We start from the raw sequence: 62,045 nt of genomic DNA, 5'->3' as shown, positions 1-62,045 counted from the left end.
TCAGGGGGTTAAGGATCTGAGGTGTTGCCGTGAGCTGTGACGTAGGCTGGCAGCTGCAGTTCTGATTCGACCTCTAGCCTGGGAACTTCCATGAGCCACAGGTGTGGCCCTAGAAAAAGAAAACTAATTTTAAGAAGAATAAAAAAAGTAGGTACTGTTTTTAGACTAGAGTAGAAGTTATAGCATCTGGATTCTGGTTTGAACTTTGCTATAGTCCTGAAGCAAGTTACTCTCCCTCTCTGAAGCCCTGGGCCCTCGCTGTAAGAAGAGGGGGATACCCACTTCCCCAACTTGTTGGGTACTTTAAATATAAAATAATCCATGTAAAAGTACTCGACACACAGTAGGTCTTCAGAAACATTTGATATGTTCTCTAGACAAACTCGAGCCTCCCCCCTTATACTTTGAAATCAGCCACAACCAAGGGGGTGATGGCATCTAGTGCCCGGATCTAACAGCCTCAACCAGGCTCTAGAAATCGCTGGTGGCAATTAGACCTGGCCCAGCAGTCTCCCATCTGGAGAAAGCAGGGTCAAGAAGCCAAAACTCGGAGTTTCCGTCGTGGCTCAGTGGTTAACGAATCCAACTAGGAACCATGAGGTTGCAGGTTCGATCGTTGGCCTTGCTCAGTGGGTTAAGGATCTGGCATTGCCATGAGCTGTGGTGTAGGTTGCAGACTCGGCTTGGATTCCGCGTGGCTGTGGCTGTGGCATAGGCCGGCGGCTACAACTCCGATTCGACCCCTAGCCTGGGAACCTCCATATGCCGCAGGAGCGGCCCAATAAATGGCAAAAAGACAAAACCCAAACTCAGCTCTCTATGCCCAAAACCCTGCTCCATGGTGCCTACTTCCTCTCCTGGCAGAAAGAGTCCACCTTTCTATAAAGACAAATCACCCCATCCCTCCTAAGAGAGGAAGCAAGGATTGAGACATAGCAAAACCGTGCTCTCCTGAATCAGGACGCTCCATGATGTTTATAATTAGAAAAGTCGCTCAAAGCAGGCTAGAACCTTGTGGAGGCTGATGGGGAAGCAGCACAGACTTGGTTGGAATTTTAAAGAGGCTCCACAGGAAGGAAAGGGAGGGACGAGGTGCTCTGAGCCCCAGGGAGGACAAGGCAGTTGCAACGTGGGGCTCTGACCCAGGCTGGCGTAAAACCCGTTATCACTTCAGTAGAAATCTGATGCTCGAATGTAATTTGGAAAAGTCATCTCGCCTGGTGCCTGTGGACTTGGGGGCCATTTGGCAGGAGTCCCCAGGTCCGTGAGAACGTCCTCATGAAATTCTCCAGGTGGCCGTCCCCTTAAGCAACATGTGGGAACCCAGGGTCTCCCAGGATGTTCTCCACCTTTCACTGGATCTTCTGCAGGTCCTCGGGCCCAAAGGAGGCCGGTAGCAGCTCCTGGATGGTCCTGACAACGTATGTGCCATCCGGCTTGGTCATGTAGACGGCCCAGTTGGTGCCAAACTGGAAAAAGAGGCAAAGCCAGTGTGAAGGAGGCCGTGCGGCCCAAGGGTTAGAGCTGAGATGGGGTCAAGTCTGGTCCTACCTCCTGTTGTCTAAACTGCCTCTCTGTGCCTCAGTTTCCTCATCAGTGAAATGGGAATGACAATAATCATACCTGGTTCATAGCGCTTGAGGGAGGAGCCAATGAAAGATGGCAACATGTTAAGCAGTTAGCACAGTGCTTGGCACACGGGTTTTTTTTTGGGGTTTTGTTTTCCTTTTTTTTGTGGGGGGGCCCTGCAGCTGTAGCATATGGATGTTCCCAGGGTAGGGGTCACATCGGAGCTGCAACTGCCGGCCTACACCACAGCCATAGCAATGTCAGATCCAAACCGTGTCTGCGACCTACACCACAGCTCACAGCAATGCCAGATCCTTCACCCACTGAGCGAGGCCAGGGATCAAACCTGCATCCTTATGGATACTAGTTGGGTTCATTACTGATGATCCACAACAGGAATTCTGGCACATGGTTAATGGGCAATAAGTACTCTGCTCTGGAGTTCCTGCTGTGGTGTGGGATCGGCAGTGTCTCTGGAGCGCTGGAGCACAGGTTCAATCTCCGGCCAGGCTTGATGGGTTAAGGATCCAGAGTTGCTGCAGCTGCCACAGGGGTCACAGCTGCAACTCGGATCTGATCCCTGGCCTGAGGACTCCATACGCCTCAGAGCAGCCAAAAAACAAAAACAAAACTGTCCTAGGGCTTTGTAAGAAAAGCATCTAACCCCTGGGCCAGACCTCCTCCTGCTATGACGGAAAACAACTAGTATCTGCTCTCCCTAGAGACTCTCGTTCACTCCCGACAACCAGGTTGCCGGCCTGCCTGCCCTATCACCCTGCACTTTGAACATGCACGATTTCACGAGCCACACTTTGAGGTGGATGGCTATTAGTCCCATTTTACTGATGAGGAAACTGAGGCTTCGCGGGGTAATGTCAGCCAAGCAGAGTTTCAGCTCAAATCCGTCTCTGTCCTTCTCTTACCTACTAGGAGTGAACACTTGCTTGCTGTGTGAGGTTGGGCAAAAGATGAAACTCTTTGGGTCTCTTTTGATCTGTGAAATGGTTTTAGAGACAAAAGAATGCCTTTGGCAGGAAGATAGGTGTCCTGGGCAGAGAGCCGAATCAGCTGTGGGGTAACAGCAAGAATCTTGGAGTCACCAGACCGAGGCTCTACGTGGCCAGGTGCTGTGAGTATCAGAGGTGATGGGTATAAAACACCTGGACGCAGTGCCTGGCATGTGGAAAATTAATTAAGAAGAATAGGGAGGGAGTTCCTATCATGGCTCAGTGGCTAATGAATTGGACTAGGAACCACGAGATTGTGGGTTTGATCCCTGGCTTTGCTCAGTGGGTTAAGGATCCTGCGCTGCTGTGAGCTGTGGTGTAGGTTGCACGCAGATGCGGCTCGGATCTGGTGTGGCTGTGGCTTAGGCCAGCTCCGATTGGACCTATAGCCTGGAAACCTCCATATGCCAGAGGTGCAGCCCTAGAAAAAGACAAAAAAAAAAAAAAAAAAAGAAGAAGAAGAATAGGGAGTTCCTGTCGTGGCTCAGTGGTTAACGAATCCGACTAGGAACCATGAGGTTGTGGGTTCGATCCCTGGCCTCACTCCATGGGTTAAGGATCTGGCATTACCATGAGCTGTGGTGTAGGTTGCAGATGTGGCTCGGATCCCGAGTTGCTGTGGCTCTGGCATAGGCCAACGACTGCAGCTCTGTTTCAATCCCTAGCCTGGGAACCTCCAAATGCTACGGGAGTGGCCCCAGAAATGGCAAAAAGACAAAAAAAAAAAAAAAAAAAAAAAAAGGAAGAATAGAAGCTGTTCCTATTGATGGCTAGCGGTTACTAGTGACAGCTCAGGTTTACAGCCTGCTGTTCATGCTCTTGTCTGAATCACCAAGTTATTATTACCTGGCACAATCAGTCTTCTGGCTTTTATAATTTTTTTTTTCTTTTTCAGCCACCCCAGGGGCATATGGAAGTTTTCCCGGCCAGGGCTCAAACCCCAGCTGGGGCTGCAACCTAACACCAATGCTAGATCCTTGACCCACTGTGCCAGGCCAGGGATCAAACCTGTGCCTTCACAGAGACAGGCTGGATCATAAATCCGCTGTATCACGGTGGGAACTCCTGGCTTTTTATTTTCATTTTTCGGCTGTGCCCATGGCACACAGAAGTTCCGGGGCCAGGGATCAAACCCTTGCCACAGCAGTGACCAGAGCCACAGCAGAGGCAGCACCATACCATAACTGCCAGGCCAACAGGGAACTCCAGTTTTCTGGCTTTTTAAAATGTTTTAAGGGAGGAAATCTTTCTGTTGGCAGGCTCTGCCTGAGGGTACGGCTGAAAGCGGAGTGGAGGCGAGTGTAAGTGCCAGGCCCCAGGCCCCCAGGCTTCAGCTTTTATGATTTGCATTTTGGTTTCAGTCTTGCCTCTCTCTCCCTCAGCTTTTCCATTCGCCTTCTCTCATTTGCCAACATCTAATCTGTTTGGAGAAAACAGCAATTAGACCAAGGCAGGGCCTTGGGAGTCAGGGAGCTGGCATCCTTTTGTGATTTCTGTATGTGGCCTTGGACCTGCCGTGGTGCTGGGCAGCCATTTCTGTCCCCTAACGGGAGATGAAGTCCATATTGTGAATTCAGTGCCTTTATGGGCAGCATTCTTATCTGCATTTGGGAAATGATTTCTGCTAACTGTGTCTGGTTTGCAGTCCTGGCAAGATGCCGAGGGAAGACACAGATGTTCGCACATTTGAGAAATGCTCTGAAACCCTGAGAAACAAGAGCAAAACCAGAACAACTCTCACGTCTCCCAAATTCAAACAACTCCCAAAGCAGAAGCCCCCATGGGACATGCAAGTCCTATTCTGCAAAGTACCATTATGTCGCCTCAGAGGCCAAAAATAATCTGTCCCATCTATAGGATCGCCAAGACAAGGGAGGCAGCTGTGAGGAGCATGGGCTTCGCGCTCAGCCTGAACTGGCCGTGGATGCCAGCTCACCTGCCACTGACTGGCTGGCTGCATGGCCTTCGGCAGGTCATTTCACTTCTCTGGGATGTGGGATAGATGGGGTGTGGGGATTAAATGAGATACTGCATTTAGAGGGGCCCATGGTGCCACGTTAGAGCTCAGGGGGCTGGGGATTCTTTAAACTGGTGGGTTTAGACTTTTGGGGACTCTGGAAGACACAGCCCCTTTGTGAGTCCACAAAGGCTACTGATATGCCCCCTCCCAAATGTATGAATACACACCAGAAACTTCACTGAGCCCCGATTCAGAAGCCACGATCAAATCTACCCCTCTGTTTTTAGAATCGAAGAAACCGAGGCCTTGCATCAAGGTCTTTGTGAAAAGTAGGTCAAATCCCTTAAATACCTTCTGAAAATCATCAGTGAATCCCCTTTATTCTTTTCTTTCCCCAACTTTTGTTTTAATGTTATCAAATATACATAAGATCGACCATTTTCATCAAATTTTTTTTTTTCCTTTGGGCTGTGCCTGCAGCATGCAAAAGTTCCCAGGCCAGGGATGGAACCCATACCACAGCAGTGACAATGCTGGATCCTTAACCCACTGAGCCGCCAGAGAACTCCCATTTTAACTTTTTTTTTTTTTTTTTAAATGGCTGCACCTGCAGCATATAGAAGTTCCTGGGCCAGGGATTGAATCCAAGCCACAGCTGCAACCTACATCGCAGCTGCAGCAGCGCTGGATCCTTAATCCATTGCTCTAGGCCGGGGCTCAAACGCTCACTTCTGCAGTGACCTAAGCCAGGGCAGTCAGATTCTTAACCTACTGTGCCACAGTAGGAACGCCCCATTTTAACCGTTTTTAAGTGTACAATTCAGTTCACTTTATTCTTAGAATAAAATTTACCCTCCCTTCACGGCCTCCTAGGCCCCATGTGATCTGACCCTGCCCACCCCTCTGACTTGACCTCCAACCACTTTTCCTGCCTCACTCGCCATGTTCTAGCCTCTCTGGCCTTCTCGTGACCCATTCAGCCTACCAAGTGTGGGGACATTAAAGTTGCTGCTTCCTCCATCTGGAAATCTTTTGTTGACCTCGGTCTGCTTCATCTCTTCTCATTATTTATACCTCTGTCCAAATGCCCTCTTCAAAGAGAGGTCCTTCCTGGCCACCTAAAGCACTTGGCAAACTCTTTTCCATAAAGGGTCAGATAGTAAATATTTTACGCCTTGTGGGCCATAAGGTGCATGTGGGTATATATATATATATATATATATATATATATATATATATATATATATATATATATATATTTTGTCTTTTGAGGGCTGTTCCATGGCATATGGAAATTCCCAGGCTAGGGGTTGAATTGGAGCTGCAGCCACTGGTCTACACTGCAGCCACAGCTATGCCAGATCTGAGCTGCCTCTGTGACCTACACCACAACTCACAGCAGTGCTGGATCCTTAACCCACTGAGCGAGGCCGAGGATCAAACCCTCATCCTCATGGATACTACCGTCAGGTTCATTAACTGTTGAGCCACAAGGAGAACTCCATGTTGTAACTCCTCATCTCTCTATGTTGTAGGGCCAAAGCAGCCAGAGACAAGTGAATGAGTGGGTGTGGCATGTGCCAATAAAACTTTATTTACAATAACAAGCAGGAGTCTGGATTTGCCCCTGAGCTATTGTTTGCTGACCTCTGACCCTGATCTAGAGTATCACCAGCTGCCTCTTCTGTCACTCTAGTCTCCTTTTTTCTGCATTCTTTTCTCCATAGCCCTCATCACTCTCAGAAACTGTTTATTTTGTTCCTTATTTATTGTCCGTCTCCTGCACTAGACTATAAAGTCTGCTAGTGCAGGGCCTGGCCTGTGTTTTCACTGCCGTCTCCCCCGAGCAAAGTCAACGCCTAGCACAGAGCAGACACTCAATAAGTATTTGTCGAATGAAAGAATAATTTCCAGTGATTCATGCAAGCTTGGGAAGGCCTTAAAAGTCAGCCCAACCCAGCAAACAGGACAGTTGCTGTGTGTCCTCGCTGGCAGGTTGGCTTGGCTCCCATGGCCTGGAAAAGCAGGGAGTATCCATTCCAGAAAGAAAGGAAAGCTGCTTACCTCTCTCATGACTTGCCTGCAGGCCCCGCATGGCGAAATAAAATCATCTTGCAGATCACTGGGGAAGCAGAGAATCAGACACAGATCAGTCTCTTCAGAGGCAAGAGGCTCAAACTCAGGCCCTGAGGCTTGCCTGGCTCCAGATTCAGGCAACTCGCACCGGGCAGTTCCTGGTTCACAGATGCACTGTGTTCTAGAGGCTGAGAAGGGCACAGAGCTTTCCACACTGGCAAGAGGCAAGGCCATGGGCAGAACCATGGCTTCCACCAGTGAGTTCAATAAAGCTTTAGTGAGCACTTACTGTCACTCCCACCCCAGGGACACAAAAGTTAGGGAGAATTTGTCTCTGACCTTCAAGAGATTGCTCAGCCCAGTAGAACACTAGATAAATTATCATTTTTATTTATTTATTTATTTATTTATTGCCATGCCCTGTGCAATGCAGAAGTTCCTGGGCCAGGTATCAAACCCGAGCTACAGTCTGGACCTGTGCCACAGCTGCAGCAATGCTGGATCCTCAACCCCCTGTGCATCACGGGAACTTCCAAACATTGTTTGTTGTTGTTGCTGTTTTTGGTTGCACCCATTGGATGTGGAATTTTCAGGGCCAGGGCTTGAACCCATGCCACAGCAATGACAGTACTGGATTAATAATGCATTAGGCCACTAGGGAGCTTCCAAGTATTTTATTTTATTTTATTTTATTTCACTTTAGTCTTTTCTAGGGCCGCACTAGAGGTCTATGGAGCTTCCCAGGCTAGGGGTTTAATTGGAGCTGTAGCCACTGGCCTACATCACAGCCACAGCAATGAGGGATCCGAGCCACATCTGTGACCTACACCACAGCTCATGGCAATGCTGGATCCCTAACCCCCCGAGTGAGGCCAGGGATCGAACCTGCAACCTCATGGTTCCTAGTCGGATTCGTTAACTACTGAGCCACAATGGGAACTCACAAATTGTCATTTAAAAAAAAATGCAGTAAGAATGCATGGTAGAAAGGGGACAATTCTTGACTAGGAAGGAAGAGAGAGTATTTTCTGGGGGAGATAGCATTGGGCCCGGCCTGTGGAGGTTGTGTAGAGTTCACCAGTCACCACTAGTGAGCACCTGCTATGCTCCAAAGCTTGGTACTACGCACTCACTAGACATTATTTCATTTAATTCTAGGATAACCTACATGTAAGAATGATCATGTTACCTTCGAGGTTACAGGTTCAAGGGAGGTGAAGTAACAGAGTGCTATTCTGAAGCTCTGAGTGTTGCAGGCAAGGCATAGAGTCTGTGCAAAGGCCCTGAGGCATGAAAGAATAAGACACCTGTGAGTCAATGAGAAAACTGGGCTCCTTGCATCTGTGAAAGTCGGAGAAAAGAAGCTCATGGCCAAGGGGTTGTCTCTGAGGATTAAGGCACCTGGAATCAGGCCTCCAGCTCTGAGCAGGACAAAGGATGGTGCTTAAAGAAAGAGTAAACCTCCAAGTGTGATGAAGCACCAGCGGTTAAGCCAGTGGCCACCCTCATCCTTGCTCTTCTAAGACCCACAGCTCTGTGATATCTCTGGAAGATTATAGGATTTAAAATTTGGTTCTTTTTATTTTATTATTTTTTTCTTTTTATGGCTGCCCCTGCAGCATATGGAAGTTCCTGGGCCAGGGATCAAACCTATGCCAGAGCAGCCACCCAAACTACTGCAGTGACAACGCCAGATCCTTAACCAGCTACACCACAAGAGAACTCCTCTCATCCACTCTTTGGAGACTGGACTCTTCCCAACAGCCCAATGGGTAGGCATTTCTCTCCTTCACTTTACAGATGAAAAACTGGGCCCAGACTGCTGAAGCAACATACCCAAGATCAAAAGTGGAGCAGGCTTTGAAACCAGGTCTCACTAACCTGGGAGCCTGGGCTCTTAAGCTTGACTCAACATTCTGGCCAAGAGTAAGAATGAAAAGCTGGGGGAGAAGAACCATCCCAGAATGCGCTGGGTACACGGGCACCATCCTGCCAAACTTTCCCTCTTCTCCCTCTCCCCTGTTCTCTGCGCCTCCTGCCTTGTGCTGGGCATTGATGGTTTCTTATGGTTTGTGCTGACCTTGGGCACACACGGAGGGCAACTTATCGGACTTGACAGGCTGGAAACCTGTGACTTTGAAGACAACAGCTGGGACCCCAGGGGGGCAGGCTTATCGCCCCATTAGCAAAATCCCACCTGAGCTGTGCTCCCTCCATCTTACAGCCTTGGAGGGGCTCTTCGACTGTTCACGCCCATCAATGTTAACAAGGGAGCTGGCACTTCCCATTCACCCTCTGAATCCACAGGCTCAATTTTACAAATCATTAGTGCGGTAATGACCGCATTTCTGGCTCGGGGATGCCGGCGCAGGCTGAGTCCCCGGAGAGAAGCAGTTGGGTGCTGGAAAAAAATGCAGTTTTTGTGTAAACAAGGACATTTACTAATCATCACTAGCAATACCCAGTCATGTTTGAAAGTAGATAATGACCGAGAGAAAAAGCCTTTCATCTGGAGTTCTCAACAGAGCAAGCTACCTCACCATTCTCCTTTTGTTGACTTTGGCCTCCTTTTCCCCAGAATATCATTATTTTCTTGGATCAACCTTGAAATTAAGTTATCTCCCCCTTTTTTATAAAGTGTAATTCACATCCTGATCTCTGCTCATCCGCACAAAATGTTCCCAGGGTGGCCTCATTTATTCCTCCCAAAGCCAGACGGAAGCCAGGACAGACGTTGGTCACAGCAAGAGCTCCTGGAAGCCGGGGCCCTCTCTCCTGAAGCGCATCCATGGCTCCAGTTACTCAGGGGAAAAAAACCTTCAGTAATGAGGTCCACTGCGGGGCCAGATGGAGGCCAAATTTAGGATCTTAAAAAAGAAATGGCATCGACCTTACTCTCAACCGCTGCATTTCTTCCAGAAGGGTCTTGTATCTCCACCACAGGAGAGATCCACACTCCAAGTTCATGACCCTTGTGCCCAGATGTCTTTAAAGACTAATACTTTGGCAGCTAGGCAGTCTCTTTCCGGGTGGATCCAATACTTCTCAAATTATTTTCCTTGAACCATTATCCTTTTTTTCTTTTCTTTTCTTTTCTTTTCTTTTCTTTTCTTTCTAGGGCTGCACCTGTGCCAGATGGAAGTTCCCAGGCTAGAGGTCTAATCACAGCCGCAGCTTCTGGCCTACACCACACAGCCACAGCAACTCGGGATCTGAACCTCACCTGCAGCCTACACCACAGCTCATGGCAACGCTGGATCCTTAACCCACTGAGCGAGGCCAGGGATCAAACCCACATCCTCATGGATACTAATCAGATTCTTAACTTGCTGAGCCACAATGGGAATTACCCCCCACCGTTATCTTGCTAACAGAGCTCTCTCTCACAGACAATGCAAGAATACATAGTTCAGCGAGTACCTGTTGTGGCGGAGCAGCAGAAAGGAATCTGACTCATGCGGGTGTGGGTTTGATCCCTGGCCTTGCTCAGTGGATTAAGGATCTGGCATTGCCGTGAGTTTCGGTGTAGGTCACAGGCGAGGCTCAGATTCTGTGTTGCTGTGGCTGTAGTGTAGGCCGGTGGCTGTAGCTCCTATTCAACTCCTAGCCTGGGAACCTCCATATGCTGCAGGTGCAGCCCTAGAAAGCAACAACAATAACAAAGAATATACAATTCAACATTAAGTGAGAAGCATAATGGGGTCCAAATTAACAAAAGAGTCTATTCATGCACCTTGCATCCTGAAGCCAAAGAGGTGGAGTCCAGGGCCAGCAAGAACCCATCGAATTCCCTCTGAGGGCACACCTGTGGGAACTTGGATATTTATGTGTGAGGCATGTAGAGAGAGAGTTGATAAGTGCCCTTGTGCAGTCAGAACCTGGGGTGGAATCTGATCAGTTTAGACCATAACCCGGACTTCCCTGGCTGTAACCCCTCCAGCTTGTCCTTGTGTCCTGGGTCTTATACGAGAGGTGTAAGACTGATGCCAGGTGAAGGAGCCGGCTTGCTCAGTGAAGGATTCTGGTTTGGCTCAAGGAGAGCAGAGAAGATGGTTCCCTTTCCTGGCAGGGGCCGGCACAGTGGAGTGAGCCCTCGAAATGCTAGAGAGCTATCTTCTGCTTCTCCACTAATTCCCAAGGAAGTTGCTCGACCTTTCTGGGCCTCAGTTTTTTCAACTGTAAAAACGAGTACAGTGTCCAGGAGTCTCTACCAAGTGATTTTTAGGTCCCTCCAGCTTTAGGTTACTATGTTGCCTTTCTTGTCTTTTTTTTTTTTTTTTCTTCTTTTTTTCTTTCTGGGGTCTCACCTATGGCATTAGGAGGTTCCCAGGCTAGGGGTCTAATTGGAGCTACAGCTGCCAGCCTACACCACGGCCACAACAACACGGGATCCGAGCCACCTCTGTGACCGACACCACAGTTCCCTGCAATGCCGGATCCTTAACCCACTGAGTGAGGCCAGGGATCGAACGTGCAACCTCATGGTTCCTAGTCGGATTCGTTTCCACTGCGCCACGACGGGAACTCCCTAAGCTGCCTTTCTGTTGTATCTGGAGGGATTCTGTGGTACTTTGTGCCGTGTTGTTATTAGAACAAAAGCACACCGGCCCTTGTCTTAAGAGTTGTTTTTGTTGTTTACCTGCTTTTCAGACTCACCAAGGGCAGAGTCCATGTCTTATTTATCTCCTACCCTCCGCACTCAGCCCAGCCCTGCAGTGCTTGGCTCGGCAGAATTGAGAAATAAATGCATGTTAGGTGAATGAGTGGATGAGTAACAGGTGTGTGAGGGGTGCTGGCTGAGTGGCTGAATGAAGGTTGCCATGACTTGCCTTTCACACTCACCTGGCGATGGCAATTGCCCTGAACTCTTTGTATCCTTCTGAGATGGCCTTCTGGATGGCGGTCCGTTCAGCACAGACGCCCAGCGGGTAGCAGGCATTTTCTATGTTGCACCCTGAGAAGAGAGGAGAGCCCAGTGCTATTTCCAGCAGAACCACTTCCTGTTGTGTGTGTTGAGTAAGAGACTTGCCCCATTCCAGGACAGGGAGGGACCCAGTACTCAATAAGGAGGGAGAAGAGGGCAATTTGACTGGGAGCACTAGGAGCCTCTGTGACCCACTGGTGCCGTGGCCCTTCCTAAGAACCTCCCACTCTCATTACTTACCTGATACCTGCATCTCGAGGCACAGCCTGGATGCAGGGGCAGCGTAATAGGGCAGATTAACTTAGCCTCATCTCCCCAGCAGAGATCAAGGCCAAGGGGAGATGCCGAGGGTTGAGAAGGTGAGCAGGACCAACCTCTTCCCAGCCCTGGGTCTCAGAGACAGAAGCCACAGGGTGGGGCATGGTGGTGATGCTGATTCAAAGATTGGCCTTGGGTAACATTTTTGGTGTGGATACCATTTGTTGGAGTTCAACTAGGGTTCTCTGTGAGTTACACTGCAAAACAAATTGTCGAGACAAAACACACTAACAAACAAAAAACTCCCGAGCTTTGTAAAAGGTGCCAGTGATTGCACAAGCCTTAAGATAATCAATCCCTCGGAGTTCCCGTTGTGGCGCAGTGGTTAACAATCCCGACTAGGAACCATGAGGTTGTGGGTTCGATCCCTGGTCTCCCTCAGTGGGTTAAGGATCTGGCATTGCTGTGAGTTGTGGTGTAGGTCGCAGATGCAGCTCCGATCCTCCGTTGCTGTGGCTCTGGCGTAGGCTGGTGGCTACAGCTCCGATTAGACCCCAAGCCTGGGAACCTCCATAAGCCGAGGGAAGTGGCCCTAGAAGAGACCAAAAAAAAAAAAAAAAGATAATCAATCCCAGCGTTCCCATTGTGTCTCAGTGGGTTAAGGACCCAACATTGTCTCTGTGAGGATGGGGGTTTGATCGCTGGCCTTGCTCAGTGGGTCAAGGATCCAGGGTTTCTGCAGGCTGTGGTGTAGGTCACAGAGGCAGCTTGGATCTGGTGTTGCTGTGGCTGTGGTGCAGACCTCAGCTGTAGCTCTGATTCCACCCCCAGCCCAGGAACTTCCATATGCCTCAGGTGTGGCTATAAAAAGAAAAAAGAAAAAAAAAAAAAGAGACAATCCCCAGGCCTCTGGTGGGAGGTAGCTGCTGAGGCTCAAAGCCTCCAGTAAGGGGTTCCCCCCAGTGGGCCTCTCTGGAGTGTCCCCGGGGACAATGGGCAAGGGCTGTTCCCAGGATATAAAACGATGGTGTAACCAGGTTGGCTGCCCAACAGACTCCCCATTTTCAGGGAGATGAGGCCAAGAACAAATGGCCACACGAGCTGGGCTTTCCCCTGACAGTCAGGGTGTGACATATGGCATGTGGCTCTTCATACCTTGTCCTTTTCCCTGAGGCAGGATATTCATTGTTCCTCAGGATTCACTCCTCCTTCTTTTAAGCAGGACAAGTGATTCTCATTCCAATATGGCTGATCATGCAGCGACTACACTTCCCAGACTCCCTTTTGCAGCGGAGTATGGCCATGTGACTTGGTTTCTGCTAATGTGATGTGGCCCACAGTGAGGTGGGGAAATTCTGGATCACATCTGTTGCAGAAACTGCTGGCCTTTTCCTTCCTTTCTTTTCCCTCTCTGGGCTGGGGTGGCACGGACAGCTTTGACCACTCTATGTCACAGGGATGGAGAACTAATAGAACAGAAGGGATTTGGGATCTTGGCCAACTCGTGGAGCAGAATTGAGTCGCCTGTTTGCCCTGGACCAGCTGCCTACTGTCTTTATTTTTGGCTGTGTCCGTGGGAAGTTCCTGGGCCAGGGACTGAACCCGTGCCACAGCAGCTGCTCAAGCCACTGAAATGATGCCAGGTCCTTAACCCACTGCACCACAAGGGAACTCCCCAGCTGCCTACTTTGAATCATTATGTGAGAGGAAAAGAGAACTCTGTCATGCTTGAGTCCTTGTATTTTAGGATCTTTTTGTAACAGAAATGTTTGCTAAATACAGAAATTTATGCTAAAACTAAGATATGACTAACCACAACTAAAAAATCTAGAGTTCCCTGGTGGCCTGGTGGTTGAGGAGATGGTTGTCACTGCTGTGGTGCGGGTTTGATACCTAGCCTGAAAACACTGCATGCCACAGGTACAGCCCCTACCCCTGCAAATCTAGGCATTCCCATTGTGGCGCAGTGGAAATGAATCTGACTAGTATCCAAGAGGATGCAGGTTCAGTCTGTGCCCTTGCTCAGGGGGTCGGGGATCCGGCATTGCCATGAGTTCTGGTGTAGGCTGCAGATGTGGCTCGGAGCCCACGTAGCTGTGGCTGTAGTGTAGGCTGGCGGTTACAGCTCCAATTTGACCCCTAGCCTGGGAACCTCCATATGCCATGGGTGTGACTGGCCCTAAAACAAAAACAAACAAAAAATCTAAAATATGTGGTATTGACTTGGCGGCTAGGCAATGAGAAAGAAAATAACAGTTATAGCAAGATGGAAAGCTTGCTGCTCTGTGACAGGTTATTCGGCAAAGCCCCACCCTGCAATAACCTGGAAGGCAGACCATGTTACCTCCCATTAGGATTTTTCTCCCCGGCATTGGGAGACAGCCCTGTGGCAAGGATTGGAGTAAGGCTGTCATCTCCACCCAGTCTTTGTTTCAGATGCCTCAAGGTAGCTGTCATTAAAATGAGGGAGTAGGGCTGGTCTGGGCTGGGCAGGGAAGCCAGTGTGTGAAAAAGGGAAGTTGGTAGCCTTAAGAACTATGCACAGAAAGGATTCGTTGGGTGGGGTTCTCCTGTGTGAAAGCAACTGGGAGCAAATAGACCAGAGGGTTTCTAAGGTTTTGATAGTATTGAATAGCCAAAGAAGCCAAAAGTCTTGTTCATGAAAGCCTGATTATTCAATCACTAAAGAAATCCCTAGGCCCAGAGTTCCTATCCTGGCACAGGAAACAAATCCCACTAGGAGCCATGAGGTTGCAGGTTTGATCTCCTGGCCTCACTCAGTGGGATTAAGGATCCTGAGTTGCTGTGGCTGTGGCGTAGCCTGGCAGCTACAGCTCCAATTGGACCACTAATCTGGGAACTTCCATATGCTGAGGGTGTGGCCCTAAAAAGACCCCCCCCCAAAAAAAGTGAAAGAAATCCCTAGGCCCCCCTGAATTCCATCAGCAGTTGACAGAGCTGTGTGGCCTCAAGGAAGGCCTTTTCTCCAGCACCCACTTCAGATGTATGGTGGAGGATGAGAGTGGTCAGAGAAGAACTCCCAGAGGGTAAAGCAGGGGCCCCAGGGACAGTGGACAAGGAGATTACACCTGAGCAGAAAGGGGAGGCAAGGTGTATTCCAGGGCAGGGAGGATAACTCGTTCACTGGATGTCCTGTTCTTCCCTTCTCACAATGAGAGATTTGATGACAGGTAGCCTTTCTTACTCCATGTTGTATATTTTAGGAGTGGTTGTGAAGTGGGGGGCAGATGATTATTTTTTGGTTTTCAGGCCACTACATTAGCAAGGTGCCATCTCATCCTGAGAAAGGGGACTGTGCCCCACCGCGGGATCCTGCTCTTCGCTGGGTGCAGTAAGCAGGTGGACTTTTGAGTTGCCACCCTCAGGAAGGTGGTGAGTCCTACATGTGGGAAGAAAGATGTACCCAGATACTTACAGGCCACAGGGGGTCTTGTGGCAAAGACTAATTGTTCCCAGTGTTTACACCCCTAAAGAATCTACTGGATGGATTTCCCTTATGGCACAGAGGGTTAAGGAACTGGCCTTATCACTGCAGTGGCTGGGATTGCTGCTATGGTGTCAGTTGTGGCCAAAAAAATTAAAAAGGAATCTATTGGAGTTTATCTGGGTACATGCCTATCCAGCTGGAGACTATATTTCCCAGCCTCACTAGAACCTTTGGGCGGTCCTCTAAGTTTAGCCAGTGGGATGTGAGTGGAAGTATGGAGTGAAACTTCTGATTGACATTTATATAGGCAGCCGGCTTACCCCCTCCTCATCGAGGCTGAAGCATGGATGTGATGATATGTGACAGTTTTGAACACGCAGATGAGGACACCACTCTAGAGATGGTGGGACATCAAGGCAGGAGTCTGACCTCCTGAACAACCTTGTGAGCGGAGCAGAACAGGCCGCATGTGCTGGACTCCAGCCCACCCCTGGTCTGCTAGATGAGAGAGAAGTAGGCAGCCATCTTGTTCAAATCACTGTCTTTGTATCTGTTTCATCAGCTGAGTCTGTTCCTTATCTACTCACTCCCTTTCTTTAAGTCTGAGTCTCTATTGTGTTTGTGCAGAATTTTATTCCTCCTGCAGTCATCGAATTTGGCCACTGTCTCCCCATACATTTTCCTCACATATTTTTCTGTCCCTTCATTGTTTACATTGGCCACGCAGGAGGTGTTAAACATTTAACCCATCAACCAGTATCATGGTTCTCAGGACCACAGGCTTTCATGTCCAGGACTGATGGAGAGGGATGGGTGTCACCAGATGGCCTGCCCTGTGGGCTGGTGCCCTGGCAGCACATTACCTGTTGAGAGGAGAGAGGGTGTTCACTGAGAATCCAGCATGGAATGGCCAGGTGGTGGTAGGTGGGGACAGGTATGGAACCCTGCTTTGTGGAAGGAGGATGGGTGTGTATACAGGTCATCAAATAGTCTTGAGCATCAGTGGTTTTCACAACTTAGCACCTCTTCCTCTTTTGCTTTCTGGAGAATGAGCCTCACTTCATTTCTCAGCACGAAGTTCAAATGAGAGTTGCCAACTTTTCTCACATAACTGTTATTGGCCCAAGGATGAGCACCCGATCCACAGTGGTCCAATCAGAGTTGAGCACCTGGCCCACATTGGGCCAATCAGAGTTGAGTCCCTGGCCCACACTGGGCCCATCAGAATTCTTTTCTCTGAGGGATGTTCCCTTCCTCTCTAACACTAAGAGCTGGGCCTGGGCCTTGCTGGTGGCCTGGCTTCCCTTCTTTACGGAGGAGACCAAGAAGAGACAATGAAATGGACACGTGGATGAGAGATGGTGGGAAAAGAGTCTGGCCTGGTGCCGGCTGCCCCTGCAGCCCAGTGACACTCCAGGTCTTCCACCATGTAGTCACAGGAACCAATACACTCTGCTTTTGTCTGAAATAATTTACATGTTTTTCTATCATTTGCAGCTTTTGCAGAAATCGGTTCCTAGAATTGGGGTACAGAACAAGGAGCAATCAAGGCATTGTAACCCTGAAAGGGGGTGCTGACATTTACTGACTGCCTACTTTGTTTTTTTGTTTTTTTTTTTTTTGCCTTTTCCAAGGCTGCTTCCCGCGGCACATGAAGGTTCCCAAGCTAGGGGTCTAATTGGAGCTATAGCCGCTGGCCTACACCAGGGCCACAGCAATGCAGGATCCAAGCCGTGTCTGCAAACCTACACCACAGCTCATGGCAATGCCGGATCCTTAACCCACTGTGCGAGGCCAAGGATCGAACCTGCAATCTCATGGTTCCTAGTTGGATTCATTAACCACTGCGCCACGACGGGAACTCCTTGACTGCCTCCTTTGGCCAAGCATTTGTTCATATCCACACATGAGTTCCTGGAGCCTAGAGATCCAGTCCTTTACTGCTCAGCCTCTCTGCTAGGTCAGGAAAAGGTCAATGAATAAATAAACCAGTATCTTTCACCTCCCACCTAATCTCCCCAGCTTGGTTCCTGGTCTCTGCCTGGAATGACTTCCTTGCCTTCTCCTACCTGGCTGCCCCTCCCGCCTTTGCTGACCTTCGACCTTGCTGCACTGGACTCCTGCCTCTCTCGCCTGCCTTGCTCCCCACTCCACTTTCTGTCTAGCAACCTCCCAGCCCTGCCTCTTCCCAGACTCAGGGACACTCCCCATCAGACGTGATTCACAGAAATCTTGGGTTTTGCTGATAGGCTGTGAAAGCCAAAAGCTGCCAGACTGCAGAAGGCCCAGTTTCTGAGGGCAGGAGCCTGTGTCTGCTTTTGAAGTTCAGAATGGCCTCCTATAGAGGCGCCTTCCTTTACTATGCGTAAAAACTTCAACAGGCCAGTTAAGGAGAGGGGGGCACAGGGACAGAGGTTGTTTAAGAAGGGAGCATGCTCACATACTCCACTGTTCAAACAGAATGGGTTTTGTTTTGTTTTTGTTTTTGTTTTTTTTTGCCTTTTTTAGGGCTGCATCCGCAGCACATGGAGGTTCCCAGGCTAGGGGTTGAATCGGAGCTGCAGCTGCTGGCCACAGCCACAGCCATGCCAGATCCATGCCGCAACACCAGATCCATGCTGCGTCTGTGACCTATACCACAGCTCACGGCAACGCCAGATCCTTAACCTACTGAACGATGCCAGGGATCGAACCTGCAACCTCATGCTTCCTAGTTGGATTTGTTTCCACTGTGCCACAGTGGGAACTCCAGAATGTTGTAGAAAGAGCCTGTAGGTTCCGGTTTGCCCTGGGACCCTTTGCCCTCCTGGCTCTGAGAATTTGGGAAAGGGACTGAACCATCTTGAAGCTCAGGGTCCTCATTTGTAAAATGAAAATGACAGTGCCTTCCTCTCAGGCTTCTAGTGAGAATGAGTTGAGATCATGCATGGAAAGCAATTAACGCAAGGCCTGGGGCAGAGTAAGTTTTCACCAGCGGACGCTGCTGTCCTTAACTGCATGAAAGTTGAGGCTTGGGCGATGGTAGGCCTGTGTGACTGAGCTTCTGCTCCTTGTAGACACAGTGTGACCGCGGCCCCATCTCTGTCCTTCAGGCAACTTGAAATCCTTTCCAGAATTACAAGGCCCTCTTCATCTGGTGCCAACCTGCCTACTTCTTGGACCTCATTTCCCTTTGCTTGCCAGGATAGTCCTGCCACAGGGCCTTTGCACCTGCTGTTCTAACTGCCTAGAGCTCTCTTCCCCCTCTAGGCACATGGCTCACTCTACCCAGGTCTCTGCTCAAATGTCACCTCCTGAGAGAAGCCTTCCCTCATCACTCTACCTAAAATTCCTTTCTCCTCCCACACCTGGAACCCTCTCAATCCATTTATCCTGCTTTAACAACTTAACACTTCCCTGAAATAAATGTCTTTATTATCTAATTTCCCCATTATTCCCCAAGTATAAACAAGTATAACTTCCTGAGGGCAGGGACCTTGTCTTTTTTTTTTTTTTTTTTTTTTTTTTTTTGCTTTTAATGCCCCCACCTGCAATATATGGAGGGATGAAATTGGAGCTGCAGCTGCCAGCCTGCACCACAGCCACAGCAACACCAGATCCAAGCCGTGTCTGTGACCTACACCACAGCTCACAGGAATGTCGGATCCTTGACCTACTGAGCAAGGCCAGGGATCAAACCTGTGTCCTCATGGATACTAGTTGGGTTTGTTTCCACTGTGCCACAATGGGAACTCCTGACTTTGTCTTCTATTGTGCACTGCTGTATGCCCAGGGCCTGGAACAGTCATTACGCCCAGGGCCTAACACAGTGAGGCCAGGGAGGCTCTCTGTTACTTGCTATTGAATGAGTGGAATCTCCCACTTTAGTGCTAGTTTTCTGAGATGCAAAGGAATAACTGTATTTGGGTCCTCTGTTAAGTTCAAGTGTAATTTCTCAGTCTTGCTTGGAAAAAAAAAAAACAGAAGGAAAGAAAAGGAGGAAGAAGAGAGGAAGGAAATCCTTGGCCATGAATTGCGATCCTGAAAGGCCAGACAATTTTGTTTTGTTTCCCAAGCCGAGAAAACAGCATGTCACCTATCCAACTCCATTCCCAGCGTTTCCCTTAACTGACTCTGAAACACACAGAAGGATGAGCTGGGACGGCGCCACGTTAGGAATCCATCATTATAAGATTGGACCGAAAATAATACTGTGATGACAGTGCTGTTATTACTAATTGTTTTCTTTTAATATTTTATTGCTTTCCTTTTATCTGCTAGGCACTCTGTGGAACACTTCATCTGTATTATGTTATTGTTGCTGTTTTTGCCCCAGCTGCCCCCAAGGCATATGGAAGTTCCTGGGCCAGGGATCAAAAATGAGCCAGAGTGGCAGCTTATGCCATAGCTGCAGCAATGCCGGATCCTTAACCCACAGCTCCAGGTCCGGGATTGAACCTGCACCTCCAAAGAGACAAGCTGGATCATTAACCCACCGTGCCACAGCAGGAACTCCTGTTAATCTTGTTAACAGCTCTGTAAGGCAGATCCTATAATAACCCCATTTTACAGAAAGTAAAAGCTGAGATGTGGGGCAGGGAGCCAGGACTCACATCCTGACCTGTGGCATTTCAGTGAAGATGTTTGAGGTGGTTTGGTGCTTCAGGCAGGGCTCAGGTTGGATGTCATCAGGACATTAGCTAGGAAAGAAGTTCACAAGGAGGTGATTCGGACCCAGTCCCCCGGAAAAGAGAACACTGCCGGAGGGTACGGTCCCCCTCTCTGCGTCCCCTCTGTCTTCTGGCAGATCTTAAGATTAGAGCAGAGGTTCTCACAATCAAGCAAGTGGGCAGCAGCATCTTCTGAAGGGCTTCTTAAAAGATTTCTAAGTTCCCATTGTGGCTCAGCGGTAATGAGCCCAACTAGTATCCATGAGGGCTCGGGTTTGATCCTTGGCCTTGCTCAGTGGATCAAGGATCCAGCATTGCCGGGAGCTGTGATGTAGGTTGCAGATATGGCTGGCATCTTGCATTGCTGTGGCTGTGGTGCAGGCTGGCAGCTGTAGCTCTGATTCGGCCCCTGGCCTGGGAACTTCCACATGCCTTGGTGTGGCCCTAAAAAGCCAAAAAAAAAAAAAAAAAAAAAAAAATTTCTGAGCCCCATTCCTGGAGTTTCTGCTTCAGTAGCTTTGGGCTTGAGCCATTCATTTTTTTTTTTTTTTGTCTTTTTGTCTTTTGTTGCCATTCATATTTCTAATAAGTGCCCAGGAGGTGCTGAAGACCGCACACAAGAATTACCAAACTAGAGAAATGTCACATCCATGTCCTTGAAGAAAGACTCTACTCTCTCCACGTTCCTGTCTCCCTGTCCCCAACAGGTGCAATGCACAGGATCACAAATGAACTTAGAATAAGTGAGCTATAGAGTTGAGGGGTTTTACTGGTGTCCATCTTCATAATGAATTGCTTTCTTTTTTGGCCATGCCCACATGTGGAAGTTCCTGGGCCAGGGATCGAACCCTCGCCACCGCAGTGACAATGCTGGATCTTTCATTGCTAGGCCACCATGGAACTCCTGTAATGACCCACTTTTGAATGAGAGTGGAGAGGGCCAAGGAATGAGGCTGGCCCGGTGGGTGAGCAGGGCTGTTGGGAGAGGAAGGTGGTTAGGGAAGCCTGCTCAGACTCACCTAGAAGTGCCGTGGGTGGAGCTGGGGGGCCTGGGTTGGGTCAACCGCTGCAGAGAGGGGTCATATGGAGCATCAAAGAGAGATTGTGAAGGAGACAGGGAGCCCAGCAGGGAACCAGGAGGGCAGGGGCTGGTTGGGGGAAGATGGATGAAGAATCAGATGGGTTTTTTTTTTTTTTTTGGTTTTTGTGATAGGGCTGCACCTGTGGCATATGGGCCTTCCCAGGCTAGGAGGTGAAAGCAGAGCTGCAGCTGCCAGGCTACACCACAGCCACAGCAAGGCCAGATCCGAGCTGCACCTTTAACCCACACCACAGCTCATGGCAACTCCGGCTCCTTAACTCATGGAGCGAGGCCAGAGATTGAACACACATCCTCATGGATACTCAGGTTCCTTACTGCTGAGCCACAACATTAACCTCCGATGAAGGATCTGGAGCTGTAGCCACTGGCCTACACCACAGCCACAGCCAAGCAGGATCCAAGCCTCCTCTGTGACCTACACCGTAGCTCACAGCAACATCGGATCCTTTAACCCACTGGGTGAGGCTATGGATACTAGTTGAGTTCATTGCCACTGAGCCGCAAAGGGAACTCCCATTTTTTTTCAAATACAGTTTTTTTCCTCCCAAATTACAGCTGATCTAATAAAGTGCTCCACGCCCTCCCCCATGGCAATGAAACATATAAAGTGCTGAAATCCCAGAGAGAGGAGGGAAGCGGGAGACTGAACATCGCCAAAGTCCTGGGGGCGTGAGCTGAAGAAAAGATCCCCCACTCCTTGGGGGCAGGGGGGCCTGCAGGGTAGTCCTCCTAGTCTCCTCCACCCCCTCCCTGGCTGAGCACTGCCACATGGGAGGCCCTGGCTGCCTCCATCCCCTGCCCCCATCCCTCTTGGGTCCCCTCTCTATTCTTCGGGGTCCTCACTGCCCCTGCCCCCAGCAACTCTTCCCTGGGGAGCTCCCCTCTTCTCTGCAGCTGCCCCCCAGGTAACCACAGATGGTAACTCTTACAGTTATTAATTACCATCCTGGTGGCCCAGCTGCGAGGGGCCCAAGACCCAGGCTGGGGTCAGGGCTAACAGAGGAAATATGATCATCACTATGTGATTCTGACAGCAAGACCATCAGACTTGCTTTTGAATTGGACGGGACCCCAACTGCCTCTGAGGGTGGAAACTCCGCAGAGGTTGGTCTTTTGCGCAGGCGGAGAAAGTCACAAAACTAGGCAGACCTGTCCCACTCTAAGCTATAAACTCAGTGCTAAGTTCAGCTGTGCCCTCTCTGCCTCCCAATTGGCTCTAATTCATCCCTGATAGCCTGTCAGGTTTTTTTGTTTTTGTTTTTGTTTTTTTTTTTGGTCTTTTTGCCTTTTCTAGGGCCGCTCTTGCGGCATATGGAGGTTCCTGGGCTAGGGACCTAATTGGAGTTGTAGCCACCAACCTAACCCACACCACAGCCACAGCAACGCCAGATCCAAGCCGAGTCTGCGACCTACAGCACAGCTCACGGCAACGCCGGATCCTTAACCCACTGAGCAAGGGCAGGGATCGAACCCGCAACCTCATGGTTCCTAGTCGGAGCCACGACGGGAACTCCCCTGTCAGGTTTCTTCTCAAGGTCCCCTTTTCTTCAAGCCCTGCCTTACTCTATCCACGCTTCCTTTCCTTCCAAGTAAGGAGATTCGGGGATTCTGGCAAATGCCCTCCATTCATCCTGCCTTCTCAGGACAACTCTCTCTACCCCCTTCTGCATATCTACGCTGCAGCAAAGGCGAGGGGCAGCAGCAAGAGCGTGGCATTTGGAAGCAGATCATACTGATCCTGTTATCTCGTTTATAAAATGTGTGCTTGGGAATTCCTGTTGTGGCTCGGCAGGTTAAGAACCCCACTAGTATCCTTAAAAGTCCTCCACAAATCTGCCCCCAAATCATCACCATCATTATCCCATCATTATAGCAGTGATAGTGGAAGCAGCCACTGTTTGTGATGTGCTTATCGTGGTCCAGAAACTATGCTCATCACTTTAGCTCCTTTTTTCTTTCCATTTTTTTTAGGGCCACACCTTCGGCATATGGAAGTTCCCAGGCTAGGGGTCCAATCAGAGCTGAAGCTGCTGGCCTACATCACAGCCACAACAGCACGGGATCCAAGCCACATCTGCAGGCTAGGCAGCAGTTTGCAGCAATGGCGGATCCTTAACCCACTGAGTGAGGCCAGGGATCGAATTCGAATCCTCATGGACACTATGTTGGGTTCTTAACATGCTGAGCCACAAGGGGAACTCCATTTTAGCTCCTTTAAAGACAGATGCTCATTCAAAAACTCACAATTAGGGGTGAAATTCAATGTAGTTAATGACTGATGCAGCTCAGGCACCAACAATCAGGGAGGACCACTGGGTCAGGCACACCAGCTCTGTTCAAAGCCATCGTGAAAGGCAAGTGTTGGGATCCTCAGTTTACAAATGTGTAAGCTGAGACTCTGGAGAGTGAAGGGTCTTTTTTTTTTTTTTTTTTTTTTTTTGCTTTTTAGGGCCACACCCACGGCATATGGAAGTTCCCAGGCTAGGGGTCGAATCAGAGCTATAGCCGCTGGCCTACACACAGCCACAACAATGCTGGATCTGAGCCACATCTGTGACATACACCACAGCTCACATCAATGCTGGATTCTTAACCCACTGAGCGAGGCCAGGGATCGAACCCGCAACCTCATGGATACTAGTCGGGTTCATTTCTGCTGCGCCACAAGGGGAACTCCTGGAGGGTGAAGGGTCTTGCCCAAGGTCACACGACTGATAAAACAGCTGCACCAGGATGCAAACCCAGGGGGCTCGAACTCCTCCAGGGCCTGTACCCCATCCCATTAGGCCTCCACAGGTTCCCACTGCACAGTCCTCTCTCTGGTGACATCAGGTCCTTCCCTGCTATTTAAATAGGCCACGCTTCTGTCCATCTCATTTCATTCCCTCCTACAATTATTGGTTGAGGCCCCACTTGGAGCCTTGGCCTGTGTAAGAGGAGGGGGCCTACATGGGGGCAAGGACTGTCATCGTTTTTTCTTCCTTTCCTTTCCTTTCTTTTCTCTCCTCCCTCTTTCTTTCTTTCCTTCCTTCCTCTCTTCCTTTCTTTGCCATTTACTAATCCCCGAACTCCCAGACCCTCCCCCTCCCTCCCCTCAGCAACCACAAGTCTGTTCTCTGTGCCCATAGCTTTGTTTCCGAGACTGTCATTTCTGCTCACAGCAGTATGTCCAGCACCTGGTACATGACCTAGCACATAATTGGTCCTTGGCAAATATTTGCGAATGGATAAATCAATGCAAGGTTGGGGAGAGCCCCTCTCCATCTGGAGGGGCTATGGAGGCACTGGAAACAATCAATGGCTCATTGCCTGTTCAGGCCCTAGAGCCATGGGGCAGTGTGGGTTGCAATGTTGTTTGCAGTGGTGGTTAATGTTTAATGCTCACCTGAGCCCCCGGGCCAGGCCTGAATTTGCACAGGACACTCAGATTCTCTCTACTCCCTGCAGGAAAGCAAACTTGGGAGTCGGGAACGCTGGGTTCCAATCTCGGCTTGTGATCTTGGGCACTTAACCACTCTGAGCCTCAGTTTCCTTCTCTACAAAGGGGTGGCATAATCCTGCCTTGCAGGACTGGAAGGGTTGGAGGGACCGCATGAGTCATGGTCCTTCCTCATCCTAGCCCTCCCTCAAGGTTACCTCTCCTGTTCAAAGATGTTTAAGACCCAAGTGACTCATAGAGCCAGCAAGAACCTCAAAAGACAGGAGGTGGACTTCCTGTTGTGGCGCAGCAGAAATGAATCTGACTAGGAAACATGAGGTGGCAGGTTTGATCCCTGGCCTCACTCAGTGGATGAAGGATCCAGTGTTGCTGTGGTGTGGGTCGCAGACGCGGCTCTGATCTGGCGTGGCTGTGGCTGTGGCTGGCAGCTATAGCCCTGATTCAACCCCTAGCCTGGGAACCTCCCTATGCCACGGGTGTGGCCCTAAAACCAAAAAAAAAAAAAAAAAAAGAAAAAAAGACAGGAGGTAACTCAAACACCAAGAACAGCCCAGAAGAGGCACCAGAGAGGGCACCCCAGTCAGGTTCCCGGCGGAGCAGTGGGGGTGGGACTGGCTCACACCTGGCCCAGGGCTGCTGGGTAGTTAACAATTAGATGGACACACACGTGAGCCTCTGATCCTTTAACTAGCGGCTGCCAAGTGGAAGGGGATTCTGGGCGGCAGGACTGGGCATTCCCCCGGGGTCCCTCTGTGCCAATTCACATCTGCCCTCAGGGTGGTGGTGGGAATGGGAGGGATGGGGAGGGGCACGGCTTCCCTGCCATCTCCAGGCCCTGTTCCTCCCTGTCCTCGAAGAGGATGTCCCTCAGCTGGGCAAAAGCAGGTCTGAGTTTTTGTTTCAGCGAGCGTTTCTTTAAAACCAACAAACCGAAGGAAAGGACCTTAGGAACAGATTAGTGCCAACTCAGATTCCGGTTCCCCACCTCCCTGAGCTGGCACTCACTGCTGGTTACCCAAACCCCGCCGCCAAGACTCCCTGCAAGGCGCTCACGCCCCCCCCCACCCCAGGAGTAACCCCTGGATTCCTCGATCTCAAACCCCCCCCCCCCCAGCCCGCCATCTCCCTGCGCACTGGGTGACAGGAGGAAAGCAGGGTCTGGGGGACCCTAGCCCTGATCACTACAACCTGTGTGACCTTGAGCCATGTCACGGCTCTAGACCTCAGTTTCTTCATTGAAAAATGGGCACAACACCTGGGTGAGTGTGCGGAGGGTGAGGACTTACTGCTGAAATCCTGGAAGCTTTAGGAGGGTGCCAGACAGAGGAGGGCTCAGAAAGTGTTAACCCTCTCCCTCCCGCTCCAGGACTGCGGATGTTCGGCATTTATGGACTCACCTTCCTGCTTTCCCTTCCCACTTCCTTCCCCATCTCTCCTTGGCTTCCCAGTCCTCCAACAGGGAAAAAACCACTGGATGTGAGCAGCATATTCACCCCCACAGTCTGGGACAGCGGGCAGGGCAGGGACGAGGGGCAGCGTTACGGGGGTGGTCCAGCGACGAGAAGATAGGGCACCCTCCTCCCGCCCATCCTGCTGGTCCTCCTCTGACCTCCCGCCCCGGCTGCCGTGCAGGGGGACCCCGGGGTGCCGCTCTTACCGGAGAAAATCCTCCCGTCCCCGGTGAGGAGGGCCGCCCCCACCGGGAAGCGACTGTAGGGGCAGTAGGCGGACTTCTTGGCCTCCCGGCAGGAGAGGAGCAGCTGCTGGACGTGCTCGGGCTCCAAGGCGGGACTGGGACGCTCTTGGGCCATGTTGGTCCCCCTGGGGCTGGCAGAGGATCGGAAAGAGACCTCACAGCCAGTGTGGGCTGGGCCCCACGGCGGCAGCAGCTCCTCCCCCCGGGGTGTGTCTCTGCCTAGTGGCTCCCAGGTGAGAGCCCCACGGGGATGCTGGGCGGGGCCGGGCCAGGGAGAGGAGCCTCCTTTGGTTTGGGGTCAGAGGGCGTGGTGTGTGTCCCAGGGAGGAAGGATGCCACTATGTCCACGTATGCTTCCCACTTCCCCTTGGGGACCACTCCCACTGCTGACACACTGATGAGTAAAAGGTCAAGGGATGGGCGTCGCTGTGTGAGGGGTGACTGTGGACACACACACCTCAAGGGAGAAGCTGTTATGTGGTCTGTGTGAGGTCTAGGAAGTCCAAGCTCCAAGGATGGAAAACTCTTCATTTTGTTGAATGACTTCTTCCCTGAGTGATGTTATGAGACTGAAAGGGCAGGTGCTGGGGCAGCCGCAGTGGCTTCCCAAGTCAGGGAGCTTGAGGTGGTGCAGTAAAGACTCTTTTCTTTTCTCCTTTTCCTTTCTTCCTTCCTTGCTTTCTTGCTCTTTTGCCTCTTTTTTTTTTTTTTTTTTTGTCTTTTTGCTATTTCTTGGGCCGCTCCCACAGCATATGGAGGTTCCCAGGCTAGGGGTCAAATTGGAGCTGTAGTCACCGGCCTACGCCAGAGCCACAGCAACGCGGGATCCGAGCCGCGTCTGCAACCTACACCACAGCTCACGGCAACGCCGGATCGTTAACCCACTGAGCAAGGCCAGGGACCAAACCCGCAACCTCATGGTTCCTAGTTGGATTCGTTAACCACTGCGCCACGACGGGAACTCCCTCTTGCTCTTTCGCTTTTTATGGCCACACCTGTGACATATGGATGTTCCCAGGCTAGGGGTCAAATCGGAGCTGCACCTGGCAGCCTCCGCCACAGCCCCAGCCAACACCAGATCCGAGCTGCACCTGTGACCTACACCACGGCTCATGGCAACACCGATCCTTATCCCACTGATTGAGGCCAGGGATCAAACTTGCATCCTCATGGATATTAGTTGGGTTCGTTACTGTTAAGCTACAATGGGAACTCCTGCTTCTTTATTTTCACCCATTCTCCTTCCACCTCCTCTCTGTCTCAACCCAGAATTAAAAAGGATCTCAGCTGGAGGGAACCTCTGAGATCATCCACTCAGGCTGCCTCATTTTTTTGTTGTCATTGTTGGTGAAATAGCCCTTGGGTTGCTGATAAAGGAAATGAATTTGCATCCTGGCTCCACCACTTCCCGCACGTACAACTGTTGGCAGGTGATTTGACCTCTCTGAGTCAGTTTCTTTATCTATACAATGGGGATAATGATCATCTCTGCCCTGCATTCTCGGATTAGAGAAGAGCTCAAGCTTTGAAGATTAGTAGATCTTAGTTTGAATTCCAGTTCTGCCATTTATTGGCTGTATGACCTTGGGAAGTTAATAGTACCTTTCTAAGCCTCAGTTTCCTCATCTATAAAATGGGTGCACTGAAGTTCCGTTGTGGCTTTTTGGGTTAAGACCCGGACTAGTATCCATGAGGATGCCGATTCAATCCCTGGCCTCGCTCAGTGGGTTAAGGATCCGGCATTGCTGTGAGCTGTGGTGTAGGCTGGCAGCTGCAGCTCTGATTCCACCCTTAGCCCAGGAACTTCCATATGCCACAGGTGCAGCCCTAAAAAGAAAAAAATAAAATAAAATCAGTGCACTAACAGGATCTTGCAGAGCTGTAGTGAGGATTAAATGAGATAGAATGTGTGTACTGTGAGAGTGGTTGGAGGGCCTGTAACATCAGGTTGTGAGCACCCTTTGTGATTCCATGCAAATTGGGTTATTGTCATTAAATGAATTGGCCAAGATTACCTAAGAAGGGCAGAATGCCAGTTAGGGTGTCCAGAAGCATGCAAATGTCCCCAGACTCCCAGCAAATAGGAGTGAATCTACAGCTTCTCATGGGGGGAGCGGGGTGGGGGGTTGGGGAAGGGGGGAGGAGGCAGAGCTCCTTGCCCTGCGTGCTGACATCTCTGGGCTCTGTCAGCCCCGCCTCTCTGTGTCCTGGGCCTGGAACTCTTAGCCTTTTGGAGACACAGGCAAACGCCCAGCTTGGCCACTGTAGAGTTGGGTAAAGTTTATCTCATTTCCTCTTCCCCTCCCCTCCCTTCCCTCCTTCAAATTTCCACACACCCTGCTCTCTGAGAAGGAGCTGGTTTCCTCTCCCTACTGTTGCGGGTCCCTCCCCTCTCCTCCTGGAGCTAAACCTTTGGCATCTGGAGCAGTTTCCTGAATCTGAGGCTGGGCTGGTGGAGACACCAGCAGGAGGTCTCCCCTGCTTCTAGTCCTGCACAGTCTTGGGAACGCCAAAGGCCCGCCCCCAAGGCTTAAGGAAAGAAAGCAAAGGATGTCCCGGGACCACATGTGCCCACGTGACATGGGAACAATTCTAGAGCTTTTGGCATCTGAATAGAACCACGATGGGGAAGAGTTATGGTACCCTGTTGGCCTGCCAGGCCTGTCAGAGAGCAGTCCTCTTCCTGTCCCCTGCCCTGTCTTGACTCACTCCGGCTCAGCTCAGCCCAGCCCTGCTCAGGCCAGGGGCTGGACTCCTTGGCTCCAGGGTACCAAGAGAACGTGGATGACCACCAGGCTAATTTTGGCCCTTGGGACTTTCAAAGCTCTTTACTTACCCATGATCATAAATGGGGACAGTGCCCATTGCAAATCTGGCTGTTTGGAACCTGGGAGCCAGCAGGAGCTCCGGAAGTCCTTAAAGAAGGGGATTGGGGTGGTCATCTGGATAGAAGGGGAGAGTAGGCCTGGAGACTCGCTTAGAGCTAAATTATCGGTGAATGATTTCTTTTGGGGGGGGCTTTTAGGGCTGCACCCATAGCATTTGGAGGTTTCCAGGCTAGAGATCCAATTGGAGCTACAGTTGCCAGCCTATGCCACCACCACAGCAACTCGGGATCCAAGCCGAGCCTGCGACCTACCCCACAGCTCATGGCAACGCCGGATCCTTAACCCACTGAGCAAGGCCAGGGATTGAACCCCCAACCTCATGGTTCCTAGTCAGATTCGTTTCCACTGAGCCACAATGGGAACTCCTAGATGAACAATCTTGACAGCATTTTTGAAACATGATTTAATCTCCACTTTATGTTAAAAGAAGAAAAGTTAGTTGCCCAACTCAAAGAATAGGATTATCGAAGGAAGATCTGTTTTAGGTGGGAGTGGAGATTATCAAAGACCCAAAGCCCTCCCCATCGCCCACCCCCCAGGCCTTTGTTCTGTGTGGAGAACCACCCAGATTCCTCAGATCACTCACTTATCTGCTCACTCACTTATTCATTCGGTGGAGTTACTCCTGGTCACTCATCCTCTTAGCTCTTTCCATGTGTGGGCCAGAGCCTGTGCTAAGTGCATACATTGAATTATTTCATATCATCTTCACCACAAGGTAGATACTGGCAATATAATTGTTCAGATTTTGCTGATAAGGACACCTGAAGAAGTGGATCTCAGATCTGAATTTGTTAGGCTCTCACCCATCCCAGAACTCATTTTGGAGCTGGTAGAATGGCCATGCAAGGAGCATCTGGGCATCTGACCAATCAGTTTAAATATTCCTTCTGCCTCTTACTACCACCTGTGTACTTAGGCAAGTCAGGTCATCATTCTATGCCCCCTTTCCTCATGTACACAATGGGACAACGCTGGTATCGCCTATGGTGGCGTATAGCGACCAGAGTCCTGTTCTGCTTAGGAAGCTTTCTCATTTCTTTTATTTTGATTCTTTTTTTTTTTTTTTTTTTTTGTCTTTTTGCTATTTCTTGGGCCGTTCCCATGGCATATGGAGGTTCCCAGGCTAGGGGTCGAATTGGAGCTGTAGCTGCCGGCCTATGCCAGAGCCACAGCAACCTGGGATCCGAGCTGCATCTGCAACCTACCCCACAGCTCATGGCAACACCGGATCCTTAACCCACTGAGCAAGGCCAGGGATCGAACCCACAGCCTCATGGTTCCTAGTCAGATTTGTTAACCACTGTGCCACGACAGGAACTCTCTAGACTTACCTTTAATTGAGCCAGTAAATTCACATCTTGCTTAGGCTTGTTGAGGTTTTTTGTTTTGTTTTGTATTTCTTTAAGGCTGTACCCATGGCATATGGAGGTTCCCAGGCTAGGGATCAAATCGGAACTGTGGCAGCCAGCCTATAGCACAGCCACAGCAACGCCAGATCCGAGCCACATCTGCAACCTATACCATAGCTCATGGCAATGCCAGATCCTTAACCCACTGAGCAAGGCCAGGGATCAAACCTGCGACCTCATCGCTCCTAGTTGGATTCGTTTCCGCTGTGCCACAACGGAAACATCATTGTTTGAGTTTGCCAACCCTGCAGTATCTAGACTAACATACCACCTTCTATGATTGTTGTAAAAATAAATTGAGATAATATGTATAGCTCTTGGCAGAGTTATTGGTACATGGTAAGCACGCAACAGGTGATCGTTTATATTATAATGAATACTGTGCACCAGTCCCTGTGCTGGGCACTAGGGAATTAGAGGGGAATGAGACTTGGTACCTGCCTTTGAGAATCTCACACTCTAATGAAGGAGACAGACATATATAAAATACCTAAGACACGATTAAGTACTGGGTCCCATGGCAATATGGAGTAACTAATTGTCTAGGGTGAAGGGTAGGTGGGTTGGAGAAAGATTCCCAGAGGACATGAAACTAGGAGGAGTCTTAAATGATGGGTGGGTGTTCGTAATGGACAGAGTGGGTGTTAGGGTTGAACTGTTCCCCCCCCAAAAGAAATGTTGAAGTCCTACCCCCCAATATCTTGGAATATGACCTTATTTAGAAATCGAGCCATTGGAGATATGATTAGTTAAGATAAGGCCACACTGGCGTAGGGTGGGCTCCCAATCCAATATGACTAGTATCCTTATAAGAACTTGATCATGTGAAGATACAGAGACACAGGGAGAATGCTATGTGTAGATGGAGAAGAGACTGGAATAAAGCCAAGGATTGCTGGCTACCACCAGAAGAAGGGGAGGGGCGTGGAACAGATTCTTCCTCAAAGCCCTCCAAAAGAACTAACACTGTTGACACCTCGATTCTGGACTTCTAGCTTCTAGAACTGTGAGAGAGTAAGTTTCTATTGTTTTAAGGCATTTGTGTGGTACTTTGTTATGGTGGCCCTAGGAAACGAACAAGTGGACATAGCAATGCTGGCAATGCCTCACCTGTACCCTTAGCCACCCCAGAGGTCATCTCCAGTGTCTACCTCCAGTGGACAGATCCTGGCTTCCTACCTTAAGCATACCCTAGACTCAGTCCATACATAAGATAGATCAGAAATGTCAGGGAATTAAAACCTGGAGAGGGATTGGAATCCACAATTTATCCAGAATCCCTAAAATTGGAGTTCCCACTGTGGCTCAGAGGTAACCACCCCAACTAGTATCCATCAGGATGCAGGTTTGATCTCTGGCCCCACTCAGTGGGTTAAGGATCCTGAACTGCTACGGCTGTGATGTAGGCTGGTGGCTGCAGCTTCGATTTGACCCCTGGCCTGGGAACTTCCATACATGGCTGTGGGTTCGGTCCTAAATTAAAAAAAAAAAAAAAAAAAAAAGAATTCGTAAAACCAGTAAAAAAAAGACAAACATCTCAATAGGGTAGTAGGCAAAAGACTTGAACAATTTTACAAGAAGAAATGAGGGTGAAAAGACTCTACAAGTTTCCAAGTCTTCAAACTTGGCCACATGAAAATGAAGGAGTTTTGTTCTGTGAAGGATGTCACAGATAAAGCTATAAGAAGCTTAAAAAACTGGGGGGAAGAAAACCCATTTTTTCAATGGGTAGATCACAGCAGATGAATAACATAGTGACTGTGTAATAAACATGACAAATCAACAAGAAAAAGGAAATTCTACAGAAAGATGACCAAAGGATATGACTGGGCAGTTTACAGAAGTACAAATGGCCAGAAAGTCTTTGCTCAACCTTCTCATAGTCATGGGAACGAAATTAAGACAATGAGATATCACTTTGCATCCATCAAAGTGGTAAGGAGGAAAAAAAAAAGTAAGAGGGTAAATGTTGGCAAAGATGAGGGGAGATTTTAAACTAGTACAGTATTAAGGAGAGCAATTTAGCAGGACTTGAAATTATCTATATGTTTTCCTTGAGAGTCACTGATCCCAGCCCTAGGTAAACAGAGACATGCTCAGATGCATCCATAAAAGGATTCATATGAGGATGTTTTCTGAAAAGGTTTAAACTCTTACTTTTCACTTTTAAGTTTTTCATCAATTCATTCATTTTTTAAATTTATTTTTAAAAATTACTCAATGAATTTTATTGCATTTACAGTTGTACAACAATCATCACAACCCAATTTTATAGCATTTTCATGCCAAACCCCCAGGGCATCTCCCCACCCTCCCATCCCGTCTCATTTGGAAACCGTAAGTTTTTCAAAGTCTGTGAGTCAGTATCTGCTCTGCAAAGAAGTTAATTGTGTCCTTTTTTTAGATTCCACATGTAAGTGATAGCATATAATGTTGATGTCTCGCCATCTGACTGACTTCACTTAGCATGATAATTTCCAGGTCCATCCATGTTGCTGCAAATGCCCTTATTTTTTTCCTTTTAATGGCTGAGTAATATTCCATTGTGTATATGTACCACATCTTCTTTATCCACTCCTCTGTCAATGAACATTTAGGTTGTTTCCATGTCTTGTTATTGCATATAGTGCTGCAATGAACACTGGAGTGCATGTATCTATTTGAGTCATGGTATTCTATGGATAGATGTCCAGGAGTGGGATTGCTGGATCAAATGGTAATTCTCCATACTGGAGGAGTCTCCATACTGTTTTCCACAGTGGTTGCTCCAAATTACATTCCCACCAACAGCGTAATAGGGTTCCCTTTTTCTCTCCATACCCTATCCAGCATTTATTGTTTGTAGATTTTTTTTTGTCTTTTTTTTTCTAGGGCCACACCCGTGGCATATGGAGGTTCCCAGGCTAGGGGTCTAATCAGAGCTGTAGTCGCTGGCCTATGCCAGGGACACAGCCATGCCAGATCCGAGACACATCTGCAACCTATACCATAGCTCACGGCAACGCCAGATCCTTAACCCACTGAGCAAGGCCAGGGATTGAATCCGCAACTTCATGGTTCCTAGTCGGATTCATTAACCACTGAGCCATGACGGGAACTCCAATTGTTTGTGGATTTTCAATGATGGCCATTCTGGTCAGTGTACACCCATTCATTCTGTAATTCAAATTTTTAGTAATTCTAGTATGAGATAGAATTCCAATTTGATTTTTTCCCATATGGATATCCAATGATCCTAGTACCACTAACTGAATACTCTGTCCTTGCTCCAGAGATCCACCATGACAGCTATGTCAAACTTCAGTTCTATATATGGGTGGTTTGGTTGGACTTTCTATTATGTTCCATTGGTGAATTTTTTTCATGTCTACACCCATGCCATATCTGTCTTTATTATAACTTTATAATAAGTGTTGATTTCTGGAGGCCCTCACCTTCCTCCACGTGCTCCCACCCCCATCTTGGGCCTTTGATCTTCTATATACCTTTTATAATCGGTTTTTCAATGTCCATTGAAAACTCTTATACAGCCTCTGAAGGAATTTGTAAAAGGTTGGAGTGTTCTGTTTTCTGATGTTTTGGTAGAATTTTCCTGTAAAGCCATCCTGAGCCTCAATTTTTTTTTTTAAAGAAAAAAAAATAAACTATCAATTTAATTTCTTTAAATGTTAAAGAGCTATTTGGTTTTCTTATTTCTTCCTGAGTCAGTTTTAGTAATCCAGTTGTGTGTGTGTCTGTGTGTGTGTGTGTGTGTGTGTGTGTGAGATTTATTTATTTATTTTTGGTCTTTTTAGCACCGAACCCACGGCATATGGAAGTTTCCAGGCTAGGGTCAAATTGGAGCTGCAGCCGCAGGCCTATGCCACAGCCACAGCAAAGCCAGATCCGAGCAGAGTCTGCATCTTACACCACAGATCAAGGCAATGGTAGATCCTTAACCCACTGAGCCAGGCCAGGGATCGAACCTGAGTCCTCATGGGCACTATTTGGGTCTGTAACCACTGAGCCGCAATGGGAATTCTTTTTTTTTTTTTTTTTTTTTTTTGTCTTTTCTAGGGTTGCTCCTGCAGCATATGGAGGTTCCTGGGCTAGGGATCTAATCGGAGTTGTAGCCACCAGCCTACACCGCAGCCACAGCAACGCCAGATCCAAGCTGCGTCTGCCACCTACACCACAGCTCACGGCAATGCCAGATCCTTAACCCACCGAACAAGGGCAGGGACCGAACCCGCAACCTCATGGTTCCTAGTCGGATTCGTTAACCACTGAGCTAGATGGGAACTCCCGCAATGGGGATTCTGTGTGTTATTTTTTAATTTCATTCAGTTTTTTGGTAGGGGCCACACCTGTGGCATATGGAAGTTCCCAGGTTAGGGGCTGAATCAGAGCTGCAGCTGCCAGCATATGCCACAGATATAGCAATGCCAGATCTGAGCTACATCTGCAACCTATGCTGCAGCTTGTGGCAAAGCTGGATCCTTAACCCACTGAGCAAGGCAAAGTATTGAACCCACACCCTCAAGGATACTAGTTAGGTTCATAACCTGCCAAGCCACAGCAGGAACTCTGTGGGTGTGTTTTTTACAGCTTTTGTCAGTTTCATCTAAAATTTCAAAATTCCTTGAGTTCCCGTCATGGCTCAGTGGTTAACGAATCCAACTAGGAACCATGAGATTGCAGGTTCAATCCCTGACCTTGCTCAGTGGGTTAAGGATCCAGTGTTGCCATGAGCTGTAGTGTAGGTCGAAGACACGGCTCAGATTCCACGTTGCTGTGGCTCTGGTGTAGGCCGGTGGCTACAGCTCCGATTGGACCCCTAGCCTGGAAACCTCCATATGCCGAGGGAGTGGCCCTAGAAAAGGCAAAAAGACAAAAGAATTAAAAAATAAATAAAATAAAAAAATACAATTTCAAAATTCCTGGCATAAAGTTATATAGGGTGTCCTATTTATTATCTTTGAAATTTCTGATATTATCAGTCTTTGTCTGTGACTTAGCACATGGTTGATCTTTGTGAATGTCCCACAGGTATAGGAAATGGATGTTTTATGTTTGTTGGACCTAAAGTTCTATATGGTGTTTGGGACTTATTAATCATGCTCTTCAAAAAATGATGCCTTTCTGGAGTGCCTGCTGTGGCTCAGTGGTAATGAACCCACTAGTACCCATGAGGACCCAGGTTTAATCCTTGGCCCTGCTCAGTGGGTTAAAGATCCAGTGTTGTTATGAGCTGCAGTGTAGGTCACAGACATGGCTTGGATCCTGTTTTGCTGCGACTGTGGTGTAGACCAATAGCTGCAGCTGCAACTCGACCCCTAGCCTGGGAAGTTCCATATGCCAGGAGTCCAGTGCTAAAAAGACCAAAAAAAAAAAAAAAAAAAAGCCTTTCTTATTTGTGTCTAATGTATTAGTTTTGGGGAGAGGAGATTTCTTAAAATCTCTAGCTAAAACTATTCATTATATATATTTTCCATGTGTTCATATCAGTTGTTGCTTAATATTTTTTAAAGCCATATTGTTAGGTCCATATATATTTGTGACAATTATCTCCTTTTGGCTTATTGTTTATTTATATATATTATCCCTTTTTATTTCTCATGATTTACAAAACACCTATGGAGTTCTCGTTGTGGCTCAGCAGAAGCGAACCTGACTAGTATCCATGAGGATGTGGGTTCACTCCCTGGCCTTGCTTGATGGGTTAAGGATCCTGCATTGCCATGGCTGTAGTGTAGGCCAGCAGCTACGACTCCCTTTCTACCCCAGCCTGGGAACTTCCACATGCCATGGGTGTGTCCCTAAAAAAGACAAAAAACAAACAAACAGAACACCTATATCTTTGTCCCCTGATATTAATCCTCTGATTAATATCCTGGTAATCCCTTTTATTTTAAGGGTTTTAGCATGCCATAGACCCCTTTGACAACCTGGGGAGGCCTGTTAACCTCTTTTCAAAATAATGTTTTAAATGCTTAGGATTATAAAGTAAGCCAGTTGTACTGAAATACAGTTATCAAATATTTAAAATATTTATGTACTTCTTTTTTCTTTTTTGGCCTTGCCACTGTATATGGTGTTCCTGGGCCAGGGATCATATCTGAGCCACAGTTACCACCTAGGGTGTAGCTGTGGCAATGGATCCTTAACTCACTGTGCTGGGCCAGGGATCGAACCTGTATCCCAGTGTTGCAAAGATGTTGCCCATCTCATTGCACTACAGTGGAAACTCCTGTGTACTTTTAAATTAATGCATTAATTGGAGTTCCCGTCGTGGCGCAGTGGTTAACAAATCTGACTAGGAACCATGAGGTTGGGGGTTCGATCCCTGCCCTTGCTCAGTGGGTTAACCATCCGGCGTTGCTGTGAGTTGTGGTGTAGGTTGCAGATGCGGCTGGGATCCCGCATTGCTGTGGCTCTGGCGTAGGCCGGTGGCTACAGCTCTGATTAGACCCCTATCCTGGGAACCTCCATATGCCTCGGGAGCAGCCCAAGAAATGGCAAAAAGACAAAAAAAAAAAAAAAAAAAAAAAAAAAATTAATGCATTAACTAACAAGATCTAATAGTAAGCCTAATAACTACCATGATTTTGAAATCATGATAGAAGTAAAAGGTATTTTGGGATACTGCAATAAAGTGATGTGAAAATATTTATGATTTATATTGGTGACAAAGTCACAGGTGCTGGTAATATTTTTGTGATTTGTTGTCTACATTTATAAATGATGGGAATACTAAATTTTAGTTAGAGGTTAGTGAAAATGAAGGTGTATTTTTTCCTTCCATGTTCTTGGACGCCCTGCCTTCTATCCAGTAATTCAGTGGGAGTCCATGGGCCCTAAGACATGAACACTTGCCTTGTTTATTTGTTTTAACTTTTTTTTTTTGTCTTTTGTCCCTTTAGGGCTGCACCAGCAGCATATGGAGGTTCCCAGCTAGAGGTCTAATCAGAGCTACAGCTGCCAGCCTACACCAGAGCCACAGCAATTCCAGATCCAAGTCGTGTCTGTGACCTACACCACAGCTCACAGCAACCCTGGATCCTTAACCCACTGAGTGAGGCCAAGGACCGAACCTGCAACCTCGTGGTTCCTAGTCAGATTCGTTTCTGCTGTGCCACAACGGAAACTTCTTGTTTTTTAATCTTTTGGCCCCTTGCTGTAAGCGAGTCTGTTATAATGACATATTATTGGCTTTAAAAATATCTCTTCTAAAAGTCTCTGTCTTTTGATTAGATACTTTAATCCATTTATACTTACTGTAATTATTGTTATAATTTAGATTTCCCCTGCCGTCTTATTTACTATGTGTAAGTAAGTAAATATATATATCAGTCAGAATGAGGTTTGACTTACAGAAAACTCTAAATAATAGTGGTTTAATTAAGATATAATTTTATCTCTCTTTAAGTCTAGGACCCCAAAGTCACCAGAGATTTGGTTTCACCTTCAGGTTCATCTTATGATCCAACATTGCTGCAGGAGCCTTAGTCTTCACAAACTCATTCCAAGCAGCAGGAAGGAAGAAGAGTGGAAGAAAAAATAATTAAAAGGGTGCACTTCCACTTCCACTTTATTAGCCAGAATTTGGTTAACTGGTCTTATCTAGTAGCAAAAGAAACTGGGAAATGTTTTCTTTTTTTTTTTTTTTGTCTTTTTTTTTTTTTTTTTGTTGTTGTTGCTATTTCTTGGGTCGCTCTCGCGGCATATGGAGGTTCCCAGGCTAGGGGTTGAATCGGAGCTGTAGCCACCAGCCTGCGCCAGAGCCACAGCAACGTGGGATCCGAGCCGCGTCTGCAACCTACGCCACAGCTCACGGCAACGCCGGATCGTCAACCCACTGAGCAAGGGCAGGGACCGAACCCGCAACCTGATGGTTCCTAGTCGGATTCGTTAACCACTGCGCCACGACGGGAACTCCAAGGAAATGTTTTCTTTTAGCTGGGTATATTGATGACTCGAATAACGTTGGGGTTATTTTACTAAGGAAGAAGAGGATGGTGGACATTGAATGACTATTGCAGTCTCTGCTTTAATCTCCCCACCACAGATGTGTGTCCAGCTCTCAGGGGCAGTGGCTCTGAACCTTCAATATGGTACCTGACCCAGAGAGGATTGGCCTGCCATCTGGTGGCAGGTTGGTTACATGAAATTCCTTTCATTATGAGGTAGCATAGATTTACCCTCAATGAAATAGACATTTATTCTAGTTATTGTTTCACATTCTCTGCTGGCCAAGCTTCTGCCAGCAGCTTCCATATGCCACAGGGTTTGATCTCTGACCTTGCTCTCCTAAACCTTCTGTGTGGACTCTGTTGTCGGCAATGGAACCTTGACCAACAGATTCTATTTCATTTTTGTTTCTTTTTCTGACTTTCATTAAATCCATACTCTCCCCCCCTCACCAGTTTGAAATTTATTTCTGAAATTTAAAAAACCATTTCTACCAGTTTGAAGTTATTATAAACTTCTATTTTGATGACTCTCCATAATTATTACGAGCCATCTTTACGTTTATTTCCTCTGTCAATGTCTAAAGCTTGTCAACATTTATATTTTCCTTCCCATCAGGACAACACCTTAGCATATTCTCACTTCTTTCAGTCCCCTGCCACTCCACTACCGAGTGGGTTTTCTCTGGGATTTCTAGGGCAAGTTTGGAGGGAGGGAGGCAGCTGACTTGTTAGTTTGTGATTATCATCAGAAATCAGAAGTACATCGCTTCATGGAGTTCCCATCGTGGCACAGTGGAAATGAATCCAACTAAGAACCATGAGGTTGCAGGTTCGATCCCTGGCCTCGCTCAGTGAGTTAAGGATCCGGCATTGCCGTGAGCGGTGGTGTAGGTCGAAGATGCGGCTCTGAATCCATGTTGCTGAGGCTGTGGTGTAGGCTGGCAGCTGTAGCTCCGATTGGACTCCTAGCCTGGGAACCTCCACATGCTGCGAGTGTGGCCCTAGAAAAGGCAAAAAGGCAAAAAAAAAAAAAAAAAAAAAAAAAAGAAGAAGTCATTTCTAACATAGGTTTAACTCTTCAAAAAATTGCAGTGAAGAACAACTTCCCCCCCATTTTTTCACATGAGAATGTGAATGCACTGAAGTGCACGGGCACTGTTAACTTATTTTTCTATAGATCTTGGAATCAAATTTCTGCTGCCTTCTCTGTGTATACACTCAATAATTTAGCACATATTTATTAAGTAACTACTATGTGCCAAACACTGTTCCATACTCTTGGGATGTGTCAGTGGCCAGCCGACAAAAATCCCTGCTCTCGTGGATCTTACCTTCCAGCAGGGGAGAAGGGTAATAAAAATGATGATAATGCATGTATGCATTATATAGTATGTGAGGAGGTAGTAAATCTTATGGAAAAAAGAACAAGTATTTAAAAAAATTTTTAAAAACTTTATGATTTTTATTTTTTCCATTATAATTGGTTTAGGGTTCTAATTTCTACTGTACAGCAAAATGACCCAATCACACACATATATATATGTTCTTTTTCTCACATTATCCTCCATCATGTTCCATCACAAGTGACTAGATACAGTTCCCCATGCTATACAGCAGGATCTCATTGCTTATTCACGCCAAATGTGATAGTTTGCATCTATTAACCCCAGACTCCCAATGGATCCCCTTCCCTCCCCTGCGCCCTTGGTAACCACAAGTCTGTTCTCCAAGTCCATGAGTTTCTTTTCTGTGGAAAGGTTCATTTGTTCTGTATATTAGATTCCAGATATGTGATATCATACAGTATTTTTCTCTTTCTGACTTACTTCACTTAGCATGAGAGTCTCTAGTTCCTTCCATGTTGCTGCAAATGGCGTTATTTGGTTCTTTTTTAAGTCTGAGTAGCATTCCATTCTGAATCTTCTTAATCCATTAATCTTAATTAATCATTCTTAATCATTAATCTTAATCCACACATCTTCTTAATCCATTCATCTGTCACGGACATTTAAATTGTTTCCATGTCTTGGCTATTGTGAATAGTGCTGCAATGAACATAGGGGGTGCATGTATTTTTTTTTCAAGGAAAGTTTTGTCTGGATATATGCCCAAGAGTGGGATGGCTGGGTCATACGGTAGTTCTATATTTAGTTTTCTGAGGTGCCTCCATCCTGTGGAAAAAAGAACAAGTAGAGTGGGGCCAGGGGAACGGGCAATGCCAGAGCGGGGAGAGGCAGGTCTTGGTGTAGAATCTGGTGGTCAGGGTAAACCTCAGTGAGAAGCAGATGCTTGAAGCAGGTGAGAGAGTAGGCAGGTATCTACGGAGGAAACCGAATTCCCAGCAGAAGTAATGACCACTGCAAGGAAAGCCAGGTACATTTTAACCTCGTTTATGTATGTCATTGACAAGCACATTTTTTCCCCTGTGAATATCTCACATTTCTACTTTTGTAAAATTATACAAGTGAGCACAAGTAGAATTTGGTAAAATTATACAAGTATGTACTCTAAGTAATTAAACACCAAGCAAGTCTTGACTATCCTTTGTTTTGTTTTGTTTTGTTTTAGGGCACACCTGCGGCACGTGGAAGTTCCCAGGTTAGGGGGCGAATCAGAGCTAAGCTGCTGGTCTGTGCCACAGCCACAGCAGCGCAGGATCCAAGCTGTGTCTGGGACCTACACCACAGCTCATGGCAACGCCGGGTCCCTGACACGGTGAGTGAGGCCAGGGATCAGACCTGCATCCTCGTGGATACTAGTCTGATTTGCTTCTGCTGCACCACAACGGGAAATCCTTGGCCATTACATGTTAAAAGGCATACCCCACACCACAGTGGGCTAAATATTGTTCATTGGCCCTTGATATTTATTCTGACTCCTGCTATGGTCTGCCTTCGATAGCAGAGGTCGAATGACTAAAAACAACTTTTTTCTCCACCTGTAGCTAGGGTCTGGGTGAGAGGTAGTTCTGCCAATAAGATTCACCTGCATGAGATACGGAACCTCACATGGGAATGAGCTAGCTCCCTGTGACACCAGCAGCCAGAAGCAAGTTCTGACCAGTGTAACCATGCAGCTGGACTCTACATTCCAGAGTCTAGTCACCAGCTTCACTGGTGCAGGACAGTTGGGCAGCAGCAGCGGAGGGAGCAGTGACCTTGGCAGCTATTGTGATATGACCCAGAAACCAAGGAGAGCCCTGACTTCCACCACTCCAGCTTTCCTGATAAATTTGTAAGCATCAGCTGCCTGTATTAAATCCCTTTCTTTCTTTCTTTTTTTTTTATTTTTTATTTTTTTGTCTTTTTGCCTTTTCTAGGGCTGCTCCCATGGCATATGGAGGTTCCCAGGCTAGGGGTCGAATGGGAGCTGTAGCCGCCAGTCTATACCACAGCTCACAGCAATGCTGGATCCTTAACCCACTGAGCAAGGCCAGGGATCGAGCCTGCATCCTCATGGATACTAGTCAGATTTGTTTCCCCTGAGCCATGACAGGAACTCTGAGAATGAGGATTTTCTTGATACTGCCCATTCATATAAAACCTAGAAATCAAATAGGTTTCTATGTGATGACAACTAAAGCTGCTGTAAGACTACTCTATCAGCCATGACCTCCAACTCCAGATTTTTAAAAATTATAAGAGCCTTATTGTTCTCAATGATTGAATTTAAAATAAATAAATTTAAAAGTTTGAACCAAAAAAAACCCCAAAAAAATAAAACCATATGTAGTAATAAAAGTCAGCCCTCCCTGTGGATTGAAAATATTTGAAAAATAATTTCAAGAAGTTCCAAAAAGCAAAACTTGAGTTTGCCATTGCTGGCTTCTATTTACCTAGCATTTACATTGCATTTACCACTATCTACATAGCATTTACATTGTATTATGGATTATATATGCAATGTAGGGGAGCTTTAAAATATGCAGGAGGATGTGGGTAGGTTATATGCAAATATGACATCATTTTATAAGAGGGACTTGAGCCTTCGTGATTTTAGTATCCTCAGGGCGTCCTGGAACCAATCCCCTACGGACACTGAGGGATGACCGTAGTGCTTTTTTCTGTTTTATATATCAGAGTTACTTATACTTTTATTTAAAAAAAGGGTTCACTGCCAAAACACATGGGACCCAGCTGCAGGACCTGGAGCACTCCTTAATGTCTGAGCCTCATTTTCCTCATCCGTAAGGTGGGGGTGACAACAGCACCTCTCCCCCGGGGTTGTTGTGAGGAGTACATGAGATCATGCGTGTGAGGCACTCAGGACAAGGCCTCGTGCACAGAGAGCTTCAGTAAGTGTCCGCTGCTGTTATTATTGTTGATGATGATGTTCTGAGTCCTGTCAACCTTGGGACTTTGGGACCTGCTTGGCTGAGTTCCATCTTCCTCTGTCATCTGTGCTTTTCTCAGATCACTCTCCTTCCCAGCCTGGGGCCCAGAGACAATAGCCCCCATGCTCCAAACATCCCAGGGGACCTCCCAGGCCAGTTCTGTCCCTACTCAGAGCCCAGGGACAAAGGACTGAGGTCAGAGCTGGTGGGGGAGGGACAACTTCTTCTGGAACTCTGCATAGGGGTCTACTCTGGGCAGCACCAGGCACTTGCAAATTAATTTTTAACATGGCCCAGGGGAGTCCAAAGGGCTGCGTTCCAGCTTGTGAGATCATGAGATCCCATTCCCTCCCAGGGGTCTCTGGGTGGGGTAGAGGCTGGCCTGTGGGCGAGGCAGCAGGACAGCAGGTCCCAAAGTGGCACCCTCTGTGGCTACCCTCGGGGCTCCTCCAACCAAGGTGAGCCAGGATGTGGCCACCGGTTTTCCCTCCTCTCCCAGGTCATGGCTGCAAGGACACGGTGGGGGGAGGGGCAGAAAGAGGAGGATTTGTCTGCCTGAGGAGGGGGGCAGCAGGAAGAGCCCTAGAGAGGTGGTGACACTGCAGCTGGATCTTGAAGGATAAGCAGTTCACCAGTGAGCTGAACAGGGAAGAGCATCCTAAGAAGAGGGAACAGCTTGAACAATGGCTTAGAGTGGCTGTCCATTTCTGCTTCCCTGTAGTGATTAGTGGGAAAATTTTTTTTTTTTTTTTTTTTTTTTGCCATTTCTTGGGCCGCTCCCGTGGCATATGGAGGTTCCCAGGCTAGGGGTCTAATCGGAGTTGTAGCTGCCGGCCTACGCCAGAGCCACAGCAACGTGGGATCCGAGCCGCGTCTGCAACCTACACCACAGCTCACTGCAACGCCAGATCGTTAACCCACTGAGCAAGGGCAGGGACCGAACCCGCAACCTCATAGTTCCTAGTCGGATTCGTTAACCACTGCGCCACGACGGGAACTCCCGGAAAAAATTTTAAAGTGTCACATATATGCGGGCTTGTTCTGAGGCCTGCAGAGGAGGATGCTGGGGAGGGTACCCTAGGCCATGGCCAGTCCCAGATAAAACACATCTCAAATGAATGACTGGACGGGCAGCTGGGAAGGGGCGGGAGGGAGCATCAGAGTTTGACAAGTGCCCAGCAAGGATGAGATCAAGCTGGGCAGCATGACATATCCTCATGGCCACCCTGCAAGGGAGGAGGGCTGCACGCTGTAGAGATGAGGACAGAGAGGCTCTGAGAGGGGAAATCGGTTGCACAGGGTCCCTTAGAACGCAGGACAGTGGCAGAATTGATTTGTAGGATCCTAAATGCCATTCACGGAGAGAACAAGAGGTTCGACAGGACGTGTGACAAAAATGGGCAGCTGGGTTCTCCTCCTGTGCCTGGGCAGCTCAGCGGAGGCTGGGCCTTTCCTAGCAAACCTGGTTCTTCAAAGAGAGGGGCCTCCTGCTCTCTCTGGGGTGGGGCTCTGGGAGTGCAGAGGGCCCCTTTGCTATACCAGCTATGGGGCCAGGCCCTAGCAGGGCCCAGGACATGCCATGTCCCCCTGACTGCAGCCTCCACACTCAGGGACACATTTCTTGGTTTTGCTTTTGCTTTTTAGGGCTGCACCCGTGGTACAGAGATGTTCCCAAGCTAGGGGTTGGATCAGAGTTTCAACAACCGGCCTACACCACAGCCACAGCAACACGCAACCCGAGCTGCGTCTGGAACCTACACCACAGCTCACAGCAACGCCCGATCCCTGACCCATCGAGCGAGGCCAGGGACCGAACCCGAATCCTCATGGATACTAGTTGGATTCATTTCCATTGCGCCATGACGGGAACTCCCATGTCTTGGTTTTCCTCCTCCTTCTCTGCTGTCTCCATCCCTGACTTCTTTTCTGTTCGGCCACTAAGCATGGTAGGGTCTCTGCCTCTGCCCACGTTCGCTCCTCTCCTCTACCAGATGATTTCATCCAGAATTATGGCTTGAAGTGTCATCTAGAATCATCACTTCCAAACTTATATGCCTTGTTCTTGGAAATAGTCTTGCATATCCAGCTGCCCACTTGACCTCTCTGCTGGGGTGTCTATCAGCCTCTTCATTTGAGGAGATCTAAAACAAAACTTCTGGGGTGCTCTTTCCTCAGGTGAGGAAAAGGAGAGGCCACCTCCCTGGCTTGAAGTCCTAAAAATGCCCACCAAAGAAAACATAACTCTCAACTTGAAGAAAACAAAAAACCAAAACTTCGGAATTCCTGTCGTGGCTCAGCGGTTAATGAATCTGACTAGCATCCATGAGGATGCAGGTTCGAGCCCTGGCTTTGCTCAGTGGGTTAAGGATCTGACATTGCCATGAGCTGTGGTGTAGGTCCCAGACATGGCTCCGATTCAACCCCCAGCCTGGAAACCTCCATATGCCTTGGTGTCCTAAAAACCAAAAAAAAACCAAACCTTCGGTTCTCACTCAACTCCCCACTTGCTCCTGCCCCCCACCCTGGCCCCCCACCCTGTGACTCAGTTAAAGGTATGATAAGTTACTCAGGCCACAAACCTAGAGGTGACCCTCGATGCCTCGCTTCCCTTCATCCCCCATTCACTCTATGACCAGGCTCTGGCTCTACCTTCAAAATATGTTTTTAAATTCAGCCACTCCTCCCCATCTTCCCCGTTCCAGCCCTAGTCCCACGGAACCGCTGAACCTCTAGTTAATTCTCCTGCTTCCTCTTTTACTCCTTCTCCCAATTCCATCCTTTAAAAAGTGGTCTGAGTGACCTTTTTTTAAAAAAATTTGTGTGTGTGTCTGTGTGTCTTTTTAGGGCCATACCTGTGGCATATGGAAGTGCCCAGGCTAGAGGCTGAATCAGAGCTGTAGCTGCCGGCCTACACCACGGCCACAGAAACACAGGATCCGAGCTGTGTCTGCAACCCACACCACATGTCACTGAAATGTGGGATCCCCAACCCACTGAGCGAGGCCAGGGATCCAACCCTCGTGCTCATGGATATAGTAGGGTTCCTTAACCTGTGAACCATGACGGGAACTCCTGAGGGAACTTTTTAAAACAGAAACATCCTAGAAGTTTCCACTGCTTAGAATAGGCTCCAAAGCCTTTACCTTGGCTCCACCCCCCTCTCCCTATGTCCTGCATCACCCCACCAGCCATATCCAACACACCAACGATGCTCTCATCACAGGGTCTTTGCATAGGTTGTTCTCTCTCCTGGATGTCTCTTCCCCAGGTGGGTCTTCAAACGGCATCTGCTGTGAGAGCCTTTCCCGACTGCAGTGTCCCTATCACGCTCTCCTATTGCTCACTTTCCTTCAGAGGGCATATTGCTATCTGAGAGCATTAGTTATGGGTTGTCTGTCTGTCTGTCTAGAATGACAGTTGGATGTTTATCTTGTCTTTTGGGCACCCAGACTAGTGCTTGGCACACAGTAGAGGTTAAAAAAGCAGGAGTCCCCTTTTGGCTCAGTGGTAATGAACCTGACTAGCATCCATGAGGACAAGGATTCCATCCCTGGCCCTGCTTTGTGGGTGAAGGATCTGGCATTGCCATGAGCTGTGGTGTAGGATGCAGATGTAGCTCGGATCCCGCATTGCTGTGGCTGTGGTGTAGGCCGGCAGCTGCAGCTCTGATTTGACCCCTAGTGGGTGCGGCCCTAAAAAAAGAAAAAAAAAATATGAAAGGGAGGGAGGAAGCCACAAAGTACAGTTCAGGGCAAACTCTGGGGCCCCAGAAGAGGAGACCCAAGAGTCCATAAGAGATTTATCGATATCTTGGTTACTTAACCTTAAATAATTGCCTGTTGGGGTCACCTGCTCTCTGTCTGAAATTCCTTTCTTCCCCCATTTAAGAGCAGTCAGGCTAAAGCCCTCTCAAGGCAGCCCTTAACTTCCCAGTCTGCAGCCTCTGCAGGCAGATGTAAGGTGACCTCACGGAAATCTCTGGTCAATTCACTTTGGGTAACTGGAGGCCAACAGGGAGGGTTCCCCCACAAGGAAACTCGCCTCCATGGTATGATAATAATAAGGACTACATTTTATTGAGCTTTCATTTCAAGCCAAAGATTTTTAAATGCTTTCCATGAATTTTCTCATTCAATCCACGGAGACATGCTTTAAGGCTCTCGTATTAGTTATCTACTGCTGCGTTAACACAAAGTAGTTTAAAGGAACAACCAGGGAATTCCGTGGTGGCGCATCAGAAACGAATCCGATTAGTATCCATGAGGATGCAGGTTCCATCCCTGGTCTCACTTAGTGGGTTGGGGATCTGGCGTTGCTGTGAGCTATGGTGTAGGTCCCAGGCATGGCTCCGATCCTGAGTTGCTGGGGCTGTGGTGTAGGCTGGTAGCTGTAGCACTGATTCGACCCCTAGCCTGGGAACTTCTATACGCTGCACATTTGGCCCTATAAAAGCAAAAAAAAAAAAAAAAAGGAACAACCATTGTCATTTGCTGGCAATGTGGATTGGACTTACTTGGGCCTTTCTTTTGCTGGTCTTGACCGGGGTCACTCACAGGCAGTAATCCAGGGGAACAACGGGGGCCAACTGGTTTAAGACGCCTCTCTCACATGTCTGGTGGTGGGTGCTGAGCTGTCAACTGGGCCACGTGTCTTCAGCAAGCCAGCTGGGGCTTCTTCCGAATGATGGCCGAGTTCAGGACAGCAAGCCCCAGCGTGCGGCATTGTTCGAGCCTCTGCTTGAGTCACATTTGCTGCTGTCCCATGACCAGAGGAAGTCACACAGCCAAGCCCAGAGTCGGTGTGAGTGGGGACCACACTGGGAGAGAGAGAGTTCATCGGAAGCAATTACTGAACAATCTACCCGGAGGTTAGTATATTATTATCCATGTTTTCCAGGCGAGGAAACTGAGGATCAAAAAGAGTAAGAAGCACACTCCAGGCCACATGGCTACGAAGAGGCGGAGTAGAAGAGAAATCTTTGGCTCTCAAGCCATAGGCGCTCCACTGCTTTGCACAGCTCCTCACCGTGAGGAACCAAGTCCCCACCAAAGGCAATCATAAGATGTCAAGTTTGTTTTCCCCAGGTTCCCAGGTCCCCCTTTCACTCCAGTCAGTCAAAATCACATCAGCTTAAGTTAAATAACCTCTGTTGCTGAAGCTACTCATCTGTAAAATGGGTCTAGTAATAGAACTCTTTTTTCTTATCATTTTGTTTATTGCTTGTTCTTGCCCTGCTAGAAGGGGGGCCCCTTGAGAGCTGGTTTTTTTTTTTTTTTTTCTTTTCACGACCACACCTGTAGTATATGGAAGTTCCCGGGCTGGGGGTTGAATTGGCCAGCCTAAGCCTCAGCCACAGCAATGCCAGATCTGAGTTGTGTCTGCAACCTAAGCTGCAGCTTGCAGCAACTCCAGATATTTAATCTGCTGAGCGAGGTCAGGTTTCAAACCCACCTCCTCATGGAGACTACCTCAGGTCCTTAACTCACTGAGCGACCATGGGAACTCTGAGGGCTGGGATTTTTTATTTGCTTTGTTCACTGATTTATCCCCCGTGCCTAGAACTGTGCTGGGATAGAGCAGGTTCTCAATAAATCTTCACTGAGTGAATAAATAGTTGGATGGATGAATGAGGGGTTAGGAATAGAATAGGTGGGAGAAGATGAGGGAAGAACAGAATTATTGCTTTGGAGTTCCCGTCGTGGCGCAGTGGTTAACGAATCCGACTAGGAACCATGGGGTTGCGGGTTCTGTCCCTGGCCTTGCTCAGTGAGTTAAGGATCCGGCGTTGCCCTGAGCTGTAGCGTAGGTTGCAGAGGCGGCTCGGATCCTGTGTTGCTGTGGCTGTGTCGTAGGCCGGCGGCTACAGCTACGATTCGACCCCTAGCCTGGGAACTTCCATATGCCCGCTGGAGCAGCCCTAGAAAAGACAAAAAAAAAAAAAAAAAAAAAAAGAATTAGTGCTTTAAGAAATCTTGAAAAAAAAAAAAAGAGTTCCCATCATGGCGCAGTGGAAAAGAAACAGACTAGGAAACATGAGGTTGCGCTTCCATACCTGGCCTCCCTCACACTCACCGTCTTAAGGATCCAGCGTTGCCATGAGCTGTGTCACAGACCCGGATTGGGTCTGGCTTTGCAAGAAACAGCTCCAATCAGACCCCTAGCCTAGGAACCCACACATGCCGCAGACGCGGCCCTAAAAAAAGGACCAAAAAAACCAAAACCAAAACCAAAAACAAAACCGAGAGAGAAATCTTAAAACAAAACAAAACTCCTGGAGTCTCTGTTGTGGCTCAGTGGGTTAAGAATCCGACTAGTATCCACGATGATGTGGGTTCAATCCCTGGTCTTGCTCAGTGGGTTAAGGATCCAGCATTGCTGCAAACTGCAGCGTCGGTTGCAGACACGGCTCGGATTTGGTGGTCCTGTGTCTGGCCTAGGCCAGCAGCTGTAGTTCTGATTCCACCCCTACCCTGGAAACTTCCCTATGCCGCATGTCCGGCCCTAAAAAAAGGAAAAAAAAAAAAAATATATATATATATATATGTATATATATATATATAAAGGCCACTGGCTTCTCTTCTCTGCCTGGAATAGTTTGCAAACCACTTCTTGGGTCTTTAAGCCCTATGGTGAGGGGGTCGCCTCTTCAGGGATGCCCAGTTTTCAGGGACACAGACCCCTTCCACCTAGCGGCTACGCCCTCCTTAGCGCTCGGCTCCCTCCGCATCCTGCTGGCAGCTTGGGGAAAACAAAAACAGGGCTTGCTCGGGGCGGGGCTTAGGGACCATGTGAAAAAGCTCACATTCCATTGGCTAGAACCTAGTCACGTGGACGCACCTGGCAGCAAGGGAGGCCGGGAAATGCGCAGCCACGCCCAGAGGGATCATAATCTTGGAATTTCCCAAGGAAATTGCACCAGGGAGGGCGAGGCACCCACTTTCCTTACCCCACAGTACTTTTTCTTTTTTCTTTTCCCTGCAGAATCTCCTTCTCCCAGAATGTATTGACTCATTATGTTTTTTTATTTAATATTGGCCTCTCCTCACTAAGATGTGGGCACCTCAAGGGAAAAGATCCTTGTGTGTTTTGTTCACCTGGGAACCCAGGGCAGGGCCTGGCATGCAGGAGGTGCTGGATATTTATCAAAAGGAAGTTGAATGGATGCGGGCGTGGCCCCCTGGCCTGCAGCCCCAACCTGAGAGCACAGTAAGCACAGAGGGTCAGTGTCTCCCCTGCCTGCTGCTGAGAAGCCTGCGGTGGGGAGCTGGGAAGTGGCTGGGCGTGGCTTAGAAAGGGCGCTGGTACCCCTTCCCAGGACCGAACCCACCCTGTACAGGCCTGAGTCCTCTTCCCCTTCACGTCCTGCATCCAGTCCCTTCTGGCCAGGACCTCTGACTCCATTCAGGCCAAGAGGCTTATTTCTCTGGCGAAGGAGCCGTTGTGGCTGAATCTCTTGTATCCTTGCTCTCCTCATGCACAGGGCAGCCGACACCAGTCCGTTTCCCCACCCAGAACCTGCTGTGGTTTTTGTTTGTTTGTTTTTTGTTTTTACAGGTGGTGTATGGAAGTTCCCAGGCTAGGGGTTGAATCAGAGCTACAGCTGCAGACCTACACCACAACCACAGCAATGTGGGATCCAAGTGAGTCTGCAACCTACACCACAGCTCACGGCAATGCTAGATCCTTAACCCACTGAGTGAGGCCAGGATGGATACTAGTTGGGTTCTTAACCACATGGGTACTCCCAGGACCTGATTTTTTTAAATGTAAAACACAAAGGGGAGCTTGATTCCTATTTTCCAATTTGGGGGGACAAGCACATGGCTATGTGGCAACTTCAGAGCATCCAAACTGTAGAGTGGTCCCTCTTTGGGAGCTTTCCTGTGCCTCATTTTCGAGAGGAGGAGACAAAGCCCAGAGAGGTAAGGAGACTTGGCCAGGGTTGCCCAGTATTCCAGTGACCAAGAGCCCCCAGGCAGTGCCCCACATCACACTCTCAGAGGACCAGGTGTCCAGGTCCCCTTCAAGGCTCATTCCCTTTCCTGGGCAAGGCACTGAGAATGCCTGTGGGCAGGAGAATGGGCAGCCGGGACACAAGGAGACAAGAACAGGTGGCTCTGGGCGGGGAGGGGAAATGAGATACCGCTCTGAGCTCTAGCTGGAAGCTCACAGTGGGGTCAGAGACCAAGCGGAGAGGAAGATGGAAGCAGCAGAGAGAGGTGGTGACTTGAGGGCTCAGAGAGGGGCTCTGGTTCTGGCTTTGAAGGTGAAGAAAGAACTTCATCCTGATTTGTCACCTCTTAAGCCCTGCAGGAGCCCTATCTGCTGCCAACCTCTACAGAAGTGGGCAGCCAGCACTCTCTCCGGCAGCCAGGGCCACCAGCCCCTGTGGCCGTGATGTAGCACAGACACCTCTCAGAGCAGAGGAAGAAGCGTCCCTGGACCAGCAGTCAGGAGGCTTGGGTTCTATCTGTCAATTCAAATTGTTACTAAGCTCCTGCTGTGTGCCAGGCACTGTCTTCAACAGGCAAGGTGTCGGCTTCACAGGGCTTCTATTCTAATTAGAAGGCAATAGTGTATCGATGACAGGCAAACACACATGGGACCAAGGTCATTTCAGATGATGACAACAAGCAGGGTAATGGGAGAGAAGGCTGGCTGGCTCAGTGTTAGTTTGAGTTGTGGGGGAGGGTGGGAAGAGGGAGGACAGCTCTGAAGATGTGACACTGGTGCTGAGATCTGTGTGCAGCAGCCATGCAAAAATCTGAGGGAGATGTGGTCCCTCCATGGGACATGTCAAGTGCAAAGGCCCTGAGGCAGAAATGAGCTTGTGCTTGGGGCAAATGACTGGTGGGTGAGAGGGGCAAGAGGAAGAGTATAGACAGAAGCCCCTTCCTTTTGTCGTTATCTCGACAGGATTTGAGTACATCCTATCTCCTTTTTGGCCCCTTCATTTTTGGCATCTGTAAGTTTAAACAAACCTTTCTTGGTCCTATTTCCAGTTTTTATTTTAACAGCTTTTGCACAGGGGACAGGATAGTATTAGTCTGGGAGTCAGAAGACCTAAATTATGGCCCCACATTTTCCAGCAGCAAGCGTGTGACCTTGGGCAAATCCCCTTTCTCATCTTTAAACCAGCGGGATTGTACCACAGCCTCTAAAGTCCCTTCTGGCTGAGACATTGCATCCCCAGGAATTCATATTAACCCCCCCCCCTTTTTAAATCAAGAGATGTTCAAGTTTTATATAAAGAAGTTTTAAAAAACTGATTGAAAAACGCATGCTCACATTAAAGAAATAGAAAGGTATTTCATACCAGTTTCTGGGATCACTATGGAACCACCCCCCCCTTTTTTTTTACCGTCATACCTGCGGCATATGGAAGTTCTTGGGCTGGGGTCTAATCAGAGCTGCAGCTGAAGTGTATGCCACAGCCATAGCAAGGCAGGATCTGAGTCGCATCTGCAGCCTGTGCTACAGGTTGCAGCAATATTGGATCTTTAACCCACTGAGCGAGGCCAGGGATTGCATACACATTGTCACGGACACAATGTCAGGTTCTTAACTCACTGAGACAATGGGAACTCCCTTGATCTGGTTTATTTTCAGCCCACATAGGGATCTGCTCAGCATACATCTGCTCCTTCCGCCAGGATCTGTACACAGCTGACATTTATTAGATGCTTTTCAAAATACCAGCCAACTTGAACAGACATTAGCAGAGGATGGTCGAATACTTTGTGTAGCTATTAAAAGAATGAGTTGGACTGCAATCCACTGAGCTGGAGGGAGGGGCATGATGTAAGTGGTGAAGCTAGCTGCTGGATGTGTTAGAGAATGACTCTGTGTTGGTGAAAAGCAAACAACAAAATCTCTCTGTGTGTATGTGGGTTTGTTTATGCTCACAAGTCAGGAGAAAGGTGGGAGAGGATAAGCCGCAATAGGTAACGTTAGTTATCAAGGAGCGTGTGTGTGTGTGTGTGTGCGTGCTAGCATGTGCACACGCATGTGCCTCCCCTAAAGACAGTAGCACATGGCCCAGGACCCATCCCACCACCTGGGCCTGCTTATTGATGAGACTTTGGCAGAGGGGCACTGTGATGCCAATCTCCGAGTGTGTGTCCTTTGGAGACGCAGGGAGATGGAGAGGAACAGGGGCGGGCAGTATCCACTTTGATCTCAGAATGTCCCTTTCCCCTCCTGGCATCTGTGACTCTATTCCAAAGGCTGCTGAATGATCACAATCTGAGGCTGGTTTTGGTGGCAGGAGATGCTGTGCAGGGCCTGTGGGATCCGAGATCACAGGTGTGATTACAGCATGAGAAGCAGATGCCCTATCCAGCCTGCCCTTTCCTGTTCCTGCTTTAGGGCTTCAGAGGCAGCTGGGGCTGCCAGGGTTTTCAGGGGCTCGGCCATCCCTCTGACTGAAGACACAATGCCACCAGCCAGCCCTCAAGGTTACCCTGGGGGCAGCGGTGTGTATGTGGGAGGAGCTTATCGTTTGAGCTCCATCAGCTGTTTCCTGGCCATGTCACTCTCCCCTCCAGGGCATCCCTTGCTGAGGTTTGTGTTCCTCTCCTTTGCCCTGGGCTCCTTCCCCAAATAGGAGCCCTTTGGCCTGCGTGTTCAGGCCTCCCTCCAGCTTTTGCGTCTTAGCGTCAGTGAGGAAGGGCCCTGCCCGTGTCTGGCACTTGATGCTTTTCAAAGACCTTGCATATTCCATGCCATTTGAATGGTTCCTTCCACCAGTCCTCTGAGGCAGAAATGATTACGGAGAAAATGGAGATTCAGAGCAGCTAAGTGACTTGTCCATCGCCCGGAATGAATGGCAGGCAGTTCTGGGCCTTTGACTTCAAGACCAGCCTGCTCAGCCCAGGCTGCGTCCTCAGAAGTGCCCCCTCTGCACTGACGTTCCCCTGGGAGACTGGCTTAGTAGGCCACATTTACATCTGAGGACCCAACTCCTTAGTCACAGGTGAGGGGACAAGGGTGGGTTCTCCATCTGGGGTGACTGCCCAGACCCTGGCTGCACCCATCAGCCCTGTGCTTCAGCATGTGAGCCAAGGCCAGAGGCTGATGAGACAGATAAAGGGCCACGTGGAGTCAGGGTCAAAGCCATGTGCTGATTGAAGGGGTCTACTGGAAAAAAAATGCACAACCTAAAGGGTGAGAATTTGAAGTTCCTATTGTGGCTCAGCAGGTTAAGAACCCGACATAGTGTCTGTGAGGATGTGGGTTCGATCCCTGGCCTCACCCAGTGGGTTAAGTATCCAGTGTTGCTTGGATCAAGAGTTGCTGTGGCTGGGGCTGTGGTGTAGGCCGACAGCTGCAGCTCTGATTCAACATTTAGCCTGGGAACTTCCATACGCTGCAGGTGTGACCCTAAAAAGAAAAAAAAAAAAAGTTGAGAATTATGTTTTATGTAGCCAACAAAACTGAGGACCTAATGCCAGGACACATTATCTCCCATCACTCGGAGGGATGGCTCCACAGGGACAAAGGGGTGGAGGGATCCAGGATATATAGGAGTTTTTGCAACAAAGACAAGTAGTCAGAACATCAAATGACGACTGTTAAAGAAAACCAGACATCTCAAGTTAAGGAATTTAGCTTTTCTATGTGTGAGGAGTTGCAAGAGTCTGTGCTCACTGAAGTCATTCCTTTGATGTCCATCGCAGCTCTCTGGGGCTGGTATCCTGCTTTTCTCCATTCTGAATCCCCTCAGGGTGCCCAGGTGGGGATGGCTCTTGTGGCTGAGGGCTTGGCAGCTGGCAGCCTGTTTGTCTCTATCCTGAGCACTCTCAGGGCTCACTGTCTGGGTGGCTGTATTGTGATGGCTTGATGGCTGCAGCATTGTTTGTTGACTGATGTGGCAGGTGATACTTTTCACTCACAAAGACTTGGAGGGAAGGAAGTCGCACTGTAGGCGGGGAGACCAAAGAGGTGCTTGACAGAGCAGCCCAGATGGATGACACGGTGACCTCAGACAGGGAAAGAGCCTGGGGACTTTTGGATTCCATTTGCTGCCAGATGTCCTACAATTGGGCACCATGACAGACCCTTGCAATGATCCCCGTTTTTCCAGAGTTGGGGACCTGGTGAGAACAGAGATGGCAGGGACAGGGCTCTCTTAGATGCAAATGACAGAAGATCCATTTCACATTGGCTTAAGCAAAAAGTAGAGCTTATTGGCTCAGGGCACTGAAAACTCTGGAAAGAGACTTGGGCAGGCCCGGTGGGATCCAGATCAAGCGACACCATGGGCCTTAGTGACACTTGGGACTCGTCATGGATCAAGTGACACCATGGGGCTTGTGGCCCACTCTGCTTTCTGCTGCTGGCCTCTCAATCTCTCCTCTTGGTGGCAAGATAGCAACACCAGACATACTCTCTCCTCTCAGCAACTCCAGTAGAAGGTAAGAGTATCTCTCCAAGAGTTGCAACAAAAGTTCCAGGGAGTTCCTGTTGTAGCTCAGTGGGTTAAGAACCCAATATAATGTCCTTGAGGGTGTGGGTTCAATCCCTGGCCTCACTCAGTGATTTCAGGATCTGGCATTGCTGCAAGCTGTGGCATGGGTTGCAGATGCAGCTTGCATCCAGCTTTGCTGTGGCTGTGGCAAATGCCTGCAGCTGCAGGTGCAGCTGCAGCTCTGATTCGACCCCTAGCCTGGAAACTTCTATATGCCGCAGGGAGGGCTATAAAAACAAACAAACAAAACCTCCAAAATTCCCAGAACTAAATTCCACTGTCTCTGACCATGGCGCATGCCCATCCCATAACTAATCTCTGGAACTATGAATATGGAATATTCTGATTGGTCAGGCCTGGATCACACAGCCTCCTCTGGAGCCCAGGTGTATGAAATTAGCTCCACCAGAAGTCCAGGGACCAAGAGCAGAGAATGGTGGTTTCACCAGGAGCATCAGGGCAGCCAGTCTCAAGAAGAATGTGTGAGTCAAGGTGAGCTACATGCTACAGTCGACACCCCAACATGTCAGTGGCTAACAGTGCGATTTCACTTCTTGCTCCCATTGGTGGCAGGGCAGGGGCTCTACTTCACGTGCTCATCCAGGGACCCAGGCTGGTGGAGGCTCTATCATCCTCGACACATAGCTTCCAAGGGCACCCTGGGTGATGACAAAGAGCAGGCTGGCAGGAGAATAAAGCCAAGGTTATGTTTCCTTTGGGTAACATTCATCAGTTGTATTGCCCAGAACTCAGTCGTGGGACCACATCTCAGTGCAGGGGAGAGGGAGAGTTTCATTGTGCCCAGGGGGGGAGGGGGAGGTGGTCTCCCCATAAAGGGAGACTGGATGAATGCCAAGCAGGCCCCAACAAGATCCACCTGTGCTTTCTAGTACAGCCGAAGTCCTTTTGCCTTTGTCAAGTGTTCTCAGCTTGCAGAAGTACCGGCCCAGTCTTCCCAGCTGAGGTCTACTTTATGATGGCTTGAACTCCACCTTCAACCTTAATCCCTCGCCTGCCCAACCTCCTCTCCTCTTTAAATCGAGTGGTGAGGAGTCTCAGTTATTCTGGATCAGTTGACAAACCCATATATGCTCTACAGACAGGTGGGCCGTCAACCAAAGGGAGAGAGGGGACAGTTTTGGCTCGGAGACTTATAGATCCAGATGTTAGCCCCCTGCATCCTTTCTGGCTATCCTTTAACTGGCCCCTAAGCCAGCAAACTCTTCCTCTTCTTCATAGCTTCATAGGGGAGGGAAAGTGGCCCATCACTCACAAAGTTTGGCATCCCAGCTTTCTGAAGACCTCGGCTGGGAAGGCTATGTGCCAGCATTGCTGCTGGCAGCAGCTAACCATTCATTCATTCATTCATTCACCTCTGGTGCTTACTGTGTGCCTGGCATTGTGCAGGGTGCTAAGGTGAAAATAAGCATGAGATATTAGGTCTAATCTGGTGTTAAGGCAATCAGGCTTATGTCAGGTGAACAACTGGAGATGAAAATAAGACAAGCTGTAGTTGAATCTTCTACCATGATTTAAGATGACACCATCCCAAGACATAAACAAGCAATGTATTCAGTGTCTCAGAGACCAGGCCCCTGATCTCCTCATGCCAGATCTGTCAGTAAGGAGAGATCCAGGTAAAATGATAATACATAGAAATAAATATAATAGCAGCCATTACAATTGATTATGTGCATCAGGAACTGAGCTAAATAAATTACCCAAGTGTAAAGCTTTCATTTTCCCACCATATAAAATCTAGATGCACCCACCCACCCCTCTTTTTATAGATGGAAAATCGAGGCTCCAAAAGCCTTCAGAAAATGATTCCAAATTATAAAGCCATCAAGTGGCATCTCTGGGACCAGCAGTCAGGTCTTGACTGCCTGCATGTTAAATTAGAGACGGCACCTGTCTGGATGGTGCTCCCACTGCCCAGACGGCACACCTGGAGGGTGGTCAGTCATCGCCAGGTGCTGCTCTGTATTGTGAGTGGCAGCCCTGTGCTGGGGCCGGACTAGAACAGAGAGTGTGAAGGCCCAGTCCTGGGGCTTTGGAGCTCAGAGCAGACTTTGGGGACAGAGGCTTCCATTTCCTCCACTGGCCTCATCTCTTGGGCTGCTGTTCTTCTCCCCGAGAATAGCCATCTGCCTGAGCAGGCCGTCTGAGGATGTTTGCCTTCAGCGTCTCCCAGCAGAAGCCTGGCAGAAGGAACACCTCTCCACCCCCTTGGTTTCCTATCCCATGATGTCTCTTCCATCTGGCGCATTCATTCATGTATTCATTCAACAAATTAATATTGAGCCTCATTCTCTGCCCTGTCATGCGTGGTCCAGCTACTGAAGCGGGTGGGGATGTATGAGAGGTAAGACACATGGAAACCGGAGGCACAGGTGGAACCTGCTGAGGACCATGAGCAAAGCACAGGCCACATCCTGTGTGAGGAGAGAGATCACCCCAGATTTGGCAGGAGTGGAGGAGGGGGGTGCTGTAAGGAGAGCTTTGGAGGGGGGTTGTGCTGGGCCTTGAAGAGAGGGTAGACTTGAAGACCTGCAGCTCGAGGCAAGGACATTCCAGGCAGTGAGGTTGGCACGGGCCTGAGCCTGGGAGCAGGAGCACATGGTGAGCCTGGGGACTTGGGAGCACGTCCGTCTGTGGGAGAGGAGCAGTGAAGTCAGGATGGCATTGGCGGGGGATCGGGAGCCAACTTTATCTTGTGAGCTGGGTGCTGTGGCTCAGTCTCAGCCCAGCCCCTTCTGACTGGGATCCGGAGATCGGGAAACAGGAGTTCCTCTTGTGGCTCAGCAGGTTAAGAACCTGACTAGTAGCCATGAGGATGTGGGTTCGATCCCTGGCATGGCTCAGTGGGTTAAGGATCTGGCATTGCCACAAGCTGTGGTGTAGGTTGCAGATGAGGCTCGGATCTGGCGTTGCTGTGCTGTGGGGCAGACCGGCAGCTGCAGCTCCAATTCAGTCGCTACCCTGGGAACTTCCATATGCCGAGGGCATGGCCCTAAAAAGACCAAAAAAAAAAAAAAAGTACTTAACACGGAAGGAGGTGTGGTTTCCCAGGCTGCCTCTCCCTCCCTTGGTAGCAATGATGCCTGGGGCCTGGTGGCTGGAGCTGCCCCAAACACCCCACCCTGTGCCCTGGTGGCAGTTGGTGCTGTGCTGGTTTATCTGTGGCTTATCTCCTCCTCAACCCACTGGGGGAGGGAAGTTGGACCAGGTTCTTCTTCCTTCACACACAATGAATATGGAGATGTGGCCAATAAAAACCCTTACAATCACATTGCCTGGGAGAGTGGAGTGGGGGTGGGAAGAGGCACATTAAAATCCCAATCCACGGAGAAGAGCCCTAGGGGTAAAACCGTTGTTCTTTGCATGTGCTGGGCATTTTCTTACTTGCTGAAGCTTTTTCACAGACATGATTCTATTTCATTCTTACAATCAGCCTATGAGGTATATATTAGCCCCCTCCCATTTTACCATTGATAAAAGGAGGCTCAGAGAGGCTGAGTGAGTTGCCAGACAACACACAGCCGGTAAGGAGGCAGAGACAGCTCTTTTACTCTGGTCTTCTAACTCCTGGTCAAGACAGCACAGTGTGAGCGAGGAAAGGAAGGAGACTATTCTATATGTGTGTGTGTGTGTGTGTGTGTATCTTTGTTTTGGGAGGCAGCCAGAGCAGAGTGGAGGAGCAGAGAGAAGTCTGGGAGCATGCTTGTGAATTATAATATTGCAACTGTTCCTTTGCTTATATGTATTTCACTTGAAAATGTAAGAGCTACGGGGAGGGACTCCTGGACTGTTAGCACCTAGCTTAGTGCCTGTCCCAAGGCAGGTGTTTAGTACATTTCTGCTGCACAAAGCTGATTAAAGAGGGTGTGCTTGTGACCTTGTTTCTGGGTGAGGCTGTCTTGCAGCCCATCCTCCTCTCCCACCTCTGACATCTCACTTCCTTTTCTCCTTCTGCATGTGGGGAGAAACACTAGCAGATCCCTAGGCAATGCCCAAGAGGGAAGCAATGAACATGCATGGCATCCTTGCCCCATAGATCCCTGCCACCTGCCCCCCCCAAACTTGTGACATCAGGTCCCCTGACCCTGCCTGGGTTCCACCAGGGTGAAGTGGCAGTGGTACCCTCTGTTCCAGCAGCTCCAGGAAACAGAACGATCCTGATTGCTGGCGATTGCAGAAGCCACTCGTCTGGGCTGTGGACAACTCTGGGATCAGTGCCCAGCTCAGCACAGAAATAAAGAAGATATCCAGGCTCAGGACTCATGCTGTCACAAGTCTGGAGAGACTGCAGCAGTTCCTCAAACCATCCCTCTCCTTTTCATCCCCGAGGAGACCTGGCATATCCCACCTGCTTTGACAAACACACGGATCTTCTCAAAGACACATGGCTGATAAGAAGGCCCCAGCCCAGTGCCCCCTCCCTGCCAAGTGTCCCAGAGCCACTTGTGTTTGAGTGTCCAGGCAGACAGACATTCTGCGAGGCTGAGACAGACAGCTGACACCCCTCCAAGGCTTGGCATATGTGATTTGCAGGCGAGGCACCTGCTACTGTCTCCTTTCCCGGACATGAAGGGGACAGCTTCCTGGCAGTGGCCCCTCCCCCCAATCCCCAGAGTTGGCTCCAGCTGCTCAAGGGGACCTTCCTGGGGTCTTCTCCTGCCTTTTAGGGTTCTGATGATCATTTTCTCACCCCAGCAGACCCAGCATCGAACACAACACAGGAGTGGTGACAGGCTGAAAAAGCAGGAACACTTTATTTACAATGATCATTTGGTGACACAAAGATCTTTGGGCTTTTAGCAGCCTTGCTGAGACACGTGGGCAGGAGCCTGCTCCCTCTGTCCGGTGACCGCACCCTTCTGCCCTCTCCTGCCATGAGAATCCCGCTGCTGTCAGGACTCTCCTGCATTGACAAGCCTCCACACGGAGGCTTCCCTCCTGTGTCCATTTTCTGGGTAGTCAGTGTCCTCAAGCACCTGCCAGAGGTTCTCCTTACCTCTGCTGGAGGCCCTGTCTTGGTCCTGGTTATGGGACACCTAGCAGGAAAGCACACACATCTGTATGCAGAAGGATGGAGCGGGTGAGGAGTCCTGTGGGAGTGCCAGGTGCCAGGGCACAGGCTTGGGCAGCTGCCTGGGGCAGAGAGCTGTTCCCTGGCCTAGCCTGCTGTTGGTAGGACCATCCAGGGTCATCTCCAGAGGCAGAGCAGTGGAGTCTCAGAAGTCCTCCAAGGGATAGAGAGGCCAGGCATAGGGCCTGAGAATTCTTCCTTTGTGTATATGGCAGCTGACTCGGTAACCACTTTGGGCCCAGCCTCAATTCTCCAGGGTACTACTCTTCCCCCTACAGGAATGCCTCCCCAGGGTTGGTCTCATCCCTGGAAGGACAGCTAGCCTGGCCAACGGCAGGACTGCTGCTGCCACCTGGCCAAGATTCAAGGCCAGGCTTCTGGATTTCTGGAAACGTCTCCTCCCTTCTCTGGAGTAGATGTTTTGGTAAGGAAGGCGTGGTTTATGGGCAAAGAGACTTGGTGTAAAGCGTAGGGGGGCAATTCCATAAGGAAGGGCGCCGGGAGACTCGAGTGGGGGCGGAGGTGTACACAAAATACTGCTTGCTCCCCCCATCTCGTCCCCCAGTACTCAAGGGCATATCAGGCGTCACCCTGAGCCAGGACGAGGCACGGGGCGGACAACGACAGAGACCACGGGGGAGGCAAGGGCTCGGGGACCAGGGGGAGCCATAGCAGGCAGGGCCGGGGTTGGAGGCTGTAAGTCAGGCTGGCCGGGTCTGGGGCCGCGAGTCCTGTCCCCTGGGCTCTCAGCGCGCCTGGCCCGCCCGCTCCCGGGGGCCGGCCTTCCAGCGGCGGGGCTGCGAGGCCGGCGGGGGCGCCGGGGCGCCTCGAAGGCTGCACGTCCTCAGCTCCCGGGCCAAGCTGAGCACCTCCGGCCTCTCGCACTGGGAGGCTCCTTCCTCGCGCTCCTCCGCCTCCTCGTCCTGGTCCTCGTCCTCCTCCTGGATGCTGCTGAGGCGCGGCGCCCCGCGGCCGCGCTCGGCGGGCGGCGGCCGGTAGGCGCACTTGGCGTTGAGCAGTCGGCGCAGCGGGGCGCGGGGTACGGAGGCGGCGGCGCCCCCCGCGCGGAGGTGCTGCTGGCGCACGTGGCGCGCGTCGCTCTGGCGCTGCAGGCGCTTGAAGTCGCTGAAGGCCGCCAGCGCGGTCTGGCGGAGCAGGCGGGCCAGGGCGCGCGCCTTGTGCGCCCGCGCCAGCAGCACGGCGTGGCAGCGCAGCACCACGGCCTTGTGGCGCGCCTGGTGGCGGTAGACCCAGGCGAAGACGCGCGGGTGGCGCCCGTCCGCGGTGCAGTAGGTGATGCGCGGCAGCAGGTAGGCGTGCGCCGGCCTGCGGCTCCCGGAGCCCCCCGAGCCGCCGCGCTCGCACGGCTGCATGCGGATGCCGTGCGGCCCCAGCGTCAGCTTCATCTTGGTGCCCCCGCCCGGCCCACAGCGCGCCCAGATCTTGCCCACGGCGTCGTCGGTGCAGCCGTCGCCCTTAGCGTGCAGGGTGACGGCGTTGCCTAGGTACCACACGGTGTAGGTCGGGTCCTCCCTGTTGAGCTCCACTTTCTGGCGCCGGCTGCGGAACACGCGGCCCAGTCGTTCCAGCGGCCAGTCGGGCAGCAGGTCCGGGCAGGAGCGCAGGAAGCTGGAGAGCAGCGACGTGTAGGCGAGCCCCGGGCTCAGGCTCTTTGCCTTGCACTTGGCCTCGTCCTCCACCAGCACGAATTTGTTACGTCTCCAGGGCAGCATCGCGGCGGTGGCCGGAGGGGCTGGGGGCGCCGGGAGCT

At 49.5% G+C, this 62,045-nt stretch overlaps 2 protein-coding genes across 2 annotated transcripts in view; both read right to left on the bottom strand.

Annotated features, from left to right (window-relative positions):
• Positions 1 to 1,346: 1,346 nt before the first annotated feature.
• CDA (cytidine deaminase) lies at positions 1,347 to 26,297 on the bottom strand. Its single transcript, NM_001244385.1, is given in 4 exon segments — positions 1,347 to 1,469; positions 6,601 to 6,658; positions 11,455 to 11,566; positions 26,090 to 26,297. Coding segments are annotated over 4 exon segments (441 nt in total). The 5' UTR covers positions 26,244 to 26,297; the 3' UTR covers positions 1,347 to 1,352.
• Positions 26,298 to 59,938: 33,641 nt separating this feature from the next.
• Positions 59,939 to 62,045, bottom strand: part of FAM43B (family with sequence similarity 43 member B) — a 2,539-nt gene continuing 432 nt past the window's right edge. The window contains exon 1 of the mRNA XM_003356177.5: positions 59,939 to 62,045. This exon is cut by the window's right edge and continues 432 nt beyond it. Within this exon, the coding sequence (XP_003356225.3) occupies positions 61,021 to 62,007 (987 nt within the window). The 5' untranslated portion in view covers positions 62,008 to 62,045 and the 3' untranslated portion in view covers positions 59,939 to 61,020.

The sequence above is a fragment of the Sus scrofa genome, chromosome 6 (assembly GCF_054392235.1).
Source record: "Sus scrofa isolate SSC_HxYL_T2T_F1_AM1 chromosome 6, Sscrofa_HxYL_maternal_Yorkshire_Landrace_v2.0, whole genome shotgun sequence".
Lineage (NCBI taxonomy): Eukaryota > Metazoa > Chordata > Mammalia > Artiodactyla > Suidae > Sus > Sus scrofa.
The sequence above is the reverse complement of the archived record's forward strand: the minus strand, read 5'-3'. Positions and strand labels throughout refer to the sequence as shown.